Here is a 69828-nt window from a genome sequence, read left to right on the forward strand (position 1 = left end):
ACAAGGCGGGATGGCTCCATGACAGCTTTCATGCTGTTCACATCAAATACTGACCCTATCATCCAAATATCGCAGGAGAAATCAAGATTCACAACACCAGGCAAGGATTTAAAAAAAAAAAAATGTTTTAATCTTCTGGGAGCTTGCATGATTTGTAGCCAGGAGTGGCAGTCTGCTTCTAGGTTCGGTATGTTATGTATTCAGAGATGTTCTTCTGCATACCTTGGTTTTAACAAGTGGTTATTTAAGTTACCATTGCCTTCTTATCAGCAGCTCAAAGAGTGGCTGTTTTTCCTCAGCCAGGCATTTTCTCACACAGAACCAATGCGTATTTCCTCTTTCCCCAGAGATGGCTGTGTGGGACAATCCCAGTAGATGAACAGTTTATGAAATCCTGAGACCAGCCAGTCTGGCACCAACAACCACACCACAATCAAAATCTGTTAAACTGCCTTTCCTGACCATGCCCACCATGTGGTTGGCTGATTAGATATTTGCGTTAGTGAGTGAGTATATATTTTATTCATGTATGTATTATCTTGTGTTTTTCTTTCCTGCAAGCATCCTCTAAAATGCAAGCAACCTCTAAAATGCTACCTTGAGTTAGCAACGGTGCAGTACCTCTCTCCCTCCATTAGATGTCGCCACAGTTTTGGACAAACTGCTCTATTTTCCCTTCTTCGGTGTTTGTTGTTCTCAAACACGGAACTTTCATAACAGTACATCTACTGCAAGCTGTGGACTGAGAAGTTAGGGAATGAGCTCAAGTGGTTATTTCTTATAAAAAAAAAAAGTTACCTCCAGCTTCAACATGGTTAATCTGGGGCTCACCAAAGTGGACGACGCGTTGGTGGCGAAACATCCGGTGGGTTTTTTGTTTGTTTTTATGCGTTTTTATTACCTGTGCACTCTGGAGGACACTGTCCCTCTGCACACTTGGAATAAACCAACAGCTGCTCACATTGACACCTTTTCCATAGATAAAACAGAAATGTGTAAAAAGCTCAGGTGAGAGCTGTTTTTATTTGTTGTCTCTCAGGGTTTGGAGAGCTACGCCGCCTGTCAGTCTCATGCTTTCATGAAGGGGTCTGGGACCTTTGTGCTGGGTAATACTTTTTTTTATTTATTTATTAAAAGTCACACACTTAAAATAAGAAATATTTCAGTCCATGTTACAATCTTTGACTTTCTCCTATTTGTACATTCTTAATGCTTTCATGCTTTCATCCAAATTCTTGTTGGCTGTGTTACTCTAACTTTGACCCAGTCAGTGCTGCTGTTTTTATGTGTAATTCTGAACCTCAGTTGTTATCATTTTTTTCTGCATTGTGTTGAGATTTTTAATGAAAATCGAGACAACACCCCCCCCCCAAACAAACAAAAAACACTTGTTAATATATAATAATTTTGTTGTTATTAAATTTTTTTGCAATACAGTCTTTTTTTTAACCCAAAAGAACAATCTATGATTTTCATAGAAAATTTACTCTGCACTAGTTTTCCAAATCTACCAAATTTTGTTTTTGTCAAATCAATAAATTTATAGCGTTTTAGCTCAGAAAGCCAGACTAAATAACAAAAACATTATTTTGAGTTGAGATTAAAAAGTTATGAAATTTGACTGGGTTAATATGAAATGAGACACAACTGTAAAAGTAAAAGGACCTTACTGAAGTAAGGTCAACGTGAATGTAGGCAAACAATACAGATGACCGGATTTGCAGACAGACTATACCACAAGAGGGAGCTGTATTCTGTAAATGTTTGTGGTATCACCCAATACATCACACTGATCTCAGCACAGGGAGAAAATGATTGTATTATTAAAGTTAAAATAACTAGTGTTGTTATTATATCTATTTATGTTTTTGATGTTGCTCTTTAGCATCCTGGACTGTTTTTGTTTTTATGCCAGCTGTTCATAATGTAAATGTTTTTTAATGAAGAAATGATAACAGAAATGTCTTGATGCATTCTCAATCATCCGGGAAAGTAAATCAACTTTTGGAGATAACAGAAATGCACTGAAGGATACCCAAACATAGCTCTGACAATATACTCACTGATCACTTTGTAATGTACATTGATTTAACTGTTTCTTAATGCAAATATCTAATCAGCCAATCACACGGCAGCAACTCAGTACATTTAGGCATGTAGACATGGTCAGGACAACCTGCTGGAGTTCAAACTGAGCATCGGTGTGGGGAAGAAAGGTGAAGCTGCTGTTCTAGTAAAAATTTTTGTAATAACCATCTCTATGATTGATACAGGATAGTGTGAAAAAGACAAAATATCCTGTGATCAGCACTTTTCTGGGTGAAAATACCTTGTTGATGTCAGAGGTTGGAGGAGAATGGCCAGCATGCTTTGAGCTGATAGGAAGTCTAGAGTAACTCACTGCTTCAGTAACTGACCATGTCCGTTCCTCTGTGACCACAGTGTAACCATCTTCTAATGGCTGTCACAAAGGTCAGATCATCTTGAACTGGTTTCAAGAACAAGAACATCAATCCAATAGAGCACCTTTGGGATGTTGCGGAACAGGAGATTCACATCATGGATGTGCATGAGTGTGTGATCATGTTGATATGGACCAAAATCTCTGAGGAATGTTTTGAGAAACTTGTTGAAGTTGCCACAAAGAAATAAGCCATTTTTGAAGGCCTTGTACTAATAAAGTGTCCAGTGAGAGGATATATGCCTTTTTGGGAAACTAGTACACCTACCACCCTCCAAACAAAAGCTTGACTGTTTGGCATTTTCAGTTTTATTCAGAGCCCACAAGAAACATGGTGAAAGAAAGTGTGGGAATGACAGTGAATGTCCAGTCAGCTGGGAATCAAATCCAGTGCCCACTGCTGATGGCATTTACCCGTCTGTGTCCTACCCACTCAGCTGTCAGGTCATCTGTCATTTTAGGTTTAACCTAGAAATTAGTTTAATTGAAAAAAAAAACTAACAAAAAAACAACCAGCAGCAATAAGAAAATCTGCAGTTACAAGTGTAAATGTTTCTCCCTGGTTTTAGATGTGACAGTGAGTTGTGTTGTTGGTGCAGGTGTTGCAGGTTTTTTTGCTATTCAGAAGGCCCTACAGAGGAAGCTTCCTTATCCCCTTCAGTGGAACCTGCTCATTTCAATAGGTGAGGAGTAAAATATTTGGATTGCACTATTAAAAATACATAAAGAAATGTATTTAGCTCTCAAATGTAGATCTTACATCAGTGCTGCCACTGAAATGTCTGTCTCTCCCCTGTGTGCTCTCAGTGGCATCATCAGTGGGCAGTTACGCAGTGACTCGCTGGGAAACGCAGAAATGCTCAGACCTCTGGTTGCTCCTAGAAACAGGCAAAGTCCCAGACAGGTCACCACCTCCAGGTGAGCACAGTGCAGAACTGTATGAAATGTGAATTTAATGTTGTGTTAACTGTTGTCTTGGATATAAGATTGAAGAGTCAACCTATTGAGGTATATAGATTTATGATCAGAAAAGTTATCAGTGCGTATCATTTCATCACTTATAATTCACCAAATGAAGACCGTATGCTTCATCTCTACCTTTCTCTTTACTGTCTTTCAGTACCCCAACAAGAGGAACCAACAGCACCACAGAAGACAAAATATGGTGACGTGATGGAATGAAGAAGTTTCAAACAAATTTTATTATCTACAATATAAAGATTATAAATATGTAAAGAGAAAGAGCTCAGTGGTGCTCTGCATATTTTGCATGGCCCACATGATTGTGTATTATATTTATTCTGGTTGTGGAGCTCTTAAATTTCATAACAGTATCAATGTGTGGATTAAAAAAAAAAAACCCTGGGTTTTCCTGACTCAGAGGTCAGGAATTAGTTGTGGGTTTTTAGTAGGAATTAGATGTAAAGCTTGTGATCCGGTGTTGTTGTTATTAATATTTGGATGTGTTGGGTTGTCGTGCAACAGAATTAACAGTGCACTTCCAAAACCAGCTTCTACTTGTTACTGTAAAGCTAATGGTGTAGAGCTGCTTATTGGACTCTCTGGTGGGCCAAACCAGTAAATGACAAGCAAGTTACTAACCTTTTATTTAAACATATGCCTGAACTACACAGAGTAAATCATGTGGGGACAGTTCTTCCTTTTAAATCCTTGCTTTCTCAGAGTAGCAGCATATTAATCCTGACAACATTTAGCTTTCAGCCCCTGGACGTCTAATGGTTCAGGTGTGCTGTAATAGAGTCTTCAGGTTACCTTTTTTGTCTGCATTACGACAGACTGAGAAGAATTCAGTGTTTTTCCTGTGGAAGTTTTTGCTTTAACTCCATTCTGCTAATAACCTTGTAATATTTTCTTCAATAATATGTAAAAATAACAAAGTATTCTGTTTTTCGTTATTTAAACTATACGGCCACTATTTAAAATATACAGTACCAGAACCAAACATTTATTTCATACATTGCATTCATTCCACACGTCCACGCATCAGATTGAGGAAGAAAGGAGACTTAAGTGACTTTAAATGTGGTGTGGTTGTTGGTGCCAGAAGCGTCTGAGTATTTGAGAAATTGCTGGGATTTCCCCACTCAGCCATCTCTAAGGTTTACAGAGAATGGTCTGAAAATGAGAAAATGGCTTATTGATACCAGAGGTCAGGGGAAAATGACCAGACTACTTTAAGCTATTGTAGATGGGCAACAGCAGCAGAAGACTGCTGTTGGCTATTAGGCTACTTTCATGCAAAAAGAAGACTTGCATTGTCATGCCAGATGCAAAACAAAATCTAATGTAAATATGAATAGACTCGAGCTATTTATATAACAACCAACTAAATACTGCAAATCCTGCATTACTGAGACTGCATTATTTTAAGATTACAAGGATACCTCGAAACTGGGGACCATAAATATTCACAAAGATAGAATTCTATCAATATGGGATTGTTTAGTGGACGCAAACATGAGCAGTCTGACTATTCTGTTTTCTCCAGACTTATTTGCACAATAAGGCATTAGTAGTGTAAATTCTGAACCATGCAGTGCAACCCATTGAAACAATAGAGTCTTTCAAGCATACTTTTAATACCTTAAGTGAATGAAAAATCCAAAGTTCAAGCCTTCGAAATATAGAGAATTATTCTGAGAGCTGGAAACACAAACTCAGACCAGAGATGTGGAAAGCACGTTTGAGAGAGACAGCGGATATAGGAGATTCTCATAGTAAATGAAAATCTGAATAATGAACCATTTTGGCTTCGGTATAATATTCCTTTTATTTTTCCTACTGCTCAGCTTGAGTCAACCCCCACTCTTTTAATTCCTCTCGCTCTCTTCCTCCCACAATATTTCAGATTTGATTTAACACCTCCAGCATTTGAAGGTTTTGAAGTCTCTTTGTGTCTTTCCAAAAAAAAAAGAAATCATGCATCATGTACTGAATAAGCTCTCAAATCCTTTGTCACATGCACACCGATACTGCTGAAGGGGAAGACTTTGAGAATCAGAGCAAACAGGAGATAATGAGAGGAGAGAGAGTGTTACATGAGAGGACTGACTGGCCAGTGAAGCAGAGGATCAGTACATGACCACAACCCCCCCCCCCCCCCCCCCAAAAAAAAAAAAACCTTAAACAGCATTATGGACTGGCCTTTCGGGCACCCTCGGCAACAACTGGCATGATTAACAATGCCCAGTGTGTGTTGGTTCAAGTGTGTCTGTGTGTTTGGCTGGCACGTGCATGACAACATGAGAGGGAGAGATGGGGGAGAGCAGGAGTGAGCGCTCAGTTGTCTGACCCCGTGAGCGATTACACTGAGCTGTAGCTGGACAGTGCATCCGTCTCTCCTATTTCTTTCACTCTCTTTCAATGGTTACATAAAAATTGAGCCAGGGATGCAAAAAAATCCTAAAAAAGATCTTGGCCCCACAGTGGAAAAATCAAAACCTCTTTAATTATTTGGCTCTTCTCTGTGGCCTGCAGTGGTGATCAATCCACAGAAATTGATGTGTTAAGAAGAAGAACTGGTGTGTGATTGACGTGCACTGGAGGGGCAGGGGGTGGTATTGATTATGTGTCCTGACTGTGCATTTGGTACACGAGGCAAGGAAAGCGTGCAATTTAAAATCTGGCCCAACAGGAAAAATAACTGTAAAACAAGCATTAGGTGGTAATTACAACACATTCTTTAGGACACGGCATGTTTCAGTTAAATCACCGGTTCGCCCTGTGTTGATGACAATGGTAAGGAAAGTTCAAGCCTGGGCAGGTCAGAGATAAACATACATCTGTGCACACAGTTTTTCCATGTTACTCACTGCTAAAGTAGGAGGAAAAGTGTCAGAAAAGATGATGTTTCGACTCTGTGTAAACATTGAATATAAAGACTGAGTCAACTCGCTGAGAGAAAACCTTGTCATAATGCATGTTACATAATATTCAAGCTGATGTATGATGAAGGAAGTCGTAAAGATGCATAGCACACCCTGTAACCTGATTTAAAGGTCAGCCTTTAAATCAGGTTACTATCAATTCCTATTTACATACTGACAGAATCTCCCCTGTTAAAGGTGTATAACAATAATCTTTTATCTGATGAGAATGGTTCTTGTGCCATTTTAGTGTTGATGGACCTCAATCAACCATAACATTCTTTTAAAACATTTGGTGCTTGTGGTCAGTCTACAGGGTCACGTTCTACGTGGGTTTTCCTCATATTTGAAAAATATAGACCTTTTCTGTTCATGTGGGAAACCCTTATCCCCAGCTTCCGTTATCTGTGGTATCCCTCAAGGATCCGTTTTAGGTCCTCCTTTTTTCATGATATATGTTACCTCCTTGGCTTCATCTTTCAAAAACACAAAATTGACAATCACTGTTATGCAGATGACACACATTTTTATCTATCTGCCACACCTAAACAGTGACCGCTCCATTAAGAACATATTTGACTGTTTGGGTAGTTTGAAATCCTGAATGGCAAAAAAAAAAAAAAAAATCCTTCAGCTAATGAACCAAAAAACTGAAGTTTTTCTATTCAGCTTGGATTGTTTTTTATCCAGATGTGAACAAACTGTAGTGAAAAATGTTGTTTTTTTTAATGTAGATTTCCTTGACTTTTAAATTAAATCTGGAAATTTTGTTATGGGAGGCTTTTACCAAATGAGAACCATGACTAAATTAAAACCAGCTTTGACACCGAAAGATTTTGAAACAGTTATCCACACCTTTATTACCTTTTGAGTGTATTACTGGAACTCCCTGTAGGATTGCCCAATTCCACTCTCTCTCGCTCTGGTTTGCAGATAATTCAGAATATGGCTGTTTGTCAAGAACACAAAGGATCGTCTCACATAAAAAAACAAAAACATTCTGATGATCCCCAGGCCTTTTGGGAAAATATTCTGTAGACTGGAGATAAAAAAAAAAAATAATAATAATAATTTTGGAAGATTTGTGTTGCGTCACATCTGGCATAAAACTAAAACAGCATTTCATAAAACATAAAAAGAGCAATGCAGCAACATGGTGGTGGTAGTGTGATGGTCTGGGGCTGCATTGTTGCTTCAGGACCTAAACAAAGGCATATTTGATGAAAACATGAACTCTGTTCTCTACCAAACAAATTCTGAAATAGAATGACTGGTCATCACGGGACAATAATCTGAAAAGATACTAGCAAGTCCACCTCTGAATTAATAAAATAAATAAATAAAATAAAGGTTTTGTAGTGGCATAGTGAAAATTTGGACTTAAATCCAATTGACATGCTTTAGCATGACCTTAAACAGACTGGTGTGTGAACTCTACAATTCTGCAAAGAAGTATGAGCCAATTTCCTCCACAGTGACGTAGAGACATGTTTCCAGATATTGCAAATGCTTGACTGCAGTTCTTGTTGCCAAGGTCGGCACAACCATTTATTAGGTTTAGGGGACACATATCAAGACTTTTAAATCATCATTTAAAAACAGCATTTGTATTTATTCTGGCTTTGTCTAATATCAAAAATATTGAATGATTAAAACATGTTAATGTGACAAATATGCAAAACAAAAATTAAGAAACCAGGAAGAGAGCAAATACTTTTATTGCAATACTTGGCACTGCTGCCTGCAATGAATATCTAGACCATGCATGCAGGCACCAGAATGACGAGGAGATTATAACTTGAATACCTGCAACAAGCAACTTTCTACTGTCTTGTAGAATACTTGCCTTTATTTTTGCCTGCTAGACTTCTTTATGGAGCACAGAAGTATGTTTTATGCATAGTCGGTATGTGTTAGTCAGTTTAATGCAGACAAAGAGATAAATTCTAAATGACTATTATTAAATTGAGATATACGAAACATATATCAACAGCCTATTTTATTTAACTTGTAAGTTTAAAGGTATTTAATGTTAAACAAAGGGGTTCTGTATCGGATATGACGTGTGTAAGGTGAAAGTTTGCACGTCTTTTTTATTTAAAAACGCCCTGTATGTAATTATATCCAGGCTTTATGAATAACGTCTGCGCAGCTTTAGTAATAACAAAAGCACAACTCAAACTGGAGCCTACCTCAGGTCAGAGCCAATGAGCGCGGAGCTCGTGCACACCGCGGCCAATGGCTGGTCCCGGGACGCTCGCGCACAACCGTTTGAAGGGCGGTCCTGGGCAGAAAAAGGAAAGTATGGATCTCAGAGCGGCGGAGGTAGTTATTCCCGAAAAATATGCAGCGGAGGCGTTTTGGGGGATAAAAGTTAATGAACATATATGTTTTCTTGCTCAGTAAGTAAGCGGGAATTTATTTTATACTCTGTATCTTCAGCTTTGCGTTTACATGCAGTTAGGCAACCCGTGTAGTGTGTTTTTGACTGATTAGCTGGGGACTATCAATACCTTCATGGCTTTGATCGCGACTGACCAGAGCTGCAAGCTGAACGGGACTTCAGTGATTTACGGCAGAGCTGGGTCGAGGAAAGAGGTGTTTCGGGGACCCGCGGACGGCTTTAAAACTGCCAAAATGCAGCCCAAAGAAAGTGAGTATTCAACAGATGGTTTGCCCAAAGCCTTTCTGCACAGCCTGAGGACCCTCTTTGACATTTTGGATGACGGTGGTCGGGGCTACGTCCATATCTCAGAGATCGAGAGCCGCTGGCAGGGCGCAGACACTCGGGACCTGCCAGGCGGAGTGCTGGGCTGCCTCAGGAGGGTCACACCACCGCATGGCTGCCTCACTTTTGAGCGCTTTGTTGCCGGGCTCCGGTACTCCATGCTCAACCCGGAGAACAGCTCCAACTTCAAGGCCCAGGCGGCCGTGCACCCGCAGCAGGCTCCGAAGCAGCACCACAAACTCGCACCACTGTCCAAATGCAATGTCGGGACTCGGGTTGAGAACAAAGTCCGCCCGCTGGGGCCGAGTAACGTAACGAACACCCAGCAGCACCGGGCACCCCCTCAGCAGAACCGGGCCAGGCCGGAGGAAGGGTCCGGGTACCCGGCGTGTGGACCGGCGCGGTACAGCGCGGGCCTCGAGAGACCCGGGCGGAGTTTGGAACGGATTCCCGTCGCTCCAGAGGGTGGGTGTTACCGCACCGACACGAGCCATGTTACCAACCCGGCACAGCACCAGCAGAGCAGGGGCAGGTCCATTGAGTCGCTGGCACTGGAGTCTCCACAGCTCCAGAGACCAAGTAAGTGCCACCAGAAAACTGCAAGTGTGTGAGGGGGGCAGAGAGTTCATGCAGGACTCATTATGTCATCATTTATAACAGCAACTCATAACTGCTCACTGAAAACAGATCCAGATTTGCTCAGTTTATACAATATGCTGCTTTCATGTAATTATATGAAATTCCACAACCTCAGAAATTTCTAGCCAGAGCGATGAATCTTTTAAAATGTTAATAACTTACTAATAAATGCCAGACATAATTATCAAAGTCCAGTATGATGGCTTTAAATTAGTCTGACTGGCAGAGATTGATCTGAAGTCTGTAAAACAAAGACATTTCTGGCATTTCTTAACCAAAATTAACAATCATTTATTAATGTGCGCGCAGATATTTTGGGGGGTGCATTAACTAAATCGATTTTTATTGTTCCAAAACTAAAGCATCTAATCTGCAACTGAGAAGCTGCTAATTAAGAACACCAGGGCTCAGAAGTAATGACACTAAATTTCTGTGATGAGTCCTTACATTGCATGCATAACCTGAGCTGATATGTCCACTGCAGTCCTACGCTCTTCATTCCCCTATTATAATTTGACTGGGGCTACTGAACCGTGATGTCCACACAAGTGCACAATATCTTCAGAGTTTCTTGCAAGTCACTGTTTGTTATTCAGCTGGAGTTTTCCACAGGTTCAAAAAGGGAACATTGAAGAGAGTCCAGTAACAGTCTCTGGGATTTTGATAGCACATTATGGCATTATGTCATGGCTTAAACAGAGGCTCTGCTGCAGTCACGAGTGCTTAGTTGAATAATTGCCATCGTTAACCCTAAGATAGGTCAGAGATTATGTTAGAAACTGCAAAGATTTAGAGTTTCATTTGAGTCTTCAGTATTTAGCTTTCTGGTCTTACACCACTACTGTGGTGAAGTTCTTTAATATATACATGCTGTCATATATGGAACGACAGTTCTTTTTTGCCCTTTCATATAGTCACATACACTCAGCTTGAGTCTATTCGAGTTTGCATCATATCTGTACACTCAGGCCTGTGTGGAGCTACAATAAGAGTGACACTCTTACCATCTCTCTGTTGAGCCCTCAGGGCTTTAACTGCATATACCATTTGAGAACAGTGTGAATTCTGATTTTCACTCATGCTCAGATGCAAAGACTCACATACGTCTATTCTGCTTTTTGTCATTTTTGGCGCTGTGATTAAATGAAATCGAGGGAAACCATTACATTTTAAACAGCATTGTTCTTCCAGCTTTGTGACCCCACCTCTGGGATGAACTGGAATTAGGTGCTGACTACGATCCGGATTCCAAAATCAGCAAAAGTTTGCATGCTGATATAATGGCGCATTAATGGCAGAAATATTAAAGCATCAAAGCAAGAGTGTGCAGCTTATGTGTCCGCACACTTTGGGGCATAATACAGACTGACCAGCAGTGTTCATGCTGTAATCTCTCACATGCAGCCAAACCCTGTTGGATTAGTCCAGATTACAGCACACAGGCCAGGACTTTCTGAATCACGGCAGCAGTGAAATCCTCCTCAACGCCGTGAACTTCATCACATATCCCAGACACTCACTCTGTCTTTCCCTGTCTCCTGGTTTAGTGAAAGCTGTGCACTCAAATCTAAAAATCTGATGATGATAAAATACCACAGAATACCACTGAGATGTGATACATATAGATTTTGAATAGTTTGGAGATAGCGCCCACTTAACGAGAACCTGCATGTACTTCAGCTGTGACAGCATGATCTTGGAAAGAGGAAAACATTCACTTAACTCCACATTCATAGGTATAGAGGCCAGGTGTGAGAAGAGTTAAAGTAGATGTGGGCAAAAGAATAAGGATGATTTTTAATTAGATTAGACTGATACCAGCGCTGCTGTCGATTCAGTTCACAGCTTTGATTCTTTATTGATTCGCTCACTGATTCCTGATTATTATTCATGTGGAAAAAAGCAGGCCTGTGCAGATTTGGTGTCAGTGATGCAAGAGTTTCATTAACTCTCTGTCTGAATGGAGTGTAGAAACAGTATTTAAAAAAAAGGGCTTGACTGCCTCAAGTTTGACGTCACTGTTTTGCAATGTGCTACTGTTAGACAAACATTCAAGCATTGATGAAAGAATGTGATACACCTCAAGGGAAGAGATTGTGACGGATTAGACAATCTGGAACCAGTTCGCAACCTGAACCGCTTCTCTGTCCCTGCAGAGAAACCTTATTAGATCTATAGAGTAACTGGAAGCAGATCTACTCCTGCTTGGACTGCAGTATGTGAAATCAAAGTCTGTCCCTTTTTTAAGAAATAATCCTAACCCGATGTCTTCTGTCAGTCCTTCACTTGTTAAACATTAAAGTGCTGCACACTGCTGGCTTTAGAAGCGCCAACAAGGCTCAGGAAACAGCTCAGATGCTCTACATCCCTATAAGCATTCACACAAGGGACAATGACCATATGCACACTTTAAAATAAAACAGAAAATATAAATGCTGCCACATCAGTGCACATTTACAGAGTGCAGCTCCCTCCTGTGGTAAAAACTGGCAGCCCAAATACATCAGTTCAAGCATTTTCTTACTCTTTGTGAACTGTTAGAGTAACATGCATTCTCATATGCGACGTTTTTCATCTGAAAGTACTTTGGAAATCAGAGTATGACAAACAATTAAATAAATAAATAAAAAATCTTTTAAAATAACTGGAAAAAAGCAGCCAGGAGTGGCTCAAGAGGAACAGAGTGTTGGTGTGACAGAGGAGGATGCTGAGGATAGTGTGAGATGGAGGCAGATGATCCATTGTGGCGACCCTTAAAGCGAGCAGCCAAATGAAGAATAATTATAGAACAAGTATGTCATAGTGCAGCAAAGAATAGGAGTATTTTTACTTTTCTGTGCAAGATTGTCACTTTTTCAAATGTTTTTACAGTGAAGTGTGTTGTGTTTTTAATCCACTGTCATCAGGAATAACTGAGTGCACGCCAGACTGCATTGCTATGCTGAAACTGTCTGTTTCACGTTTGTCTAGGTGTTGTGAAATCAGGTTTGCCGAGATCTCAGAGTGAATCAGCTACAGGATTTACCGGCGGCTCAAGGCGACACGGGCGGAGCCGGGAAGAGCAGAGGAGGCATACCATTTCCAATGGAGTGGATTACGGAATGGTTGGTGAATGAAAAGCACACAAACACATTCGTTTCAGGTTTTTATGAAGTTACCATGCAAACGGGAATAAACAGACCAGCTGGAAAATGTTACATGTTTAAGCCTGTTTGGAAAAACAAAGATAAATTAAGCAGCCATATACACGTTGTAGTTTAGCAGGCGGCCCTTTTCACTGCTTTATTTGTGCTGGAGTTTCATAGAGAGACTGAGGCCTGTGTGGAAACTTAATGAAAAACAGACAAATATCTATTTTGACAAGTTTAGAAAACATTTCCAGAGCAGGCTCTATTCTGCTTCACCTCCTATTGGCCCACACATTCCCCTCCCATCCCTCTGCCCCCCTGCCTCCCCCTCTGACTCTGCCCCTCCCACCCTGTGGTCCAGCGCTCGCTCTCCCTCTCTCCCCCTGCCTCAACGTTTTCCACTCTTTCCAGCTCACCTCTTCTCCCTCTTCCTTTTGCGTGTTTTTGTCAGCGTCTCCGTCTCTTTCTTTTTCCCCTGGCCTCTGTGTCTGGAGAAATTTACTGACCGGCTCCCCTCCTTCTTCCTCTATCCCAGCCCCTTTCCTCCTCCTCCTCCTCCTTCCCCCACTCCCCTCTGTCCCTCCCTCCCACCCCAGGCCGGCTTGGCCCACTGCTGCCCTGATGGTAGTGAGCCGAGTCGGGCCCAGGGGCCTGGTAGAAGTAGAGGACTCGCTTGGCAGGCCTGGCCCAGCTTTAACGGCTGTGTGGGCGGCCTACACTACCGTCTTCATCCCCCTCAGCAGTAGCCTCTACAGCAGCAAGGCCCTGCACTTTTTCCTCTGGGTGAGTAGGTCGAGAGGGATGGAGAAGGAGAGGGAGAGATAGTCAAAGAGGATAGAGGCATTTAGAGGCTATCTGTGAGATGGTTTTGTAAAGAAAAGGTTACACTGTTGAAGATTTTGTATTGGTATTTAATTGTGTCAGCGTCAGTAAAGTTTTCCCAGTAGCTTTTTGATGTATGAGCTGAAATGGACAGTAGAAATTAATGATTTGTACTTATGAGGTTTTTCTTTGTGCCCAAAATTGTGTGAAAGTTACAAAGTAACAAAGATTTTTTTGGTGGTTACAGTGTCTCCATTGTGAGGATTTGATACAGTTTGAGTGTAAGTTTGACTTTTTGGGTTATGATTTGAAAAATAAAAGTCTCTAAGAAGTCTGATTAATTAAAGAAAATGTAACTAAATGATGTGAGTTAGCTGATTGACAGAGCATACCATTTTAAATCATTTCTTCACCAATGTGTGCACTTCCTGCCTTAGTTTCTTTAATATTCAGGTATATTAAACATGTCAGGAAAGGAGACTTGCCAATTAATCAAATGATCAGAATAAGTCTTCATAAATATCCTTGTTTTTATCACTTTTATCACTTTTAGCTTGAAAACACCTTGTGTTCTTTGAATCAGTTTGGTATCAAATCTGTGCTTTCGTGTGCATTTTTGACAGCACGAAAGCACAAGTCTTCCATAACCCTTTAAGCTTTTTGCTGTTCTACTTCTTCTGTGAGTATTTTCTCTTTTTTGCACCCTTTGGGAGATTTGATGCTGGTGCTTCATTCTTAACATGGACTCCCCCCTCCGACCATTTCATTATCAGAGGCCCCCTCCTCTCCTCTTCATTTGTGAACACTCTCACTTTAGTGCGAGTGAGAGTGAGTTTTGGTGAAGGATTTTAGTGTGTCGTCAGGCAGTGTTTCCTGCATGTTTACTGGTGTATGAGCGATGATCTGTGGAATGTAGGGAGCTGTGCAGGGTTGGCTGGATGGATGGAGCCATGGGTGGATAGATAGACATAGATGACACACCAGGTGGCTGAATGCCAACAGTGAGGCCTTGACTGTGGCAGCTTGCTGCATGGACAGCCTGGTCAGCACAACTCATTGCAGCCTTGCTGGGCTGCAAACACACACACACTCACACAAACATGCTTTTTCTGTCACACATCTCTTCCTCTCTGTCTCTCTTTCACAAACACTGGGGTGGCCATAGCTGAAGTGCTGTTTACCCCATTCTTAGGTTGCTGTGCGGTTGCCATAGTGCTGGGGGTGATTGCTCCTCTAAACATTGTTCATGATGGGAGAGAGTCCCACACAATTGGTGTGGCGCCATTGTCTCAGCCAGCACAAAAGAGCGTGCTGCGGATGCCCTTGTGAAAAGACTGGAGTTTGTCTACCATGCAGAGTGCTGGCAAAAAAATTAAAATAAATCAGTGATTAGATTTCATCTTGATTCGAAAGCTCTCTTAGTGATGTCACGAAACTTAAATGTTTTCATTCATTAGAGTCTCAGTGGGGAATCTATACAGAAATTAACTTCAGGTGAGTTTGTTTTAGGTTCTTAACCAACCTCTTTCTTTTCACTCTCCTACATCTGCTTTTCAATTTCAACTCACGCAGTTGAAGCAAATGAAAGAGCTGGAGCAGGAGAAGGATTCCCTGCTGGCGGGCCTGGAAGTGGTGGAGCGGGCCCGAGAATGGTACCAGGACCAAATCCACAATGTCACAGAGAGACAGCGGCACATCGGCCAAAGCTCACACTGTGCGGTCAGTTCAAACACTACTGTGAAACAGCTACAAAGTGTGATATGCATTTAAAATAAAACTTATAGACCATGTTGCATCACAAGACGGTGCTTCTGAAATATCTAGAATAAGGACTAATTGTTTAAAACATACAATTATAAATTGTTAGTCTGTGAAATGAATGAAAACACTAAGAATGAGGCTGCGACTTTGTTGTGATATTGCATTCAGTGTGAACTGGAGGTTGCACAGTTTGAGTGCGCTCCCGGCTCTTCGTTAAAATTGAAGTAGGCAACATGTTTTATTTTATTTTTTTTAAATTAACACAAGTTGCCCAACAGGGATCTACGACCGTGCACTATTTCAGGCTTTAGAAAATCTAGTTAATTATGGGCGACTTTAGGGAATCACATTTCTTAAAAGATCAGCTGAATATTATGAAGCATTAGAAAAAGTACAAAAGACTCTATTCTATCATTGTAAAGTCTTTACCTTTCAATATAAAGCACCTTAAGGCAACTGCTGTGATTTCACGATATGAATAAAAATCTGAATATAAATAATAGACATGGTGATGGAGCTGATTAAAGAGAAGACTTTCATGTCAGAAAGTTGGGTTTGAAATGTTGTATTTATTTGTTTTTTAACTGAAGGGCTATAGTAAGCTGCAGGATGATGGTGGACTCTTTATTTTCTTATTTCTGCCTACTGCAGCTTTGATATGATTTGACTTTGCTTCAAATCAGTTATTAATTAATCAACTTTGCTCACCTCGTGTCACAGAAGTATGACATTTTTTCAATCATTGATACAGACTGTATATAAAAGATGGATGTGGCTAACATCTGATCCTTTTTTGAAGTCACTTATTTAGTAGTGCATTGTTAGTCACAGAGTAAAAGAAAGTGCTTACTGAGCACATAAATCAAAGTCACTTTCACAGTGGTAGGCTGTAATGGTACTGGAGGTGGGGTGAGGGGTCATTTTAAAGTTGTTTTTTTAAATAATAATAATAACAACAACAACAATAATTTGAATAATAAAATATATAAGATTATATAAGAAATAACAATTTAAGATTTAAAAAATATATAAATACAAAGGAATTCATAATGTTAAAAATTGCAACTTAAAAAAAACTAGTAGCATAAGCTGATATATACATACAGTCAGGTCCATAAATATTGGGACATCGACACAATTCTAACATTTTTGGCTCCATACACCACCACAATGGATCCCAAATGAAACGAACAAGACGTGCTTTAACTGCAGACTGTCAGCTTTTATTTGAGGGTATTTACATCCAAATCAGGTGAACGGTGTAGGAATTACAACAGTTTGCAAATGTGCCTCCCACTTCTCAAGGGACCAAAAGTAATGGGACAATTGGCTTCTCAGCTGTTCCATGGCCAGGTGTGTGTTATTCCCTCATTACCCCAATTACAATGAACAAATAAAAGGTCCAGAGTTCATTTCAAGTGTGCTGTTTGCATTTGGAACCTGTTGCTGTCAACTGCCAGGATGCGATCCAAAGAGCTGTCACTATCAGTGAAGCAAGCCATCATTAGGCTGAAAAAAACAAAACAAACCCATCAGAGAGAGAGCAAAAACATCAGGCGTGGCCAAAACAACTGTTTGGAACATTCTCAAAAAGAAGGAACGCACCGGTGAGCTCAGCAACGCCAAAAGACCCGGAAGACCACGGAAAACAACTGTGGTGGATGACCGAAGAATCCTTTCCCTGGTGAAGAAAACACCCTTCACAACAGTTGGCCAGATCAAGAACACTCTCCAGGAGGTATGTGTATGTGTGTCAAAGTCAACAATCAAGAGGAGGCTCCACCAGTGTGAATACAGAGGGTTCACCACAAGATGTAAACCTTTGGTGAGCCCCACAAACAGGCAGGCCAGATTAGAGTTTGCCAAACAACATCTAAAAAAGCCGTCACAGTTCTGGAACAACATCCTATGGACAGACGAGACCAAGATCAACTTGTACCAGAGTGATGAGAAGAGAAGAGAAGAATATGGAGAAGGAAAGGAACTGCTCATGATCCTAAGTATACCACCTCATCAGTGAAGCATTGTGGTGGAAGTGTCATGGCGTGGGCATGTATGGCTGCCAGTGGAACTGGTTCTCTTGTATTTATTGATGATATGACTGCTGACAAAAGCAGCACGATGAATTCTGAAGTGTTTCGGGCAATATTTTCTGCTCATATTGAGACAAATGCTTCAAAACTCATTGGACGGCGCTTCACAGTGCAGATGGACAACGACCCAAAGCATACTGCAAAAGCAACCAAAGAGTTTTTGAAGGGAAAGAAGTGGACCGTTTTGCAATGGCCAAGTCAATCACCTGACCTGAATCCGATTGAGCATGTATTTCACTTGCTGAAGACAAAACTGAAGGGAAAATGTTCCAAGAACAAGCAGGAACTGAAGACGGTTGCAGTAGAGGCCTGGCAGAGCATCACCAGGGATGAAAGCCGGCGTCTGGTGATGTCTATGTGTTCCAGACTTCAGGCTGTGATTGACTGCAAAGGATTTGCAACCAAGTATTAAAAAATGAATGTTTGATTTATGGTTCTTATTCTGTCCCATTACTTTTGGTCCCTTGAGAAGTGGGAGGCACATTTGCAAACTGTTGTAATTCCTACACCGTTCACCTGATTTGGATGTAAATACCCTCAAATAAAAGCTGACAGTCTGCAGTTAAAGCATGTCTTGTTCGTTTCATTTGGAATCCATTGTGGTGGTGTATAGAGCCAAAAATGTTAGAATTGTGTCGATGTCCCAATATTTATGGACCTGACTGTATATACATTTTTCCCCCATTATGTTTTTCTTTTGAAATCCTGGGGGGGAAAAACCTTGGGATCTAAAAGTGACTTACTATTATTTTTCATTTTTCTGACCAATTTTTGATCTTAAACTTGTCTTATCTTTTGTTATTAGCTTGAAAGAAATTTAAACGGGTAAGTAAGGCTGTTGATGGAAAATCATCAGGATTAATGAATGAGAACACATAGGAAATGCTTTATTTTCCACAGAGTCACAGTTTTAAGGTTGGGTGGATTAAGCAGTGTGAAGTTTGGGAATGGCTGCTACATACAAAAAGAAGTGACCCCCTGCTGGCTATTAGAAAGAATGCAGGTTTAAGGCACGACTTCCATCTTTTATATACAACTTTCTGCTATAGCCTTTCCAGTCACTGCTTGTAAATGTGAGCGAGAAATGCAGGAAACTGATAATTTAAGGGCAGGAGAAGAGTAATTCAGTTACCTCTGACAAAATAAAAATATGTAACAAGGCTTGGTTTATGTCTCTGCAAATGTTTTTCAAGCACTTTTACCTGATTGGACACAATTTTTCACCTGAGCTTACTAATGCTTTGTCAAGTCACCATCCTAGCTTGCCATCAGATCTTTCTTTCTCTTGATGCTTGAATGTCATCCTGATCGTTTTTTCATGCTCTCTCGTTTGCAGGATTTTTTCACAGAAGCCAATCAGAGTCGCATGAATGCTCTCATTCCCAAATTACAAGAAGCCAACCGCTGCCTTAATGAGCTTATTTCCTGCACGGGAATGGTGAGTTTATCTTTTGTTTTTCTTTGTTTTAGGATTTAAGCAGAGTCAGGCATTGCTAATGATTTGGGATTTATTTGTGTAATCTAATTACAACCCCTAAATTTGGATTTCAACTTTTCTCGACCTTTTCAAAATGTCCAATAGCCAGAACATGCTTAGCATGCCAAGCCCCTGAGGAACTCTTTATGTGGGGTTTCAATATTGTCTTTCTCTGTTGTCTGTAGATTAAGTGCCATGTCAGCCTGTGTAAATTGTGTAATGTTGTAATGTATGTGTTTGTAATAAGCCAACCACAACCCTACGGGGCCTGAATATTTGCTACTCTAATGAAAGAATTGGGGTTAAGAATCAGCATTTTTTAGAATAAAATCCCCGAGAGTCACAAAACCTGAGAAACAGTATGCTTATAATCATTTAGCTGTAATAAAGGACGTGGGTCTCGGCATTATCAGAGTTTTATTAAATGACATGAAATGAAAGAAATTAAATAAATAAGTGGAATGTATTTAAAACCTAATTTTGTCCTACTCAGAGTATCTCTTTTCTTTTTGTTACCTGGAAATGTTGAATGCAGTAAATATTTCTCAAAATAATAATAAATAGCCTGAAGCAGGCAAAGCAGTTGAAGGGAAGCCAGGTTAATGTTCAACATGTTAATTTTGTTACTCTGTGACACACTGTGGCAGAGCTGAAGTGTAACAGGTTCCTGTTCGTTTCTTAGCAGCCATTTCCTTCCAGCGGCGCTCAGACAGCAGCTCTCTCAGCTAACGCCCAGCCTCCTGCTCCAGCTCCTCCACAAGCCATCCAGAGACTGAAGGACCAGAACCGCCTCCTCACGCAGGTTTTATATATTTAATGTGTCACCAATAACCAACCAAACATACTGTTTGTTTGTTTTTTTTAAGCCTGCTCACTTATTTTCTCTTCTACCTTTTCTTTAAGGAGGTGACGGAGAAAAGCGAGCGGATCACCCAGCTGGAGCAGGAGAAGTCGGCTTTGATAAAGCAGCTTTTTGAGGCCCGAGCCCGCAGTGCACAAGACACAAGCACCTTGGATTCCACCTTTATCTGAAAAAAAAAGAAAAAAAAAGAAACTCCACCCAACACCAAACGTCAGCTAGGAGACATCACGATGATGTCATATCAGCACGCCGGTAATCTGAAACTGGCTCCTGTTTACCCAGCTGCCCGTTCGGGACAGTGATGCACCTTTAGCCATAAATGCGAGCACTCCAACCCAAATCAAACCACACACTGCTGCTAGATGCGAGCACTCCTGATCCTAACCTTGATCCTGTCTAAATCCGTTTTCTTTTTTTTCTTTTTTTACTTCTCGTTGTACGAGTACTGCAGTAACACTCCTGTTAGGGTTAGAAAAAAAAGAAGACTAGAACTTGAGGCTCATGGTCCCATCACTCCATTTCTTGCAGGATTAGAGGATCTCCACTGCACAACAATCAAATAACGAGAGCGTTTACATTCACCGGGAGTCCACCATCGCTCCTTAAGTAGCGGTTTGAGAAGCTATTGGACAGTGGAAGTGGCGGGGAGGAGACATTTCTCTTGGAATAAAACGCCATACTCTTAAAAAAGGAAAACAAATCATTAGCTGGATACACTTGCTGTGACCTAAATACATTTTTTTTAAGTTTGGTACTTTTATTTCAATCTGTATAAGAGACACTGTGTCCCCGACTTTCAGTATTTCTCCCCTTTGATGTAAATGAATCCTCAATAGCACGTTTCCCTGGTTTCACAGTGTTTGATTTCAAACGCTGACAGAGATGAATTACTGAAAGAGCGGTTTGTATTTCATAGTAGCGTGTTAAATGTTTCTCAATTTTTGAATGTTATTATCTTTTTTTAAAGACTGGAGAAAAAAAATATGGAAGGATAGCCTACTATCCAATGAGATGCAGAGGCAGAGGTGGATTAGGGAAATTTGGAAGTTTGCATGTGGAAGAAAGCTGCGGAGCATGAACGTAGTAGATGGTGAATGTTTCGGAAAAGCTGCTGCCAGAAAAAAAACCCAGTAATACAGATAAACAAAGTAAGCACTGATCACTCCGATACAATGGAGTGTTCTGTTGGGAAATATTATTCCCTAGAATTTGCGCTGATGTTACTTTGACTTATAACATTTGCCTAAACACTGCTGATGGTCAAACTGATAGCAGCAGCCTGCCACTCTGCAAACGCCGCTGAAGATGCTCAAGGAGCATGGCAGACATCTGGCTTCCAGCCTTGCTGATGCAGGACAAGCTTGATCCACAGAGGCCCAAACGATCTGGTGCCAGACACCACAGGACACCCCTGGAGGACCTGCCTCGATGACCTAAGGGATCAGATTTTAGGATTTAGAAGCCAGGTGGGGGAACTATACTAAATCACTCTATTCTCTGAAGAGATTTCACTTTGAATCTTAGAGATTAAAACGCTAGCACAGATGTGAAAACCCTGTTTTGTCCTTGTACGTTTCCCCTTTTACCAGCAGTCTGCAAGTTTACAGGAGTACTGTTTAGTTTGTGGGTGGAAATAGAAATAATTAAACACATTATGGTTTAATAGCAACTGTATGGTACTGCTGGGATGTCTGCGTATAACACAGTTTCTGTGCCGTGTGGGTATCCAGCCCCAACTTGTTTGATTGTATGTTTCTTGCTGCTCAAACTGCATGATGTGTGAAACTCTTTTTCCTTCTGCTTTCTATTGAGAGGACTCAGACTTCAGGTTAAATGTCAGAAATAAACATGACAGCGATGACACTGGTTCTGTGGTTCTTCGAGATGCATTTTCCCACAAGCTGTGCTGACGCTAAACACTTAAATTAAAGAATAAACACAATATTATAAAAACAGCACAATATGACAGAAACAGATGATATTTGTTTGAAACTGAGCTCTTTTCATATCGATTATCTTTCAGTGTGCACAAAGCTTATTTAAAAGAAATGTGGATGCTGATGCAAAAGCAATATCATCTAGTCTCCAAATCAGAAAAGATGAGCAGCTCTGTGGTCTTGCTTCTCTTTTTCTGCTTCCATATTTTGATGCAGTTTGCTAGTCACGAACTGCAATTGCAGTTTACACGACAAAGCAGTTAAATATCTTTATAAAAGAAAAACTCAAGTAGAACTGATATTCAAGGATAATCTGGCCCGTTTAGCTCTGCTGTGAATTCTGGTCATAATTCCAGGAGATTTCCCTTGTTGGCTGTTAGCGATGATTACCTGATGTAATTAATGCAACACATTTGCACTTCTCCCACAGATGGCAACAACTCACTGCCTTTATGCATGTAGACACGATCCAGACGACCTGCTGAAGTTTAAACTGAACTTCAGAATAGGGAAGAAAGAGGATTTAAGTGACTTTAAATGGGGTGTGGGGGTTTTTAGAGCCAAACAGGCTGACCTACTGGGATTTTCCCAAACAACCATGCCTAAGGTCTTTTAGAGGATGGTCTGCAAAAAAGAAACTATTAAGTGAGCAGCAGTTCTCAGGGAGAAAATGTCTTGTTAGAAATCAGGAAAATAGACTGCTGCAAGCCGACAGGAAGGCTCAAATAACAGCTAATTACAACCAAGTATGCAAAAGACCACAACAAGTTGAACATTAACTACAGCATGAGAAGATCACACTGTGCACCACTCTCATCAGTTAAGAAAGCTACAATTCACATGGACTAACCCAAATTGGACAGTCAAAGTCAGGGAAAATCGTTGCCTGGTCTGAAGAATCTTGATTTCTGGTGTGTATTTGGATGGTAGGGTCAGAATTTGTTGCACAGTACATGAATATTTAGGTTGGTGGTGCTGTAATGGTGTGGCAGATATTTTCTGGGCGCACTTTGGACCCCTTGGGACCAACTGAGCATCATTTAAAGGAACCTAATCCAAGGGAGGAACCATTGTTGTGTCTACACATAACTTTGGTACTAGCAGCCTGTTGCAAAAATGCATGATTTATTTCCATGTCTTTAGTTCAATCTGCAAAAAATGCCAAAGATAGCACAGTTTGACAGGCATAAAACAGTATTTGTGCACCAACAAGCTGATTCCCAAAGAGCTATTAACTGAAAACTTGGCATATCTCAGTGTGGTGTGCAGTCTGTCCTTAAAAGATTTCTGGAAGATGGACAAGTGGAGGACAAAAAAGAACCACGAGGAATAAAATGAATCCTATCTAGAGAAAATGTACAGTATCTAAAGTTCATATCCTTAATAAATAAGACAAAGACCTGACACAGGACTGAGAGATACATCTAGACCAGGGGTGCCCAATCCCAGTTCTCGAGAGCTACTGTCCTGGAGCTTTTAGATGCAGCCCTACTCCAACACAGCTGAATCAAATGGTTTGATTGCCTCTTCAGCATGCCATCAAGTTTGGCAAATGCCTGATAACAAGCCATTCATTTGATTCAGGTGTGTCGGAACAAGGATCCATCTAAAAGCTGCAGGACGGTAGCTCTCGAGGACTGGGATTGGGCACCCCTGATCTAGACCTTCAGTGGATCCATCTACTGTTCACTGAAAGCACTTCAGAAATAGCTTCAGTGGAAAGGTGGCTGTCAAGAAGCCATTCTTACGAAAGGCAAATGAGGAGAAACGCCTGAGGTATGCCAAATATCACAAAAACTGGACTGAAAACCAGTGACAACAGGTGGAGGCTCTGCCTCTGGCTTCATTTTAGTTAGAGGTGTTGGAGATCTTGTGAAAATCTACAGAATTATGAACACAGAAAAGTGCCGTCAAATTCCGATCCACTGTGCAATACCATTTGGAAAACGTTTTATTGGCAATAGCTTCATTTTTTAGCACGACAATGATCCCAAACACATAGCAAATGCAGTACAAACATACCTGGATAGAAAAACAGTGAAGCATTCATGGATTGGCCTCCCCAGAGCCCAGACCTCATCATTATTGAAGCAGTGTGGGATCATGTGGACAGAGAACAGAACAAAAGGCATCCAACATCCAAAGAAGAGCTTTGAAGAAGCCTGGAAAACTATTCCAGAAAACTATTTAAAGAAAGTACAGGAAAGCTGCCTAAGAGAGTTCAGGCTGTGTTAAAGAATGAATGTGATCCTTCTAACAAGTTTTTCCCAATTCACACTATTTTCTCCTAGAAAAAATTGTAAATAAAATACTTTATAAAGACGCTGCACTGTCATGGACTGCGAAACCTTGGCGGTCCAAACAATGCAACTCAGTGTGACGTCTAATGTCAAACTGCTCGCAGCCAGATGGTCATACGATGCAACAGATGTGGAAAATCACGCTGTTCCTGGGCAGGTCTGTGTGCGCACAAGGAGGCTCGCCAAGTCTAAATTATACTCGAGTCACCGTCGACACCGACAACTGACACCGATGACGGATATCAGTGTGATCGTTATCTGCACAGGAACAGCATAGATATAAAGGATTATGCTCTACAATATGACCAAGGTAAGAGTCTTTGAACTCGATGAAAAATACTAATATTCATTTAAAAGTTATGTAAAGCCACAAAAAGTGTCTGGATTCAGAAAACAGCTGACATGTTGCTGTCATTGCCATCTGCCTTTGTTCTTTCTGATGATAGAGTATCAGAGCAAACCTGTGGAAATCTTCCATCTTTCATGAGGGAGAAACACCTGTATACCTGACAACAACACACACGCACACACAAACTCAAAGGTAAACAAACCTCAGCAGGCACCTTGTAAAGCTGTTCAAACAACCCAAACCACTGAAACGCTATAAAAGAGCAGGACGCCATGAAGGGACTGACAGAATGATTTACAGGCATTTACATGTTCAGAGACTGTAAACTTCACAACGGTCTTTTAATTAATTGTGATTAGTTGTGAAAAGGTCAAAGGTCACCTGAGAGGTAATTCTGTAATCCTCCACATCAAAGGTCTCCATAGATCCTCAAAGCATTCATGGTGTAACTGTGAATCATGATGTGAGGTGACGTGCAGTATTTCAGTAGGAATAAGGACGCGTCCCCCGTTTGGCGTGCTTGATAACCCACCCGGCAGACATCACACCGTGAAACCTGACAGTCTCATGTAACCTGTTACACATGTTACACCAATCAGAAGTGATTTTTCTGGACTGTTGCATCAGTTGTTTACTGCCGATTTTCCGTCAGGCACCATTAGTTTGTTGCATCATTGCCAATCGCTGTGAATGGATGACGACTTGCCGCAACATCTGCTCCTCCCTTAATCTTTGTTTTAACCTGTTTTTTTTTTTTTCCTTTAGCTGTTTATTTCAAACCACTTCAACTACCTTTCACCCATTCGAGAAATTACTTGCGTTAGTTTTGTCAGTGTTAATTTTAAAGGTGGTGCACGCGGGCCAAAAAAGACATCGTGGCATCCAGAGGGAGATCCTCAGCCTCCACGCCCTCATCTCCACGCTGTGATTGGATGATCCCCGAAGTGTTGGCTCATGTTCCTTCATATGTTTCTTAATCATTTTGAGGCAGGGGCTCTCAAACTGGAAAAGATGTAAACAGGAGACACATGAATGATTCGTGGAGATTTTGGGCACCAGCCGCTTCAGGAAGACATCCCATTAATCAGGTGAGCACCTGGTAACTCCTGATCGCTAGATTACAGTAGAAACAGTTTTGCTTAAGTGTCTGCATCCTGTGTTAGCTGATAAGTCTTGGTGGCCGTGTTTTCTTCATTGGCTTGTTCTGCATGAAATGGAGCTCTGTTCTGCTCTGGTTGCACATTTACATGCCACAAATAGAAATGGTGTGGTGCATGGAAACATGCACAAACCCACACAAACAATTCCAGCAGCTGTTTATTGAACGTTCGATAATATTATACACAGTCACGTCAAAGCTCTGTGGGGGGGTGTAAAAACTTTGTATATGAGGTTGCGAGGCTATTGAGGGTGTCATACTTGAACAGTTTAAGGCAAAAGAGGCTGAGAGGTAAGACGATTTCTGTTCATATCAATATGAATAAAGGGTGAGAGGTGTATCATTACTGGATTTATCAGCTGTAACTCATTCTGTTTATGATCTTTCTAACATTAGCCAGCTGTTATTAGTAAAAAAAATAAAATAATAAGACTTCAGTTTTACTTGCAGCATCAGGATGTTCACTTGGGTATTGAAGAGTTTTTTTTAACCCTGTTTAAAAAAAGGTAAAAAAAAAAAAGTGTGAAGTCTGGATTCAACCAGTTATTCTTCATGTGTTCATTTATCTCTGGCTCAAGTGTCAAAAATACAAAAATAGATGCTGTGCTGCTGTAAATGCAAACGCATATATTGTGACAGTATAACTCCCAATATAGCAACAAAATTAGCCACACATAACTTAAGCTTAAAGAGACACAGTAAAGTGAAATGTTAAAGCAGCAGTAGGATAGCAACAGCTCTATGTCAACTCGTCTCTACCAACCATCACCCTGAAACACTTTAATACTGTGTTACTGCTTGACTCTTGATTCTAACGGGCCTTGCCGGCCTCTTATCTTACAGATCTTTGCACATCTTCTCAATACTTCCCTTTCTGAACTAGTTGAGAGGTCATGGAGGTTTTCTACGTCAATTCGTCTCTGCTCTTCATCTCTCACAGACCGCTCAACTCCACTGCGGTTGAGAAGACAGTGTACGAGTCCTGCAGAAACATGCCTGCCGTACTTATCTGGTATCTGAGCCTGCAGTTCACTAACATGTTCCTAGGCATCCCAGCCAACGTCACGGTGCTGTGGCTCATCCACAAGAACAAACGCGACTCTTCCACCTCTGACATCTTCATCCTTCATCTGGCAGTTCTGGACGTCCTCTTCTGTCTCATCCCTCCCCTGGAGCTCGTAAACCTCGTCTTCCTCACCACGACCACCAGCACCTGGTACGTCCTGCGCTTCTTCTACGGCATGAAAGACTCCTCGCCCTTCTTCCTCTCCTGCATCTGCCTGGACCGCTACATGGCCGTGGTCCACCCCATCATCTTCACTAAGCTCAAAGACCGTCTGCACAGGGCAGTCCTGGCCATTGTGGTCTGGCTGATCATTCTGGCCTATGCGGCTGCCAAATGCGCAGGAAACATCGTTAACTTCGATAAGGTCTTCACGGTGATGATCCTCGGAGCGTTCGCCTTCATGGTGTACTGCAACGTAGCGATCCTCTGGGTGCTGAGGCAGTCGCGGCCTGGCGGAGATGCCATGCATCCCGTCAAGAAGAAAGCCTTCAAGATGGTCCTCATTATCCTGGCTATCATAGTGTTCAACTACTTTCCACCTGTCGCACTCTTCCCCTTCAAAGAGTACTTTTCCCCCGATGTGTTTCGCTGCTATATTCACTACATCGCCTTCGGCTTGATGGACTTCAGCAGCACCATTCAGCCTGTGCTGTATCTGTCCAAGGAGGGGCTGCCATGGAGCATCACCTGCAGCCAGAGGAGCAACACTTAAATCCAGCGGGGCTACATGTATGTTGGATGTATTCGAACAAATGTACTGCTCCTGCTTGATTGCATGTTGAAAATGATGATTAATGAAACATTTACCAATGAGGTAAAAAGATCTAAGCGCCCTACAAGACCCCAGAATTTTGAAGTTCTTGGTTTAATTAACAAGAAAGGTCAGACCTACAGATAGCTCTGAAATAATACATCTTTAAGGGCTGTGGGAAGTTGTAAAAATCATTGTTATTTTACTAGATATCATAGGATAATTAATAAAGGAATGAGTATCTTAGAGGTTAGTTAGTGACACCCTCAAACAGCAGTTACAGTGGGTGCTGTCAGTAGGTGTGCTGTGACACTTTATGTGATTTCACTCTGCCACTGTTACATTTTCTTTAATTCAATTTTTTTTTTAAAAAAACCATGCACACCTATTGCTTTATATATCTGATTAAATAAACATGCATGCCCTTTTCGTCCTCGCGTGTAGCCATGCCCTCAGTTTGAGTCGCAAACTACAAGGAATCTAATCCACATGAGCGCAGACAACAGAGACTAATTGCATTTAAGGCAACGAGAAACACCAGCGATAAAATTTCATGTTTGGAAATCAGGCAAAAAACAATCGTGGACAGATATGAGTACACGTTGGTGAGATGAAGTCGCCGCTTCCTTTTGGCAATATTTTACATATTCAAACCTCAGATACCTGCAGTCTGACCGCGATGGGGCAGCAGGTCATAAATCCCTTTCATAAAGATGATAAATTTTCACATGCAGAGTCCCTGAAATTCACAGTGCCATGATCTTCCCTTTAAATTCACACAAATACTTGATACTTGTAGCAGCAGTGGAACATTTGATGGCTGAAAGGACTTGAACCTAGAAGACAGGGAATGTGTAACCATTTTGCACAGAAGCTATTATCTAATTATTCAAGGCTCCTTATTTTATGATTTTTAAATAAACTTTTTTTTTTTTAATTACCAGTAAAATCTACACTCAGTAACTCTTAAGCGGGGTTTTTTTTCTAAATGTATTAAAATCCAAAAATGAAGCTCCAATTTTCTCACATTCGTTTCGTAGAAATCACTCTAGCTGCGCTTACAGCCCAGTCTTCATGTTTCTGGAAGCATTGCACACCTGGATTCTAGCTCTAGCACTGTTACATACCTATCAATGCACGAGACACTTCAGTGACAGTAAAAGCAGTTCACCTTACCACAATCTGAATACCACACTGTGGTGTTTTTTATTTTCATCGTGCACTGAATGTGTTTGAATGTTTCTGTGTTTTGTGCTTTTTTTTAACCGTATAAAAGCTCAATAAAACATGAAAATCTGTTTTCGTTAATGCATCTCTTTAATTTAGACACAGATCACACAAACAGGCTTTAAGTAGCACAAAGGCGGACACATCTGCTCATATAAACTGATATACAACAAGCAGGTCCCACAACAATCATGAAGATGGGCTTTTACCCAGCTGTATGTAACTGTTAGCAAGCCTAAGCTAATCCTCTAAGATCAGCATGACTTACTAAACAGTTACAATATTGATAGAAACATTTTTTTGTGACGTTATTACACAGATACATTCCTCTCAGGTCAAAGGATCATGTGCTAACTCTATAGTTAAAGCTATATACAGCACTAAATTAATCAAATTTGACCACGCTGTTCATTATTAAGTGAATACGCCTGTGAGTGACATAATTATAGTGTTATTCTGGTGCTGCCCCCCTGCGGGCAAATCATGTTAAATTAAAAATTTTAGACAGAGCCACTGTTGAATTTAATCTCGTAGCAACGACTTAGTGTCTTAAACAAAGTCAATAATTTGTCTTTCAAAGTAAAGGTACATTAAAAAAACCAGTGTGTTATGACAGACAGGGCTACAAAGGAAACAGATTTTCTTCCATTTACAATAGATTAATACAGCACAGACTGGACAACAGTGTATTGCACTGTCACACACACACACACACACACACACACACACACACACACACACACACACACACACACACACACACGTCTGGTTTGCTATCCTCGTGGGGACATCCCATTGACATAATGCTTTCCCTAGCCCCTTACCCTAACCCTAACCATTAAAAATGAATGCCTAACCCTAACCCTTACCCTAAACCTAACCATAACCTAATTGTAACCCTGACAGTAAAACCGCATTTTGAGTGTGAAAATTGCTTTCAACCCTGAGGGGACCTGGATTTTGGTCCCCACGGTGCAGAAAGTCCCCACCAGGATAGTAAAAGTCAGATTTTGGTCCCCACCAGGATAGTAAAAGTCAGATTTTGGTCCCCACCAGGATAGTACGAACCCCCACACACACACACACACACACACACACACACACACACACACACACACACACACACACACACACACAACATCAGGATCAGTAGTTGCACAAATTAATGTTAACTTCAGTTCCACTTACAGGCTTTTTGGAGCTTTTAACCACAGCTCACAGTACTAGCTGTACTCTGAAGAAACCTTCAGAGTTTGTTGTTTTCATGCCAGAATTAAGTGACAGATTTTTTTCTGCAGATGAGGCTTTAGAGGTTCATACAATGAAGCAGGATTTGGGCTTATCAAGGTAACTTCAGGATTAACCCTGTGTTTCAGCATTAACGGGGTTCATGCTGAAACACGTGGTTAATGGGGGTATATCACTACGGTAACTCCAGGAGAAAAAATCTTTCAGATCAAACTCCACTGACCAATCAGCTCTCTGGAAAACAGGATCAACAATCCTGGAAGATCCCTCAGTGCTCAGTGCAACAACACTAAGAATGTTTGTAGTTTTTAAAGAGCATCTAAAATCTTTATATTTATGTGACAAGCGCCAGTAAGAAATGCTATAAGATTATTATATGCACATTTTTTCCTTTATTACAACAATATTATGACAATGTAAAAATATTATTGTTTTATAAGCATTCATATATGATCAACATATATGAATGCTGTGTTCAAATCTGCAGGCCGGCTAGTTTGGTTTTTATTTTCTATTACATTTTAAGTTTTTTAATTATGATAAGCCAAGTGATGGACTCGTGACTAGCGCCCTTGCAACCCTGAACTCGATTTTGTTTTTTAAATAGATGGAGAATTTTTGAGACACTAGCAGTACAGCATTTACATTAGGAGTTTGTGCTTAGTGGTTCTAGACGACTTTGGCACCTGTAGTCCCAACTGGCTCTGTTGCTTATGTAAATGGAAGTTTTTTTTTCTGCTTTCTGATCAAGTTAGAAATCTGCCACTTACTCAGCCTCCTGTCTCACATCCTTTCACTGGAATTCCCCCTAAGCTGAGATATAAAAGGTGACAGCTCATGCACCTCATTTACATGTAGTACAGTCAAACTCCGTCTGCAGAAGTAGGCAGCTAGATGTGCTTAAAAAACCCTAAAAAAGCTTGTAAGTGTACCATTATCGCATTGACTACAGTCACATACAGTACTCATTGTCAGTTTTTAAATGACTCACCTCCTACAGTTTTAATTTCTAAGAGTGTCTGAAAGCGTCTCTGAGGCTGCGGGTCGGTCCAAGTTCCTTTCAGCCCCACACGTGCCTCCTTCACTCTGAGCCTCCTGCTCTTTTGTTACGTGCATCTTCAGGTGCTTCTTCAGGGAGGACTGGTCAGTGTAGGTCTTCCCGCACTGACTGCAGAGGAAGACCTTCTCCTTGGTGTGGACCAGCTCGTGTCTCTTCAGGTGACCGGACCTGCTAAAGCTCTTGCTACAGTATGAGCAGCTGTACTCCTTCTCGCCCGTGTGAGTCCTCTGGTGCAATTTAAGGCTGCTGGCCACTGTAAACTTCTTGCCGCACTCGTTGCAGCTGTACGGTCTTTCCCCCGTGTGCATCCGCATGTGGATGGTGAGGTGGCCCGCCTGGCTGAAGGTCTTCTTGCACAGCTCACAGCTGTACGGCCTCTCTCCAGTGTGGATCCTGTAATGTGTTTTCAGGTCACCCAGGCCGTTGAACCTCTTACCACACTGGGCGCAGCAATACGGCTTCTCACCGGTGTGGATCCGCTCATGGATGCGCAGGTTTCCCGCGTTGCTGAATGTTTTGCCACACTCCTGGCAGCCGTATGGCCTCTCCCCGGTGTGGGTCCGCAGGTGAACTTTCAGCTGGTTGTGCTCGTTGAAGCGCTTCCCGCAGTGCGAGCAACAATATGGCTTCTCTCCGGTGTGGATGCGTTTGTGTATCCGGAGCTGGCTGGGGTGAGCGTAGGTTTTACTGCACAGATTGCAGCTGTAGGGTCTTTCTCCCGTGTGAGTGCGCTTGTGGGCTTTGAGGAGGTCGGCCCGGCTGAAGCATTTTCCACAGTAGCTGCAGCTGTGAGCCTTCTCGCCGCTGTGGGTCTTGATGTGGATGTTGAGCGAGGTCGCTCGACTAAACGTTTTGGGACAGGTGGGACAACGCAAAAAGTTGTCACAAACTTCTAAAAACTCCTCTACAGGAACAGCAGGTAAATCGTCTCCTTTGGGGGTCACTGCTTCTGGCTCAGACACATGCCTCCGCCCCGCCGCTGAATCCCCCTCTGCTTCTGGGTAATTTTTTGACTCATACCTCAGTTCACGCTGGTGGAAACTGTCCCCGTTCTGCTCCTCTTCCTCTGTCTTTATGAACTGACCATCCTGCATGTATTGATCTGAAACAATGGTGACTTTAACATCGCCCTCATCACCACCGTACTCATGCCTGGGCCCCGGGGATGGCTGCTGATGTGCGTATTCATCACGACTGTCACACCTGACCTCTGTGCTCTCATTTTTTATTGGCTTCATTGTCAAATTCAGAAGTGCTGACGCCTGAGAGAGATCAATAGCCTGGCTTTCATCCAAATCTGACTTTATGGATATCCCAGTTTCCATACCTGTTGAGTTCACGCACAGATGCTGTACTGTGTGGTTAGTCTGCAGAAAAAGGGTTGAAGGTGGCAACCCCCCCCTCATATTTTCTTTGCTCTTCCTCTTGATGCTCTTCTTGTCACTGCTACATATGGACACCTTGAACATACCATTGGGATGACTCCCCCATTCTGCAGCTGAAAAGGTTTCAGTGGCCTCTTCTTCATGTAGATCTGTGAATTCCAAGCAAAATAATGAGCAAAGCAGCAGCTTTTAACACAGCTAAATGTATGAATAGTATACATTAGTAAGTAGAATTGACCTAACCCCACTGACTGCATGTCTCTGGACTGTGGGAGAACATCAAACTGCACACTGAAAAGCCCCGGCCAGATGGTCGATTTGAACCCAGGACCTTGCTGTGAGGCAACAGTACTTTCTTGCTATGTTTGCACATGTTTCAATAAATCCCTGCATCTACTTTCCATTTTTTCTGGCAAAAAATATAAATAAATGATAGGTGGCTCAAGACGTTTCCATTGTACTGTATTTTTTGCTGGTTCTATACTAATTAGCATCCATACTATACACAGTATTACTACTATATATTACACTAGACAGGGAGTTTCCATAACTGTCCTTTACAGCGTTGGCTATAAATGCATTGTGTCGTGAATTTGCGGATCAAAAATCTATTTTATGCACAAATATATAAATCCAACTGCTTAAAATATTGTTTGTTTGTTTAATTTTATAATTCTGGTCATTTTATTTGGGGGAAGGCCTAAACCTCTTAGCACAAAATCTGCTTTTTACCTCATAAACATTTTGGCACTGGAACTAATTGCTGTGTTCTTTACTGATAAATAATTGGACAGTTTTGCCAATTATTCAGTCATTTTTTGGCAACAAACAGTTGAAATAAGTTAAGTTTAATAATCATAATTGATAGAGGATTCAGTTTTCTTCTCATATTTCATTTTCTTCTTCCGGCTGCTCCCTGTAGGTGTCACCACAGTTGAACATCTGCTTCCTCTCTGTCCCTAGCATTCTCCTCTGTCACACCAACCCTCTGCCATGTCTTCCTTCACTACATCTATGATTCTCCTCTGTGGTCTTCCTCTTTTCCTCCTGCCTGGTAGCCCCAGCTCTTCATCATCCTTTGTCCAGTATATCCACTATCCCTCATCAAACTATCTCAACCTCACTTGTCTAACTTTGTCTCCAAACTAAACCTGAGCTTCCAGTCAAAGAAGTAAAGTAATCAGCTGAAGTTGCAGCTGTAAGACATGCACAGCTCCATTACTTGCATGTGAATGTTCATGGGTATAGTGTCACGTGGTTCCCTTGTACATAAGTCTATCTGATGATGGTCCAGGGCATGCTTTAACTAACATGTCATGAGCGACAGCAGGTCACCATACCTCCAGGTGCAGACTCTGTGCTCGTCTGTGCAAAAAGCAGCCGCTTCAGGCCCTCGTTTTCAGACTCGATCCTTTGTATTGTGCCCTGGTACTCGGACAGTGTCCGGTCGACTGAGTCCAGGATGTCGCTCACCGTGGCTTTAAAAATCTCATTCAGTGAAGACTCTAGGAACGTTTTCAGATCCCCGGTCTTGGCCATTGTAGCCTGAGCGGACACAGCTGCACACACTTCACCAGATGTGTGTTTGCGCAAGGCTGAAAGTCTCTGGGTAAAAGTGGGTGTGTGCGACCCTGCTGCCGTGTGCGGAACAAACAAAGCAGAGACGGCGAGGAGAGGACGATTCTGCTTGTACGACGGCTCCCAGGTTTGTAGCGCCCCTGCTGGTTAGGAGGGCAATTAACTGTTTGTGTTTGTACAATGTTTCTTTAACAGCAACAAACATACCTGTAGGAGCAGTAATAATCCGCATTACCCCAGCGGCAAGGATGTTCACCTAAAATGTTAGGTAATACTAATATTTTGATACCAAAGGCCATCCTGATGCTAATAATGCTAATAAATTTCTAGAGTATAGGTAACAAAGCAGTTCCTGGGGATTCATATTTATATGTTAAATATATAAACCAACTTAACGGTATAAAAACTGTAACAGGGAATAAAAACTTAGTGAAACATCAGTTATTCGTTAGCAAACTCTTGCTATGAGTTACTGCAGTTAACGTGTTAGCTAACTGCTAACAGAGTGCTAATGCTAATAATATTAATGACATTTAGAGACATTTAGAGATAAAAATTGACATGTTAATATGGCTATCACCGGACATTTTTATGTATATATTTGTAGGACTTTCAATGAAATTCTTCATCTTTACGTTGCAAATTAAATTTAATGAAACTACCATAGATAGTTGCTCACCTCACATTATTTTCGTATGTATACAGGAAACAGACAAACTTAAAGAAACATTTAATTTTATGAGCATTTTTCATGACTGACATGGGCAATTTTCACAAATGTAACACATACGTCAAAGTGCAGGCCTGTGCAGTCACAGACAGCTCCTACAAGGTACTGCAGCAAGGTGGCAATAATAACAATTAGATAGTATAGCTAAACATTTACACTTTTCATTCATAAACACAGAATTTGTATACACCCAAATACAGGCTATCCTCTTGCTTGGTACTTGGGCTGGCTTCTATGAAAGAGCTGAGTAGACAGCTGCTAAAGGAAACATTACATTTGCAAGTCAGTATCCAGCCAACCTTCCAGGAAAACAGTAACAGTGAAGTGTAGCTCTACTGAACAAGAAACATTATAGACATAGAAAACCAATAAATGCAATTTAAGTATAATAAAAGTGCTAAAAGGTCGTAAAACAGACAAAGTTGAATGATTTCTCTATTGATACCTTGAAAAGGTCTATAGCTAGGTTACATTGACATTACATTGACTATTGTTGCTCTATGTTTATAATAGATACTTGTGCTAGTTTTAGTTGAACAGGTGTATGATTGTATATGGTGCTATCATTTGTAGGCCATTAACTCTAGAAATTATGCAGAAACAACACCTGTCTCAACGGTTATTCTCGTTTTGTCACATAGGCAGTTTTTTGCTGGTTTTACAACTAGTGAGATACGGAGAGGCCAATTTACGTGGTTCCTCACCCAATAAAGTTTTTTTGTTTTTTTAAAGATATTTCTTTGTATTTTACACCAGTGAAATAATAGGCATACGCACAACTCTCTGAGTGATTTGACACTAAATATAGGATGAATTAATTTGAGAGAGTGGAATGCCTTTAAGTAAGTCTTAAAAAATGTCTTGTATGTGTCAAACAGGCTTTTCTGCTCACAGTTGGCACCAGCAGAAAGAGTAACTGCTAATGAGTCGGGATACCTTCTGGTTTTTCCACATCGTTTCTAGTGGCATCTGAAAGAATGAAGTCGGGCCACTCCCCTCACCTCACTGGTGTCTCTGTGGCTGTGTGTGTATGTGTGTGTGTTTGCATGCATGCCTTTAGGCCAGTGGGGCGGGGGCCAGGCCTCTCAGGTGTCCTTTTAGTTCCTGAGTCATCTGCCAATCACAACGAACCTTTCCTTCCTCCTTGTTGCTGCCATTCAGCAGATCTTTTCCTCCTTTCCCTCCTTTTACTTGCTGTTCAGGGCGAAAAAAAACGACGCAGGGAGACGTAACCACGAGTTTGATCTAGTCAATATGGACAGGAAGCATGAGGAAGAAGGTAAGGGATGATGGTCCAGACTTGGACTTGTAACCTACACTTAAAGGCTGCCAGGTGGATATGAGACTTGTTTGCTATACACAGCTCTGAGGCTTACTTGCAGGCTTCTCTGTGTCTGCGTGTTGAGTGGCTGTTTCTGTGAGTGCACAGCAATATAAAGCTGGTATAACACAGTGGTTTGCCTTTCTCTCCACAGGACTTAAGAACTCACAAGCTGGCTGATCATATGATGTCGCTTTAAAGAGCCCAGAGGGGGTAAGTCACGCTTCACATTTGAAAATATTCCTCCTATAATGAGATTGGTTTTACTTTTATTTCTCTGAATAGTAGTATTATTATTAAGCCATTTCAAAACTTTTACTTCATTCAACGTGCCTGTGTTCCCTTTTTTCCCTCTAGTATCTTTTTTTCCGTTACCATTTATACTTCTCCTTTAATTTGTGTTAACCATCCCCCTAGCATGTAATTTTGGTGAGTATATTCCCATGCAATCTAAGCAACTTCTCGTGACCATACTCAGCTTAGTCAGAATATGTCTAAATGTTTTGGCTGAAGTCACCAAGTTTTATTCTTGTTCTCTCTTTTATTGTGTCTGAGGAATGTTTCCGCAAAGCTTCACAGCCATCTGGCTTTCACTGGTAAAGTTTTTATCATCAACAATGCTACCGCATATAATCTGGTGCAAAACTGTTGCTGTATGAAACAAAAGTCTATCAAGGAGAGATTGAAATCAGGACAGCGCCATCGATGTTCAATGTGTGAGGGCTGCGCGTTACTTTTTAATTTTTATACCGTGCATTTTTATTACCGTCTGGAGAAATTTAAAGAAAAAGAAAAGCAACAATTTAAGCATTTTGTTTTCAAACACAATGTGACTCATTTAGAGTTTTCTCTCTTTGTTGCCTCCCATAATGTAGCGCTTGCTGCACGCTGACAGGAACTGAGAAGTGAGCACCCACACAGGAAATGTGGTCAATGTCTATCCCGGATGTTGGTTATCTGACGTGAATAAAATAATGAAGATAGACAGAAACTTTTCAATAAAAAGACATCTTCCAGAGAGAGAGTGGCATACATGAAGGTGATATTAAAGTAGTTGAATAATACTGATTATTATTTCCTCCCAAAGTGCAAAGGCAGGTGGTATTTTGGCCTCTGTGTTGACAGGAGAGACACCCATGACACTCTTTTGTTTGTGTCGATAACAAGCATTGTAATTAAAGCAGAGACCCGGCTTTATCCACAAGCCAGGTTCGCAGTGCGATGTGGCGATAAAACGATAAACGCAGAATGCAGACAGTTAAACTGCTCACCAGAAGCAACCCCTCAGCCCCTCCCTAGGCCTCGATTCTCTATCCTCACCATGTACACCTCTGACTTGCTTGGCTGATTTTCTGTGGTCAGGAAGTACAAGCGTGCTTCTGTGACATTTTGCTTAAAGCCTGTTGCACTGCATAACTGCAAACACACGCCAAGAGTTTGAGATCCTTGCCAAATGAACATGATGGGATAAAAATAAAATTACAGACAAAACTGGATTATGTTGCCATACAAGTGGTGAGTGCAGTTTAACTATAATGATAATCTGTATTTGAATGGCGGCAGTTTCTTTACAACTAAATATAGCAGAGTTTTATGAATGGCTTTTTTGTCTGTCAGCTAATCATCCCCCTTCCCGGGGGTGTTTCTCCATTTTCTTTTTAATGCGAGATTCAAAGAGCTTTAAAACGTGGTAGTAGTTTGATCTTTTGTATTTTTTTCCTTTTTTTAAATTGTTACAGATCTGTGAAAGGCAGCACCCGGAAGGGGGCTCACCTTAAAAAGTTCCTGTCTGTCATTAGGCCAACGAGGACATTTTGTAGCCATACATCTGCAGATTTTACACCTCTCACCACAACCCACAAATACACTGATAACTACTGAGAGGCGCTTATGGAGGAGGACAGCTTCTGCACCTCTCAGACAGTTGCTACAGATTCAGTGCTTCAGCAAGAATCAAGTAACAGTATAGATCATCAGTCCATCAATGGGGAAGAGGAGGCAGCAGCATTGTCGGATCAGGCCAATCTCAGCCCTAAGGAGGGCTGTGATGCCTCTGAGGAGGTGGAACAGTGGGGCCAAATGATATGGCCAGTGTGTCATGTCAACTGTACCAGCCCCCCACTTTCCTTTGCTACAGTTCAATGGGACATGCCCGATCCCGCTGCAGAGCAGCCTCTGCTCATGACTGACAGCAGCTCAGCCAATGAGCTGGACTTTGAGGATGTCAGCGCTGTGACGAATGAAGGCAGCACTTCCCCATCACTTCACGAGTCTCAAGAGGATGTCAGCGCTGAGCTTTTCAAAGCGGAGAGCAGGGAGGAAGAAGTTGGCCTCGATCCACAGCCTCTGAATTCAGAACCTGAGTGGACAGGAAGTGACACTGAGGTAAGTTTTTTTTATTTATTTATTATTTTAATAAATAAAGATAGATAGATATAAAGAAGGTGTGTGTGAGTTTGTTTAGGATTTTCTTTTTCCTGAGTGAATGTTGACACGTTTACCTACAGTTTCCTGTATCGTTAACCCTTTCTTTATTGAGCATAACTCAGCATCTCTGGGTTGCTGGGGCAGGTTGAGCAGAGTTAGGTGGATCAGGGTGGATGTAATGTTAGTCAGATGAGCCTCAGGATGTATCTTCCTGCTCGCAAACCCACGGGCAATCACAAGTTTTTCTCTCACAACTAATGTTCAGTGGCTCGTCTTGCAATTTTCAGCCATGTGATGCTGCAGATGTGCAAGAGCTGGAGACACGGTGGAAAGAAGACGAGCTGGTAGAGAGTAATAACGGTATGTATCACTCAGAGTTGTTGTTAAACATTCATGGCCTTGATGGCTTGCCTTTCAGTAATATTTTCTATAAGTTAACTGCATGCAGTTGTATTCACATGCTTCTAGTCCCATTGAGATCAGAATCGGAAGAAGAGGAGGGTCACTCAGTGACATCACATCCCGCTGAAACTGAGGAACTAATCGATACTGCTCTGGGAACTGGAAGCTCGGATGAATATGTGGACAGCTTTGTAGATTTAAAGCTAGAAGAGGAACAGAAAGACTCCTGTGTTCTGCTGACTGGGCAGGAGGAGTCAGGAGAGTCGGAGGAAAAGCGAACTTCAGCAAATGGTGACAAAACCGAGGAAGAGAACGAGCAGCAGGGCGAGGTAGAAGAAGGGCAGAGTGAGGCAAACGCATCCTGCAGTGAAGAAAGTGTCATTTGTCTGATGAATGTGTGAGTATCATGAGCTTGAAAAAGAGGAACAGGAAACATGTGCTAACATTAAACCCACTGAGTGAAAAGTGTGAATAAATCATCTGTAAAACGCTGTTGATATTCTATACCGTCGCTTGATTCTGAAACCAAAAAGAACTCGGTATGTTTAACACCGAATGCATGACAGAACATCGTTTAATCATTTCTGACACCAAGTCAGCAATGATTTTTCAAAAAAAGCTTTCTGGGTGAGGTCGACTTGTTACAGTAACTAAATAAAACCAAGAAAAATCTTTAAGTCTACAAGATTGAAAACTTGACATTGTTCACAACATGTCAGTAAATTTAAAGGAGATTTGGTCAGCATTTAATGTAGGGAATGAAAAATATGTTTGCAGGATGTCAGCTCAAATATAATTATCACATTATTTTTCTTAACAAGAGTGTGATTGGGTATTAGGTCCATACTGAAAAAACCAGAGACTTAATTTTGCCACAACATCTTGAAAGTACTAGTAAATGTTGTCTCGTCTCCCGAGAGGAGGATGTTTTCATACCCATACAAAAATTTCTGCTTTCTGGCCAAAGTATTAAATTCTTACTGACCTTTTGATAGTCAATTCTGCGTTTTTTTAAATTCAGGTAACAAAATCTGCCACAATCATACCCTCAGCTACTCCTGTCTTCCTCAAAGGGGGTCGACAAAGAAGGATCCACGCTAGCTTTTGACCCCATGAGGCTGGGTTTGGGTCTCCTCCCAGTCCCAGTTCTACATTGCTCACTCAGAAAATTTAAGTTATTCTGACTGCTGTCCATTCACAAGAAACAATTTCTCCTAATTTGACCATGTAGTCTAAACTGTATGCAGATTTTCTAAGGAAATGAGTTTGCGTAATTTTTTAAAGAAATGTTAATTTAGATATTATGATGAGGGAGTTGCATAGCAACATAACAGCTCCTATGCAACATAACGATTGCTGTGCAACTGAGTGTGGTGTGGAGGCGATATATTTTGATATATTTCCTGGTAATTTCTAATAATAGCTCAATACTGCTTTTAATAATAAATGCCACCACTGTTGAATTTTAGGTGACGAATATTAGAATAGTAGGTAGTTAAACTGTAAAAATAGAACAATGATAGCACTGACGCCTATCAAATAGGGCTATCACAACTCCAAAAGACCCGAAGATTGTGGTTGGTATGTAATGGTATGTCTTTAACGCCTATGTGCTGTTAGGTAAATATATTTCTTTGACCGAAGACCTCCTACTCCTCATCCGGGTTTTTGTGATATAACATTTAATGGTTACTAATACACAGTTTCTCAGCTGCATTTTGATGTTTCTATGTTGCATTTAAATTATTTTGTCATCTAACACCAAACAAGTTGCGAGCATGATCGCTAAGAGCAGCTTTATTTAAAGTAGTGGTGTTGAGAGAAGCCACACAGAGAAACAAGTCAGTAAATATCATGCAGAAGAGGTTGACTGACATCTCTGGCCCTTGCTAACTGTGTATCCTTCCATTGTGTCATGCAAGTTTTTTTTTTACTGTATAGTATTTTTTGCAATAACTCCACTGCATATTTCTTGCACACTTTTTAGGGAGGTACATCCAGAGCCCCTTCCAACTGATGACACTGGAGTGTCGACAGAGGCAGATAAGCTAGTGGATCTGCCACCCCCAGAGCTTTTGGAGGAAAGCCTGCAGTTCAGTGCTGAAGAGGACCAAGCGATACTGAACCAGTTACATGAAGATCTCACCAGTCGGACAGAAATGTGTGAAGATGTCGAACAGAACGTGGAGCCTGAACAGCCAGAAGCTGTGGACAACGACGAGGGAGCAGCGTTACAGGTTTTAGAAAATGCAGAGAGGATAGAAAACAAACAAGAGGTGGTTGAAAAACTGGAGGATTTAAATTGTTTAGAGCAACAAGACTGTGTTCAAACAGCTTTGCAGGACACAGACGCTTCACTGCAGCTTGAGGTGCAGGACAGAGAGCCTGAGCAGCTCGAGGTGACTGAAAACCCAGAGCAGATACCAGTAGAGGGGTCACATGAAACCGAGGAAGACGCTGACCACTTAGAACCACCCCAGCATCTGGAAGAGTCACCAGAGATGGAACTGACAGACCAGGTAATCCAACCTGAAGATGCAGAGCAGCCAGAGGAGTCTCCTCAGTTGGAGCAGGCTGTTTGTGTTGAAGCTGAAGACCCTGAAAAGGCAGGGCAGCAAGAAGAGACAGCGCCTTCAGAAGACGATAAGGAACCAGTAAATACAACCGAAACTCAGGAGGAGTTAAATCAGGAGGAAGAACAGGGTGAGACTTCAGATCTAACAGAAGATGTTAGGGGGACTGAGGATGGAGATTTAGAAACAGTAGTGGCAAACGGAAAGCAGCCCACGCCCCTGGAGACAGCGGTGCCTCTTATGAATGGAGGCGAGGTGGACAGAGAGAAGGCCCGCATCCTCGCTGAAAAGCTGTTCAAGCTGGACGAGATTCAACGTGGAGATGTGGTGAAGCACTTAGACAAAGAGTAAGCGTATATATTTTAATAGATTTGAATCATTTTAGTGTTCTTTTGGTGGTGGCTCCACAGAAGAGCTCCAAGATCCATATGTTTGCAAATGTGTGCTCAAACACAACAGATTATATCTATGTTGAATTTTATTTTTGTGACACATTTACAGTTTCCAACTTGTGAAACGCTTTAAATTAACCATAACCAGGTTACTCAAATGCATGTTCAAATACTAAAGAAATCCAGAAGTGGAGACTTCGACAAATCTTCACACCTTTTTAAATGCAAAAGCATCCATTATTATTATGATTATATTATAATTTAAGCGTGCATACGTGTAGTAAATATCTCATAATTTTAATCTACTTTGAGTCCTATCTGTTTTTGTGCCGAATACTTTTAAAAATGTAAAAGAAAATTCTGAATTTTGGACCAAGTTCTAGGACATATGTTTGTGTCTATGCTAGCTGCCACCTGTCACCACTGCCAGGTGACAGAAGTAGGCTATGATGCACATATTACATGTTTTTTTTTAAGTCAGCATATGGGTTTCACATTTTTTCAGATTGATATATAAATGAAAAAAAAAATGTAAAAAAATGTTACTAATCATCTAGTTTTCTGCCAAAGGCGGTGGGCCACTGCTATATATTGTATATTTTAAATTATTTAATTTATGATCTTAAATCATCATAATTTGCCCAAAAGAAACAACTTTGCGTTGTTTCGAAGGTGCTGATTTACTCTCAGCACCTTACGGTTAGGTGCTGAGAGCAGGCAGGAGCAGCCAGGGATCGAACACCAACCTTCTGAGTAGTAGATGACCTCCTCTACCTCCTCAGTTGCAGCCACCCCAAACATATGAAACCTTAAGACCTAAAAGGCCCGCCTGAATTAAAACTCACTCTGCCCTCAAATTGAAAAAGTTCTGTATTTCCACCTGTTGAGACCTTTAAATAACAGCCTCATAACATTGAGTCACTGAAGCTGTTGCGGAGTGGGGTTGGGTAAGGGGGTTTGGGCGTGTTAATGCTTTGCCGTTGTATTGAAGAAGTCAGTATTTTTTCGTAACACCACATCCTTCCCCATGAAATAAAATTACAGATGAATGTGGCAGATAAATAAAGCGGTGACAGTGCTGACGTAGTTTATTTTTTCTTCTTCTCTCTTTTATTTATTCATCAATTGTTTTTATTTAGTAACGACTTCAGCCGCGCTGTCGGAGAGGAATACCTGAAATTCTTTGACTTCACCGGCCAAACTCTGGATCACTCCCTGAGGTAATAAAGCAAATAGAAGCTTGGATCGCCTCCACCGACATCTTCTTTTAAAATGGAGAGGTTCAGAGAGCGTCTCCTAGTCATTTTCTTTCTTTCTTAGGTCTTTTCTCAAAGTGGTGGTGCTGATAGGAGAGACGCAGGAGAGAGAGCGCGTGCTGCAGCATTTCTCTTGCCGCTTCCATCAGTGCAACCCTGATTCCTTTTCCTCCTCAGGTGAGCCTGTTGTGTCGTGCTGCGAGATACAGAGATAAGAACTTACATTTAACAGATTCTTGTGTCAACATCACTTTTCTTTTTTTTAATGTCCTCAGGGGCTGTGTTGGCTCTGACATGTGCCCTGATGCTTCTCAACACTGACTTGCATGGACAGGTAGCAGACATTTGTGGCATTTAGAGCAATCATTGTAAACTTTGTGCTGTAATCAAACATGTGTTGTGTGTGTGTGTGTGTGTGTGTGTGTGTGTGTGTGTGTGTGTGTGTGTGTGTGTGTGTGTGTGTGTGTGTGTTGACAGCATGTAGGAAAATCCATGTCGTCTTCTAAGTTTGTGTCAAACCTGGATGGAATGAATGATGGAGCGAACTTCAACAAGGATCTCTTGAAAGTAATACTTTCCTAGATTTTCAGTTTTTCCTTTGGAGAGCTCCTTGAGAAAAGTTCAGTCCTGATTGATGAAGCTTTTTCTCTCTTTGCAGAGTCTTTACAACTCCATAAAGAACGAGCCGCTGGAATGGGCTGTGTAAGTAAAGCGGTTGTGCGTTAGTCGTCCTCGATTTTAATGCGTGATCTCACTCGCACATTCTTCCATTTTATGTCAAAGTGATGAGGATGAGCTGAAGAAAGTGGTGAATGAAGATCCGGGCGACAATCCACGGCTGCGTTCAAAGGTTAACCCCTTCCTGGACGTTCCTCATGACAAAAAGGCTGCCGTCGTCAAAAACGGGTTTCTCCAGAGAAAGCTACACGCTGACATCGATGGCAAACGCAGTGAGTGCAACACAGATACACATCTGAGATTCATGCTGCAGCATTAGATACACCATCTACACGTTACAGCTATGAAGCTGCTCATGCCACGAAGCTCCCAGTGCACTGTTTCTGTGCACCAGAGGGGGTTTGGAGCTCTGCAGTTATTATGTCAACAGAGCGTTGCTGACTTTTGCTCACAAAGCGCCTCAGCACAATGTGACTTCACGTGGTCTTCCACTTTGTGGCTAAGTTGCTGTGATGCCTAAATGCTTCCACTTTGCAATAATTCCACTTCCACAGCTAGTCATGAAATATCTGTGAGGAAGGGACTTCCTAACAAAGTATTTCTTCCTCAGGATGTTTTCCATGTTTTAGAACACAGAGATTTCCCAGTTTTTTGATAAATAAGGTATGTTTTATCCCATCTGGTCTGAAACTGTGAAACTGAAAAGACTAAATCTGCTCTGGAAACCAACTAAATCTTAAATTAATTTGAAGATAAACTAAAAACAATCCCTAAACTTTACTCTTTACTTGCCTCAAACATATAACGCTCTTAAAAAAATGGAAATAAATGTATAAATGTGCGCATGAGTACAGTTATTTTGAATTATCAAGAATATTTTGTAAACGTTTGATGTTTTATCGTTCCAGTCTGTTCCCCAAAGTTACTGCTTAACCTCTTAAGCCCCAACGCCCCCTGATACGGGGGCAAAAGGCAGGAGATCAGGTAGGCTTGGGGCTTAAGAGGTTAACCTCGTGAGGCAGAACTCTTACCTGTAACACCTCAAACTGAGAATGAAGCAGATGGTACAGTGGTGTAACGAGATTTTACAGTCACTGGCCACTTTATTAAGTACACAGGTTCAACTGCTCGGTAACACAAAGATCTAACCATCCAGTCGCATAGCAAAAACTCATGTGAATAAGATCACACAATGAAGTTCAAAACAAACATTAGAATGAAATGAGATGAGGTTGGTTGTTCGTGACAGACGGGATCATCTCATATTTCAGAAACTGCTGACCTTCTGGGATTTTCTCCACACAACCACCTCTAGGGTTTACAGTAAATGGGCTGAAAAAGTTGATGCCAGAGGTCAGATGTATTGATGCAAAGCGTAATCTCTGAGGAATGTTTCCAGCAAATTGTTGAATCTGTGCCATGAAGACTTAAAGCACGTCTGAAAGCAAAAGCAAAGTGAAACTAATAAAGTTCCCACGAGGGTTTGTTTAACTAAACTGTGATTTAGTGATTCAGTCAGATATTGTTTTGAACGCTTAGCTGTAAAAGGCTAAGCGTTCAAAACAACGCTTAGCCTTCCCTGCCGGGCGGTCGGCACGGACACCTGAGTTTATAAATGCAAGAAGTTGAGAATGAGGCGATGTAGGATTTTGAAATTGACACCATAGGTGCATCTACTAAAAATCTCGAAAAACAGGTTTGAATCTCAGTGACCTTGAACAAGATTTTCAGAACTTAATGTTCTGAAAATCTTGTGAATGCGATAATTCGAGAAGGAAATCAGCTATGATTTTGAGATTTATACCATATGTGCATCTGAAGGCTGAGGGCTAACGCTGGAAGCCGCCAGTATTTTTTTGCAGGAGGAGGTTTGGCGACTTTTAAAGAAGTTAACGTCTCCTTTGCATGAGTTTTGTTACTAACTGCTGGATGTTTCTGTGTGGTAGCACCATGGGGAAAGAGAAGCTGGAAGACTTTTGATGGAGTGCTTAAAGGAATGGTCCTTTACTTACAGAAGGTCAGTAACTCCATTCCTGCTTTGTTAATAGTGTAACAGAGTCTATTGTACAGAATATAGCATCATTTCCTGTGTTTTGTGATTGTGCGTTTCTTTATGTTCCTTCTTATGTGTTAGAATGATTATCGAAGGGATCAGCACATTATAGAGGAGGTGGTGAGCGTGCATCACTCTCTGGCTGAACCAGCAGCCAATTACACCAAGAAGCCACACGTCTTCCGTTTGCAGACGGCCGACTGGAGGGTTTTTCTCTTTCAGGCCTCGTAAGTCGCAGCACGTCCAAGCCGAGCATACATATGTGGGTTTGTGCCAAAGAGTCCAACGGCCGGTGTCAGAACAGTCATTTGTTTTTCTTCTCAGGTCCAAAGTGGAGATGAATTCGTGGATCAGCCGCATCAACTTAGTCTCGGCTCTTCACTCGTCGCCTCCGTTCCCCGCTGCCGTTGGCTCCCAGAGGAAGTTCCGCAGACCGATCCTCCCCGCGTCACAGTCGGCTGAGACTCTGGTACACACACACCGAGCTGTCCACTCAGACAAACCACCACTTTGTTTTTGTGTTTTGCTGTGGACATGCTTCATTAACCTTCACGTGACTGAACTTTTTGCTCACTAGAAGTGACAGAGTAGGCCTGTTATATTTTAATTTGTTTTTAATGGCTCTATTTGTGCTTCCTTTAGTCTAGAATAATGTTCTAATGTATTTACTTACGGTTTTCAATCATCTTGAGACAAAAAGGAGTTAAAAATACCAAATTAGGTTTATTTAGATAACCCTTGTCTTTTACTTCTCATAAAACAAGTGTTCCTTCATTTGATAATATTAGAAAAATGTACATTTTAATGTATTTTGGTGTCTCTCACAGCCAGCATAAACATAAATGCTACAGTGATATCATTTCTTTGTTTCTTAAGTCCTGTTTTGAAGATTAGCCTTTTCTGCAATCTTGGTTTCAAAAAAACGGATAACATGAGGAGGAGCTGGTTAGACTGGGAAACCACTGACTCAGTTGTCAGCAAATAAACATATCACAGATAATCCTCCATTTTGAAATATAGTATGACAAAGACTTACAAAATAAACCTCATTTTTTAAGTCATTATGAGCTTAAATTAGTTTGCGAGCCCACAAACTCATCAGGAAAGAGTTTGGCAACCACAGCTAATGACCTCCAGATAGAATGCAGGTTTTTAGGCCAGTCCACATGGGCTTTATTTTTTCCAACCTGGGAGCTACGTCCATGTTTTACACCAGCGATGTGTAACTCGTTTTACATCGCCCACTTTGACCTTAAGCGGGGCAGACCAGTGAAAATCCCCTTTTCAGTGTAAAGAAGTTTAACTACACATTGAATCCCTCAGATATCGTCATAAAAAAGAAGTGCAGTTACAAAAGTATGTCTCTGCATGATAAGAAAAATGCTGCTGTAGTAAATGGAGGAAAGCTGTCAGCATGACTCTTTGGGCTTAAATTGTAAGAAATAGATGTGTAAAATTACAGAAAAAGGTTCTAGCGAATATGTCTCGATGCATGCTCAATCATCCGGGTAAGGAAATCCGTTCTAGGAACTAATTCATTCGTGACTTCACTAAATGTTTGTTTTGTTTGACATTTTATCAACAGGACAAGTTGTAAAATCTATGAAAATACAGTACAGTACAGAAGTCTATGCCCTCCTTATAATTTTCCACTGGGCCAGGTTGGCCCCCCAGCCCTATGTTTGACACCCCTACTGTCTGTGGTGGCTGTAAATATTGAAACCATTAGAGGCATTTTATACATTTTGTATTTCAGTAGACGCATAGTGTGTCCAGCTACAGGTGATTCCCCGATAGTGCTTCCCTGCTGTTGTTTCTGTTGGTTCCTCACCTGTGTTTGCGTCACATATATTTGCATGAAGCCTCTCATGTGTTCCCTGTGCAGGAGCATCAGCTTCAGTCTCATGCAAAAATGCTGGAGTCCTTCAAGGTGGACCTCAAAAACCAGCAGCAAAGCACGCTGGACGGCAAAAAGGCCAAAGCTCGGGATATGGAGGAGCACCTGCAGTACCTGCAGCATGAGGTGAGATGGACCCAGGATTTTATATCCATATATGATTATCAATCGAGCCACTCATCAGCCTGTGTCCCACAGATATGTCGCTATGAGACCTACATTCAGGTGCTGGAGGGGTGGAAGAGCGTGAAAAAGACAGGCGACGGCGAGTTAAATGCACCAGACCTGAACTCGTTTGATAAAGCTGTATGCGCTGACTCTCTGGGAGAGGAAGATGATGAGGAGGGCATGCTTAAAAAGTCCCACTCAAGCCCTTCTCTGGAATTGGAGGTGGCGCCTGCAACGGTGGTCAAAGTCAGACGAAACATCTCTGAGAGACGGACGTATCGCAAGCCCATCATTCCTCGATGGAACAAAGAGGTCTGAAAGCTGCTTCGCTCACAGATCACACGACCAGTTTATATCCTTTGAAAGTTTAGATTCATGCACGCCGGAGGTGCGCTGACGTTACTCTTTTTTTAGTTTGTGGAAGCACCGAGCAGAGAACAAAGAAACACCCAAGTCTCATCTAAAAGCTGCCTTAGCAACTTATTGATCTTGTGCACTTTTTAATAAAGATAAACCTCAGGTAATCCAGAACCTTCAAACTCCCTCAGGACCGAGGGGAGACCCTGACCTAATTTTTTGAGTGACTTAAATTCCTGGACCTAATTTATTTAGTATTGTTTTAATTTTTGAATTTGAATTTTTGTTTTTCGGTACTCAGAATGGCACAGATGTTTTTCACCGTGCTTTGCACCACAAGAGGGTACTGTAGCACAGGATATTGCTCTGTGATATCGCCCTGCCGTCCTGTCTGTTGTGAAGTGGTTTTTCTAAAGAATCCTCATTGCACTTTTGTTTTTCTATATCATATGTATGAAATGTTTATTTTCTCTCTCTGTTACATGTTTTGTTCAAATGAAAGGTTCCTTTTCCACAATAAAATATAACTTACATTTATTATTCAGTATTCTGGAGACACTTTTGGTTTCAGCTCCTGTTATTTATCATCATTTTTTAGCACGTTTTCAAAACAACCTTGTTTTTATAGACACAAATGCCGTCACTGATATTAGAATATCTGCCATAAAAGCTCACAGATACTTGTGTGGCACTTGTTTTCACAACAAAATGAATCTGAATCGATTTTTGGACTGTAATTTATTTGTTTTGTGCCATCTTATATATCTTATAATTGTATTTTTGGTCCATTAAAGACTAAAAGTTTAATTGATTTTATTAGTAACCCCTAATACGGTTAAACGTGGTCATTCCTAGACACCTGGTGTGTGTTTGTTGGTTGGATTTCTGGCCAGTGTACTCTGTTAGTTTGACGACAAAATGTGCTTTCTTGTAAGTAAGCTGTTAGCACACTGCATCTTAGCTCCTCTATTTTTGTTTTTAACTACAAAACTCGGTCATAATGGACTCATCAGCCATTTTATTGGGCAACACATTGTCAGTACCTCGTTGGATCCAGATTCCTCAGAGATTTTGGGCTATAGTAACATGAAAGCGTCACACAGGTGCTGCAGATTTGTCACCACATTCTAAAGGTGCTTTTATGAACTGAGACCTGATGACTGTGGAGGCCATTTGAGTACAGTGAGCTCCTTGTCATGTTCCTGAAACCAGTTTGAGATTATTTGAGTTTGAACTGGGATCAGCATAGCAACAGCAATAATCAGGTAGGCTGTGGTGTTTAAACAATGCTCAGCTGGTACTAAGTGGTCCAAAGTATGCCTAGAAATTATCCCCCCTCCCCATTATGCCACCAGTGCTTTCAAGTTGTGTACTCCAACCTGTGTCCCTACCATCCAGATATAGCAGCAGAAATATAGACTCATCAGACCAGGAATTGTTTTTCCAATAGCCTCAGTTTCCTGTTCTTAGCTGACAGGAGCGGAATCCGGTATGCAGCTGAAGCCCATCTGCTTCAAGGTTTGGTGTGTTGTGTGTTCAGGTATGCTCTTCTGCATTTTTTCAGTTACTTTTACCTTCATCTCAGCTCGAACAGTGTGGCCATTCTACTCAGACATCTGGATCTGGATATTTTCTCTTTTTTGGACCAGAGCAACTACGCCACATCCAGAGTCTCCTGTTTGAACTTCAGCGTGTTGTCTTGATCACATCTACCCACATAAATTTGTTTCTTGTAAACTTGTTTGGCTGAAGTGCATATATCACGTTTTTAAACTATAAACCGTGAACAGTAATTTATACTGGTCATTTACCTGATCATACCTTCTTCAGACTTTTGGACTCCCTGAAACTGAGGCAAAGAGTTTTCAACTATTGATCAGAGGATGATTAAACCAATAAAATTATTCAAGGTCTGGAAAAAACAACCTGATACCCGAAGAACAAAAAACCCTCAAAAAGTGAAAAATATAAAGTCTGTCTGTGATGCCATGGTTACCATTAACCCATCTGTGCCAGGAGTGTTAGAAAGCAGAGCTCAAGGTGTGTACACGTCGGTTCTTGTCTGTGTGTCTGTGCATGTGTGTGTGTGTTCCTGTCTAGCTATCTTTGTGAGGACTGAAAATCTGCATTCTACTATATTTGTGAGAACCAACAGTCACCTGTGAGGACACACTCACCGGTCCTCACAAGTTTGAATGCCTTTTTGAGGCTCAAAATGTGGTTTTAGTGTCAGGGTTACAATTAGGTTACGGTTAGGTTTAGGGTAAGGGTCAGGGTTAGGCATTCATTTTTAATAGTTAGGGTTAGGGTAAGGGACTAGGGAAACCATTATATCAATGAAGGTCCTCACTAAGATAGCTGAACGGGCTTGTGTGTGTGTGTGTGTGTGTGTGTGTGAGATCACTGCTCTCAGTGGCACGGGTCCTATTTTGTGATCTCTCAGGCTGACATGTCGAGCAGCGGCCGACCTGGGGTGACCAACAAAAGGGCAGGATGTCTAGAACCACCACCACCCCCACCTCTAAACACACACAAATTCCCCACACAGGAATGTGATGCGACAATAAGGAAACACAATGAAGAGCACAGACAATACAGACAAGCACACACCGTCCCGTCTGCGGGTCAGAATCGGATGAACGCACTGAACAAATGGACGTTTCATTGCACCTGAAGCTGTTTTTGTATATTTAGATCTTTTCCCCTCCTGGACGGACAGACATGAGAGAAACCTCCATCAGGCGATGAAGCCCAGCTTGTCCTGTGAATGGAAACTGTCTCCATTCATTCACGGGAATAACAACAGCTCATTAAGATAAAGTCAGATTGTGCAGATGAGGGTGACTGATTGGCCACATGAGTGACGGGGGCCCGGGGCCGTCACAGCACCTCCAGAGGGGCGGGGAGGGGCCGACGCCATCTCGGCTAACCTACATGCTCTCGGGCCTGTGACGAAATGTTACAGTGAGAGGCAGCCATTAGCGTCTCCTGCTTTTCCAGCTCAGACAGAAACGCTTTAATAATGGTTTACATTCCAGGGTCGCAATCTGTGCTGAAGGTGCCCGTTTGGCGCTGGCGTCGCAGACGATCTCTGGAGCGGGAGCTCTTCTCACATGGCCTGTGGACCATGACTTCAGCCGGTGATGGTGGTGGGCCTGTTTTGGAGTGACCCTCGCTCTCCTCCTCCTCTCCAAGAACAATAATGAGCAGGCTGGAGCAGCAGGGGCTGCATTAGCTGCTGGGTTCAGAGGGCATCCTTTCCAAGGAAGTGGCCTGTTTTTTTTGTCCAATCTGCGCCACTCCATTCTCGAGCTTGATGCGTCTCAGTCAGGCCTGGATGGGTAATTAAAAAGGCAAGACCTCAAGTTGTGATCATTAGGGGCCAATCCAGAATAGACCCCCCTTTCCGCTATGACTCGTAAGGCTTCCTCATTTCATTGTGCTGTTCTCCTCCCCTTGTGTGTACACGAGGTGGCTTAAACATTGCTCAACCTCCACCCTGGGCCACACATAAGCCGCAAAACACCTGAAAACACCGCCAGCAAACATAAACTTCACCACAATCAATCCCGTGCCCCTTTTTTTCTGCCCTCAATGCTCCTGCTGATGCACATTCTCCATCTGCCGCTGACGCCTTGCACGCTCTACTTGTTACTTTTTATCTGCACTAACACTTCATTTCTCCCACTCTAGCTATTGAAACGTTTCTTTGTCTCCCCTCCACCCACACACCGCCTCCACTGCCTCTGTCTTCACCCTCCACTCTTGACTGCTGCTGTTGTGCTGTGTGGCTTTCACCGTCCAGGGCCCTTGAAGTCTCTTTGCGGTCCTCTCATGAGTTTCGTCTCCCCACTCAGACCCCACTTGCCTCTTTCACCGAGACATTAACTCCACTCTTATCCTCTCACGCTCTTATCCAGCGTCCCACGCTCGATATATTTTTTTGAGGCAAATTTATCTTTTTGCATCGTTTTGGGAAAAGTCTTTTATCGCTGTAATCTGTTTTACAAGAAACAGGAGGTACTGTAGAAAGACATCTGCCTTTTTTACCCCCGTTTTTTTTCCCTTTTAACTGCACTCATTAGTGTGGCTTCTCTAGCGGCCAGACATTCTCATTTTATTTGCCAATCAGACCCAGTCCAAAGAAGTAGAGCTCCTTTTCCTTTTAGCAGCAAAGGAGCCTCTCTTGTTGAAAAGAGTTAAGCCAAGTGCCTTGCTTGAGGGCATTTTAATGCATGACCTCTTTTTACCCTTCATCGTCCACCCTCACACACACACACACACCCACACACACACACTCAAGAGTCTGACAGTACTCCTTGGGCGCAGACTGTGGTTTTTTTAGATGCAGGACAAACAGAGGGTCAATGCGGCACACGGAGCGGATCGGGAATGTTTAACTTCTTTATCTCGTTTCATCTTTTAGCCCGTACAAGAATAAGTTTTCAAAGCAGTTCTAGGAATATTTGCAATGTGTTCTTCCTTTGCTTGGTAATCTTTGATCTTCTGTGTGCGGTTGGAGGATAAATCAGCACAATCAGCATGTCTGTGTGACGTTGAATGAGGTGTTTGTCGGCCGGGTGTTTGACTGCACTGGCCTCTGCAGGTCAGTCCTCTCCCTCGGGGCAGGACCTGATACCTGGAAGATTTTATCCACCTTCGTCGTGTGTGTATAGTGCTGCATGTGTGTGTGTGTGTGTGTGTGTGTGCTTTGAAAGGTGCGTTTTTCTTGATGTCTCCTGGTCAATAGTAGCTTCCTGCCTTCGGGGTCTGAGTGTTGTTTAATAGGCCGGTATGACACAGGGCACCTGTGTTTCCTCCCTCTACCTGCTCCGACACAGAAACAGCCTCTGTTTGGCCACTTTGCTCTGTTTGACTGGCACATTTGTTCCAGCTGCATTAGGGTTAAAGATGGAGGAGATTAGATAACTTCTTGAAATTTGAGAGAGGTGATATCATTTAAAGTCTGCTCAGGTGTTCTGAGGCCTCTTTTCGGGCCTATGAGAGCAAATTGACTTACAGTGAAATTTAGATGATGATTGTGGTAGATGGTTTGGTCCTCCACCTTGAACTAGACCAAGGTCATAATCACAATATACAGTCCTGTGCAAAAAATTTTTAGCCACTCCTTGTTTCTTTCTTCTTCTTCTTTTTTTTTTTTTTTGAGGAACATGGGAAATGCGTGCAGCAAGTTATTGAAACACATGCAATGGATGCTGGCAGCCTTTTGATCTCTTCTCAGTCAAATTGATCCCACACTGCTTCAATAATGTTGAGGTCTGGGCTTTGGGGAGGCCAATCTATGGCTGACAGTGTTCCAGGTATGCTTTCATCATTATCAGGCTGAACAACAAAGCTGTTGCCAATCAGAGCCTTTCCAAATGGTATTGCATAGCAGATCAAAATCTGATGGTTTTATCACTCCATCAGACCTGTTGCCACTGATTTTCAGTCCAGTTTTTGTCTAATATGGCATACCTCAGCCTGCTTCTTAAGGAGATCATTTTTAGATACTTATAATACTGCTGTGGATAGTTTTTCAGAACAGCTACTTCTTCTTTTGTCCTTCACTTGTCCAATTCCCTCAAATTCTTAAGAACACGCTGCACACTATACATAGATATACCAAGTTTTCAGCTAATAGCTCTTTGCGAATCACCTTGTTGATGCAAAAACCAATTAAATGGGAACAAATGATGTGTTTGTGCAACAGGCAGATACAATTTAAAATGGGTTACTTGCCTGTCTGTTGCTCTGTTATGTGTACACACTGCACAGGTTCATCCCTTAAGTTAAAAACGTTATACTTGGATGAGAGTTAAGTGGTTTAACAAAACAATGATGATATTAATAAAAACATTCCTCTGAAAATGGTCAGGTACAAGGATTGGACTGAAAAGAAAATCACAACATCATGAACATGAAATTAGTTTTACTATTGAAACTACGATACACGCCATGATATTGATCCTCAAAGTTGGCCGTAGAAAAAAAAACCCTCTCCCTCCCCACAAATGAAACCAAGCTGCTGTCTACAAAATGTACACTTAGAAGATCTGTTACCTTCTTTGTCCTGTCATTGTTATTGCTGGTATTGGGGTTTTGAATAGCGAGGGCTCAGAAATGCTGGATAATAATAATTAGTTTATCAGTAGTAGTGGAAATAACAACAAGAAGGCACAAGTATAGCATCCACGTGATACTGGGTTTTTTTCAATGCAACGTCAGTGGAGAGCCTTTACCACACCCGTGGTATCAGTCAGTCATTGCAGTGCAGCAGCAGACTGGTTGGACATTTTCTGATCAACTTCACCGGTGATTATATAGAAAACAGGAAAATGAAAGGTGAGTTTAACAACCTCAGTTCATTCATTCAGAGACACACAGTGACGACTGCAGGAAGCTTCTGATATGGCGTGTGACGTTTCCCTGCTTCTGCATGGGTAACAGTTAGAGAGTCAGCCTGTGAAATCTATGGAAATGTATGAACTGAGGCAGATCATACATTTCATACAACACAGCTAAATGTTCAATAAGTCCTCCCAAACCACCGCTGTGGTTCCTGTTATATTGGCACATAAGATTGCTGGATAGTGGTCTGGACTGAGTGAACAGGCTTGGGATGAAGTCAAAGCCTAAATACCTGTATGATGAATGTCACTTCCATTAGCCTTTACGCTACCCTACTGTGGGAAGTAGTTGCTATATCACAGAGCTGCACAGAGCCAACACTACAGCTGCCAACGTCATCACACTCATACTCATCATATTCTCGTCACATGTTCTTCTCTTAAATGCATCCATGGGGTTGCACATTTCCCTGTAACACACTTTTGCCCCTTTAACTCTGTTAAAGAAGGAGAAGTTCAGAATAATCATTCAGAATAATTAGTGATAAGGTAATGGGTTCACTTACACAATCTGGGTCTAATCGAGGGTCACAAAGAGGCTGACCCGGGCGGGGCCCGCCTGGCAGCGCTGCCATTCACAGTTAAAAACAACGGCGTGTCCTGCAGCTCATTTGGGTGGACAAACTCTGTCAGCCTACATTATACGTATTCGCCAGGCTGAATTGGTGGGCCAGTATCTCAGGCCCAGAGATAAGTGGAGAACTTTCCAGATGACTGGAGCAGGACAACCCCAGCCCGTCATCCCACTGATTGCCACACACTCCTCTGTTGCCTTTTTGGCAGCAATTTCTGCTGGGCCCCCCTTCATTCTGCCTTTCACTTTGTCCCAGTAATGATAATGGGACACATGCCTTCGCCGCCACACATAATGTTATATCACACAAGCACACACTCTCACTCTGTCTGTCCGTCTCTCGCACACACACACTTACGGGCACAGTGTTAGTACGGTTTCTCTGTTAAATGTAGTAAGTCCCTGTCGCCCCATCCTGCCAGCTTTGTCTGCCCTCAGCTGTTCCGGCCCGGTGCCCGTATTGTGCTGCCGGGCTCATTACCAGAAGCACTGTGGCCCGAAACCTCCTCACTAATAGGCCCGGGGAGAGACAGAGAGGAGTTATTTCTGTTGTGTCGTCTGTGGAGCAGTTGTAATGTGTGGGGTTTTTTGGCAGCAGGACTGTTAATGTTTAACGCTCGCTGCTGTTATTTCTCTGGCTGGTCCTCAGATGGCTGGAGAAGCTGAAAAAAAGTGTTTCACTTAAAAGATTTTCCTCATTCCAGCGAGGCACATGAACGCGAACGAGCGTATATGGATGTGTATCATGTCTCTGAATGCTTGCAACCAATGAGCGTCTGGGTGGTTGATGGGCTGTCTGGGGTGGACCAGGCCACTTGGACAACAATGGGATGAAATTCTGGTGTTGTTTAAAGTTTACAGAGCAGTGTGTGTGTGTGTGTGTACAGTGGTTTGGCTGGAGGAGAGAGAGGAAGCAGGGGGTGTAAAGGAGTGAGTCGGGAAATGGTGAAATGTGAGGAGATGGAAGACTTGAGGGGGGACAGAAAAAGAAAGAGGAGCGCATACTGTAAACAGAAACGTGTCAGGGCTGATCTTCATCAGCAGATCCCACTCTGATTGAGGACTTCAGGTGACTGTCTCAGAGAAAACCCTTCATGCAGTCTGATTGAGGAGTTACATAATTAGACTTGAGGGTTTCTTTAAAGATGAATTAGTCCATGAACTGTGCAGAAGTTCGTGAACTAAAAAACGACTGCAGCGATCGCGGTGGTCTAATGAGAGTAAAGAGCAGCTCAGAAGATCCAACACAGGGGTTCAATCAGGTTCAAGTGCAGGTTTCAAATAAATACTCTGATATTAAGTTACAAATAAAACAACAACAAAAAAAGCTAGATTAAAAAAACCCCATTATTATCGCATTTATTTTCATAATAATAATAATAATAATAATAATAATAATAATAATAAAATGAAAATGTATTTATTTTATCGGTCTTATTATTTTTAATATTATGTTTTTTTTTTGTTTTTTCTAAATAATCAAAAAATTTAAAAAGAAATGTATTTTTTAAAAAAAGGAAAAAATCGTCCCGACCTCTCTCCATTAATCTCGCGGTATCCCGCGTGGAGGTGGAGGTGGTGGTGGCACCAGGTGGGCCGCGGCACCGCCGAACCGTGGCCTCGTTACGGCGGCTCTATAATGAGGCCGCAAAGAGGAATGAAATAATTGCAAATAAAAGTACATGATGCAGAAAATAAAAAAAGAAATTAGACAGATGCGCGTGTTTTTCGGGATCATTGATCGTGTCCTTTAAAAAATGCTGAGTAGAAAAAAAAGCATTTCAGGTTTTTTTTTTCTGTTGTTGTGGTGGGGGGGGGGGGGGGGGGGGGGGGGGGGGCAGCTCACCGACAACGATAACGTCACCAATAATAACAATAATAATAATAACGTATCAAAATTTCCCTGATATATTGAGCTCTGGAGAATTGAGAAAGCAAAAAGGGAAAAAGCACATAAATTTGTCATGCTTTAATTAAAATAATTCTTTAGAAATTCATTATGTACATCTGCAATAATATTAATAACAGTATAAGAAAAAATAGTCACAGTTTTTACCAAACATCAGAACATCAGCATGACAACAAACTCAATTTAACTAAAGCAAAAACAAACGTATTTCAAGCCTTGTTGGTTTTTAGTGGCCAAATCATCATCACCCCCACCCCCTCCCCTCTTAGTGAAACTGCATCACTTCCCCCATAAAGTAATTCTTCATTTACATTATGTACATATTGCTGGACAGATATGTAATTGTCTTTGAGGGGCGTATGGAGGCTTTTCTTCTGTAACTGTGATTTTTTTCCCCCAACAGAAAAATCAGAATTTACAGTAACAAAAAATAAAATAATAATAATCACAAACTGAATTTGCAGGCAAGCATACAAGTAGATCGAGAATAGAAATTGATTTGTGGTGATAGGATAGGATTCAGTTTTTTTTCCCTCTTCTTAAAAACAAAGAAAAAAATAAAGGTTGTAAACAAAGCAGGCATAGTTCAGTACAAAGAAGTTGCATATCCCTTATTCACTGGATCAGTGGAGTCAAGTTGCAGATGTGCCAGGAAAAGAAAAGAAGAAGAAAGAAAACAGTCTTTGGCCGAAACAGCGCTGAATAGATTCATACTGAAAATATGCTCCTGTGGAGTCTGTGGAAACAAGCCCTGGAGGAGGTCGTGGTTAGCAGTGTGTAAACGTGCATGAGTCACAGCTACCCTGGGAAACGGTGTCTGTGGCTGCAAATAAATACAGGAGCAGGCTTAGGATGACCGTGAGAGGACGAGAAGGAGAGAAAAAATGTGTTGCTGGGTCATCAGTAGAAGTCTCGAGTTCATATCCAGTTTAGAGCTGCGTGTCTCGGTCCACATCAGATCAGCTGATGGTAAGGTCTCCAGTCTTTACCGTGGCGTGGAGGCCCATCAGGACTGAGGCGAGCAGCGAGGACTAGAGGTGGTCGTAGGCGGCTGCAGATGGTGGGCCCGTGCGGGAGGCCGAGCTGTAGTAATAGGGCGAGCCTGTGGGGGGAGACACAGATGGAGCTGGATGATGCTGGTGGTCACAGCTTTGGCTCTGAGTGCTTTGAGGCTGAAGGCCCATCGCAATCTGCACTTAATGAGGGACCCGAAAACCCTAAAAGCATGAGTGATGCTGGGGTATGTTTCAAACAAGGTGCAGTGCAGAAAATCAGCCATCAAACCTCCACCTCTGTGTCAATTAATAAAATTTGGTGATGAGATGAGAATGCAAAGCGAGTTTCTCCAGCAATTAGACTACAAGATGCCTGCCTGCACTCCACAAAACTGCAGTAACAATACAACAATACAAATTCAGCTAAATACTGCATACACTGCTGTCTTTGAGGTAAAAATGAATGAATTCCAAGCTACTGTACATTTCTACACTACATTTCAGTGTCGAGAAATGGAAATGTTAAAGGTTTAGATGATTTTTTGCTCTTTAGTTAATGAAAAGTGCTTTTTTTCAAATATCTTTTTCTTTAGCATTGTTTTACCAGTTGTCTGATGGTATATTGTTTTGTCTGCAGCCCAGATGTGGCTTTTAATACAGCAAAATCTTTTACCAAGATAAATGAATATGTTAAAGAAAGGTAGGGGGGTCAAAAAGTGCATTAGGTGTCACGCGCGCGCCACTTCCTGGTAGGCCGTCTATTAAATTCTAGTCAGAGTGAAATGTTTCTGAATCATAAGGTCAGAGAGAAATTTCTCGTGAACCGTTTGTGAATTCTGGAGAAGCTCCGCAGGGGACACGTTTGCCGCCTTAGTAACAAATATTCACGGGGTTAGGCTTACGTGTGCTCGGTTACTCACCCAGTAAGCTGGAGTTGGTGAACCTCCAGGCTTCGCTGTACGAGGTGTAGGGCGAGTGGCTGTAGGACTGACCCGAGTAGTCTGCACCTGCTGCAGAGAAGGAAAAGAACATTTTAAAAATAAAGTTGAGCAAACAATCCAAACGCTCTGAGCTGAAACACGTGAGGAGACGTTTTTTATTAAAATGCAAAGCTGGAGCATTGCAAGGAGCTCGGCAGGTTGTTTGTCTGAGTGCCAGCATCTGTTCAGCCTTAGCTCATAATTCACCGACAGTTAGTGCGGCCTGTAAACCATTAATCTGTGGTCCAGGTGGATGGCTGAGGGTAAAATCCCTCGGCCCAGTGGTGCGTGCACACAGCTAGCCTTTACGCCCTCTTTCTCCAGCGCTTAGGCCCCTTCCATCGTTCAGTCTCTGCCCTCTGAAATGCCCTCCTCCTCTCTCCATCCTGCACTTCCTGTCTGGCAACTCCTCTTTCTTTCATTTTTCTTTTCTTCTTCTTCTTCTTTTTTTTTAAACATTCCAATATCTAATTGGTAATTATGTTGGCTGGAATGAATCCCTGAGCTCCCCACCTCCTCCTCCTTTTCTACCCCCCCCCTTACTCGGTAATTGTGTATCAACGCTTCCTCACAGCGAGCCCACCAGAAAAAATAATAAATCAGACCCTCTCATTTCGCGCTTCGGAGGGCAGACTTCAAATAAAAAAAAAAAAGGCAGATCGCACACATACATGCACATACACACACACACTCTCTCTCTCTATGCTCACATGCAGGCATCTTGACACACACACACACACACACACACACACACACACACACACACACACACACACACACACACACACACACACACACCCTGTAAAAAAAAAAAACAACAAAAAAACCTTCTACTCTTCCCAGCTTTACGCCCCATCCGCCCACAACCATTGCATCTCCCTCCTGGGCCCCCTGGTTCCCATGGCGATGTGTGGTCAGAGGTGTCTGGGTGAGGGGGTGTGGGCAGCAGGGTGGAACCCCAGCCAGTTCCCTGTACCCCTCCCCATCGGGCTCACGTGCACCCCTGCGCTCGTTCACCCTGGCAAGACTACTCATTAACTCAGCCCGTCTCCTGGTTAATCTACAAGCCGCCATCCTGCCCTGCTCCTTCTTTCTGTTTCCTTTCCTTCCTCCTCTTTCTCTCTCTTTCTTTCTACTTGTCTTTCCATTTTTCCATTTTTAAAACAAAAACGTATTCCTTCAGGTCAGCTCCTTACCTGCTACCATTCCCGTGATTGCCGAGGAAGAGTATCCCGTCTGAGCAGGGGAGGGGATGTGAGGTGGGTAGCCAGGGAGGGTGGAGCTCACCATGTCGCGCCCTGAAAGCACACAAAAAAGCCGCACATCTTTAACACCGAGGTGGATGTTCAGATTGGTGTTTTGTGCTGGACGAACGTGTAAGATGCAAAGACTGAATTGAAGCTGAAACGATAAGATCAGTTTATCATTTAACCTTCTGCAGCATTCAAACGCCGAAAAATAAACGAATGAGCAAAAAGTAAACAGATGAGATGGATGGCTGCGTTACCTGAGATGACAGACTGACTGCTGAACTGCCCGTACACTGGTGCATGATGGGAGAATGAGTTGAAGGCGTTGGGGAAATGGTTGGAACTGCTGCTGCTGCCGCTGCAGCTGCTGCTGCTGACAGAAATGGGTTTCTGCAGCGCCTGCAGCTCCACAAAAGCCAGGTTACAGGCTGCCATGTTTGGGGAGGGGGTTGTGCTGGTCACTTCTGGGGACATTTCCTGTTTTAGACAAAGTGGCAGGGTCTGTACGGGCTCTGAGGTGGCGAGAGCCAGTGTGCAGCGCGTGGGTAAGGAAATAAAAAAACAAAACAAAGCAAAAACAATTGGTGAACATGGGTGGAAGTGAAAAAAGAAAAAACACGCAGGACTAAAAGAACTGTGTGAAATGCCAAAACTGAACAAAGAGTGAGCGGCAGCATGTGGAGGGTTCTGGGCCCTGTGGTTAATGGAGGTCAAAGAGCATAATCCAGCACTAAGAGTCTCACCAGTCACCATGGTGTAGCTCTGGTGTGCCGACAGATTTCGTCCAATGGCAGAGCTCGAAGATGAGAGGCTGGTCTTGGCTTCGTCTAGGCTACCATTGATGAGGGACAGCGGGTATAGAGTCTGAGGATGATAAAGGCTGCTGTTACAAGTGCACACGTAAAAAAATGAAAGGAGGATTTTCAGTCCAAACAGTCGGTACCTGCTCGGTTTTGCTGTTTGCTGCTGATCCGAATGAATCCGGAGGATAGTGATGACGATCGAAGCCGCAGTCCAGATGTTGCGAGGCTGTGGGGAAGTGATCCACTCTCATCTGTTTCCTCGGGATGCCTCCGCTGCCCTGAGAGTCCACGCTGTGCCGACAGCTCTCCTGATCACCTGTGAGAGGCACCGAGGAGGATAGAGGAGGAGGAAAGCTTCATGTTAAACTGGCAAACAGTAATTTTATCTTGAAGGTCTTTAAATGTCCTCTGAGAAGATTTTGGCCCCTTCAATTATTTGAAAACTAAAGAGCTAAAGAGCTTGTCTCTTTGGCACAGTTCCTAAGTGGCTCTAATCTTAATTAACTGGTTTGTAGTTCTTTGTGGCCATCTGCGTCCCTCAGAGCTCCATCCCAAGTCTGCGCTCTCTTACTACTTCTTTGAATTTATTAGAAATCACAACATTAAAGAAACTAAAGCAGGCCATAAATCACCGCTAACAAATGATTACACTGATATCAACGACTTGATTGCCTGCGTCCCTGAAAGACGTCAGCTTTTTAGTTATTGGAGGAAAAATGGAAATCTGTCAGTCTAAATGCTGAAGAACAGGACAGAAGCTGCTGTGTCACAGTGTTTGGTGTTAAGCGTGCCCTGTCGTGCACAGGACCTTGCAAACTTTAATAAAGTAAAGCTGAATTTCCCTTTGAGGGACAACTTTTGGCCTGTTTTACCCTTGCAACAGGAAAAAAGTGTTCTTACAGGAAACAAGGTCAGATTAATGATTAAATAAAGCAGCTGGGAGAGCCATACTTGTTTTCATCTTTAAAAGTTTTAGAGTGCATGCCTGCAGAAGGCCTAGAAACAAGTTTTTCCAGCCATATTTGCCTTTGTTTTCTCAGTATTGGTAAGGATAGTGGGCAGTAACCCAGTCTTTCTTATGAATCAGCTTCAGATTGTGGTGTTTTGTTTGCTAGATTGATTTCTTACTGTCATCGTGGCTCCTTTTGCCTTCGCCGTTGGGTTGAGGAATACCCAGCAAGCCACTGATGGAGTAAGTTGAACCCAGAGAGTCCGACTGCGGGGATTCTGGAGGGGTGACCGCAGAACTGGGAACTGAGAGCGAGAGAAAGAGAGAACAACAAAGACAGATCTGAGACAACAATACTGCGCAGCTCTTTGCTGCTGATGTGACGAGAGCAATGTATTTAATCCTAATCCTTTCCAGCATCCCTTGTTGTCGTGCATGTGTTCATAAATGGTGCAGACTTACTCAAAGTTTGCCCTGGACTCAGGCCTTTTCCATCCAGAGGAAGGTTAAACGGCTGCTGGACCTTCGTTCGGATTATTCTGGAACAAAAACAACAATTTTTAATGGATTAAAGCATTCCCACTAATTATACCACACACACAAAAAAAGGCAAAACAAAGGCAGCACACTCAGTCTCAGCCATTCAGCTCAGCCAGTCACAGCTAAATGCTGCTTAACCACCTGAACCCTGGCTTACACGATTTCATTCATAATTCAGTTTGTCACCTGTTAATGGAGCTCACGCTGGGCACTGTGTCACTGTCACACACTCCCTCCGCCAGCAGCCGGTCTCTGATTTCCCAGGCGAACATGGTGGGATTCTGCCTCTTGTACTCAGCGATCTTCTCCACAACCTTAGGAGTGGCCACTTTGGGCTTGGAGCCGCCAATCACACCGGGCTTGATGCTGCCTGTCTCATAGTAGCTGGAAGGGAAAGATGATTTTGTAAGTGGAAAGTTTAGGCAGGACATAAAAGTGCTCCTGATGATTAAGCAACCTCTCAGCTCTCGAGACTCTCATTAACAGGAACAATTAACAGGAAGTTGAGGACTCACCGTCCCAGGATCTTGCTGACGCAGCCGTGGCTGACTCTAAGCTGCCGGGAGATGTCACAAGGCCGAACCCCCTGATGGGCCATGTCCACAATGCGTTGCCGGATCACCTCCGGAAGCGGGCGTCCATTAACAAACATTCCACCTAGTTGGTTAAGACCCCCATGACCTGGGGGAGGAGGGGGGATGAACACTTATAAATGTCATGGAACTCACGTGCACCTGTCTGCACACACACACACATGCATGTTGATTCAATCACACCTGCTGATTCACACATCATTTATCCAGGTTAACTCCATAAAAGCTGTTTGCATGGAAATAAATGGTCTAAAAGTTCACACACACAGATTTTACAGATTTATACCAGAACTTTACTCAGTGTTTTAATCTATTTATATTTTATTTAAAATATAACATAAAAATAATTAAAAGAAATAAAAAAAATACTAATTATTAAATGTAGTTAGACTGAACAGGCTGATCAGAAGGGCCAGCTCTGTTCTAGGATGCCCTCTGGACCCAGTGGAGGTGGTGAGTGACAGGAGAATGGTGGCTAAGCTTTCATCCCTGTTGGACAACATCTCCCACCCCATGCAGGAGACTCTGACAGCACTGAGCAGCTCCTTCAGTGGCAGGCTGCGGCACCCACGGTGTGGGACGGAGAGATTTCGCAGGTCTTTCCTCCCCACTGCTGTCAGACTCCACAACAAAGACTTCAACTGATCAAACACACACATCCACACATGTGCAATAAGACTAAGTGCAATACTCTTTTCTGACAAAGTTGTATTTTTACTCAGTTGTATAAAGCATCTGTATTCTATTTTTATCCTATTGTATATTTTATTCTATTTATTCTACTGTATATAGTATTTTATTTTATTCTATTCTGTACAGTTGTGTACAGTATTTTATTCTTGTTGTATTCTAATTTTTGCTATATAACTTTTGCACTGTCCACTTCCTGCTGTGACAAAACAAATTTCCCACGTGTGGGACTAATAAAGGTTATCTTATCTTATCTTATCTTATCTTATCTTATCTTAGTGCTATATTTTGCAGAATAGGGCATATTTAATTTATCTAAAGTAAACAGAATTTATCCCTAAAGCAAGACTGATATTTTAGATTTCTATAATAAACAAGATGGCAGTGAGTCGTGGAGGTTAGTGAGACCTTTTGATACTTGGATGTGGTTAGCGTCCGTCTTTTCTGGAATCTTTTTGTGTGTTTAAAAGTTTTATAAATAGGAAAAAAGATGATATTGATCAAAACTTCAGTTATTTTGGGTGTGAAATTACTCTGAAGCTTTTGTGTTTAACACTGGCAACAAACAGAAATGCGCATTCTGGAAAAACTAATGGTTCTTTGATGATCCCACTGTCTAATCGCCTCCTTATAAATAACACCTTCAGGCTTTTCTCCTCACAGTTCCCATTTATAGGCCGCTAATTTGAGGCTCAGTTGGCTTCAGTGACAGTGACTAATGTTATTTTACATTTCAGGAGAACATGTCACTCAGTGAAGGGGTGAGGTGGGGGGGCGGGGGGGGGGGGGGGGGGTAACATTTTAAACTGTCAAGTTCAAGTAAAAAAAAAAAAATCGGATTGTCTATACTTAGTTTTTATTATTTTTATGCGTTTCCAGCCTGTTTTTGAGAAGCATTTGTTCACATGGATTATTAAAATTTAATATCTGTTCTCTGGCACATATAAAAAATATGTATATGTATTGCTTTTTACACTACAGAAATGTGACTGGTGTTCTACAATAACGTGATTTTTTTTCTCATTTTTAAAGCACATGAAGCTGATTTTCTGCGCGCATTTACTACAAATTACGCACAAAGTGCTCCCCTGCTTCGCCCCGGCATATCCTCCATGTCTTCTCTAAAGGCTTGCACGGTGGTGACTCTGCAAGAACACCATTGCTTTTAATTTAACCCCATTGAGTCGCTCGTTTCTCTCAGCCTTTTCTCTTTTTTCCCCTCAGCTTTCATTTCCACATCAAACAGCGGCCGGACGAGGCCGAGGCATGGAGGGAGGGCAGCCTCTATTAACGCTGCCAGCCGAGTGTGGAAAAAAATCTCCCTGCCAAGCTTCATCAACCTGCAGGATATTAAAGCGGAGCGGCCCCGAGGCGGACAGGGGGGTAGTGCGTGAACGCGCACGGCGCACTGACACCGCGCACACACAGAAAAACAAAGCATGGGTTAATAGATAGATAGATAGATAGATAGATAGATAGATAGATAGATAGATAGATAGATAGATAGATAGATAGATAGATAGATAGATAATAATCCACGGTCTTCATAGAAGAACACATCTCAGTATTTACCTCTCCCGGTGTTACTGGACATATCCCTGAGTTTGTGCTCGTTGCTCCACCAGCTGAACGTGACGCTCTCCTCCTCCACGCCGACCCGGTTAAAGTGTGTTTATACTCCTTCTACCCCTGCCTGGTCTGGCATGAGTGTTCTCCCGCCGACTTCGAGCTGCAGGACATCAAGGTGTTTGTGAAACTGGCTGCTGGTCATATCTGTGAGGCCTCTGAACTCCTACTAAACAAACGTTTCCTCTCTGCGCGTTCATCTCACACCGTTAGGTCTACCTGTGGCCCACCTGCCTGTGCTGGTGGGCTACGGTGTGATGATTGAACAGTCTGCAGGAGATTTAGGCCATATTCTTTATGGCATTATAAAGACTGCATTTGATTTGTCTTATTATAGCGATACATTTATGTATATGCAGTCAATACCGAATGAAAGCCGAGTTAAATATCATGGCAGCAGTCTCTACGAGACATGGAGCTGAAATGACAGGACTTCATGTTGCATGTGTTAAAGTGAGAGGCCAGCTAGAGAGATGAAAAATAATAATGTGATATAATTTCTCGGTTTAAGGACACGCAGGTCTGTATAATGATTAGCTCTTAGATCCATTGTAGACGCGGTGGCTGGCAGTTGTTTTTGGCTGTGTGTGTGTGTGTGTCTTGTCTACAGGCTTCATCTGTTCAGCTGCTGTACACTGAAGGACTTTTCATCTCCGTGAAATTCTCACGAAAACGAGCAAAAACATCAAGTGGTAATTTATGAGTAACGAGGGAAGAAAAAAAAAGAAACGATATGACGCCCGTCCTTAAAAAGCAGGTAAGCAGAAGTGGATCAAAAGTCAATAAAGCCGCTGCTGGTTTCTCTAAATGTTCAAAATGTTGTCATGACCTGCTGGGAGGCAGTTTTAAATGACAGACAGGACACCTGGACAGCCTGATTCAGTTCAGTTTACCTGCAATAACTTTAACATCCCAGGTACTAATAATCCAACCTACAGCGCATGCCCAGGTCTAATTTACCTGATACTAATTCATTTATTATTAACTGAAACACACTCTTTTAATGTCGCTGAACAAACCAGTGACAATTATCTACTTTTTTCCTCTTTTTTGGTAAATACTTACTTTATTTTACTTTATTTGACTTATTTTTGTTAGCAATTAGAAACATGTAATATTTTAAAACCTGAAAAATGTGTGATAGTCTTAAAAAATAACCGAACTGCTAGATGATTATTAATAATGGAAATTGGAGGTAGCTGGTGAAGAAAACTTTTAAAGTATTTAAACTAATATGACATGACTCTAATGTAAAATTAAATCAAGTGTGTTTTATTTAATTTACTTCGAGCAGGCCAATAAAGAGCCGGTACACAGAGATGATCCACAGCGGGCTAACTTTTACGTTTGGACGTGAATGTTTCATGACTAAAACTGTGTAATTATTAATTTAATAAGCTGCCCGCTGTTATCGATCGCTTGTATTAACGACGGTTATAAATGTTCAGTGGAAAACGTGATTTCCAGCAGAAATTGAAGGCCTCGCTGTTTTGCGCACAATTCCAAATTTAGCATAAAAACAAGACAGTTTGCGTTAATTAATGTGTCATTGACTGTGATGGGGGTGCCTTTTATTTTAGGAGTAACAATTTATTTATTTATTTTAAGAAATCAATGCACTTTGGAAAATTAATAAGAATTATTCATCTGTTTTTGCGCGAGGACCCGTGCCTATAAGGTCACTCGAATTATGTCACTTAAAGACACAAAACAGACACACTCTTTGTTTTTTTCTGCGCACATTTTTCAACTTTAATTAAAGTCTTTAGATAACGCCTTGTTTTTCTCTCCCGCTTTCACGGGAACAGCGTTAAACCCTGAGCTCTGTCTCGCAGCATTTTGCGGGGTGATTTCTCTCCGTGTTGTCAGGGTTGTCTAACGTTCTCATTCAGACATGACAGATCACACAGAAAGCATGTTCACTTTAGAAGAGGGCTTACCTTTCCACGCAGGAGCTCGAAATAACAGCAATAATCATAAAAAATGTTCCACAGCAAATATTCTGATATTATCCAAACGATCTCTGGTGGTGTGCGTCCGAGCCGCGTTGGAGGAGGATGGACCGCTGTTGTGCTGTGTTGTGTTGCGTCGTGTGTGCGCAGTCGGCACTGACTCAGGTTTTATCCAGCAGGGCTGCGCAGAGGATGGAGCACTGCAGCCATTGGACGAGGAGGATGGAGGAGGTGTGTTTTGGGTTGGTTTTTGATTTTTTTGAGGAGGAGAGGGGAAAAAAGTGGGACAGGATGACTGACCGCGGGCTCTGATGGCATCACACCCCCCGAGTGACTGTACGGAAACACTTGTCAGGAGGCGGCTTGTTTCTATTCACCTCCAGAGACAGCCCCGCTTTGATTAGACGGTGAACCGGCGTGTGACACCGGGCCCGACTTCCACACGCAATTTAGAGCTTGATATGCTGCGATGCCTCCCTGACAGGCGACTCTGGAGGATCCCACTGAGTCCCACTGAAAAATGCTTTGCAAAACTTTTTTTTTTTTTTTTTAACTGAACAAAGAGAAGAAAATGAAAGGTGGAAAATACTCTCAGGTCAGCAGGAGAGACTCTTATGTCCAAATTAAATTGGGGGAAAAAAATTCATCTTCGCAAACAATGAGGAATCACGTTATTTATATAAATATAGTTTAACCAAAAAAAAGCGTAATAAAAATAATAACAATTCAAATAATTAATCTTTACCAAAATAAAATACTCCGCGAATAATAAATAAATAGATAATAAATAAAAACACGAAAATTAAATAAACCTCTGGTCCTATAATCTTTTTGTTTTACTTCCTCTATATTTTATTTTTAAATGTTGCTCTCTTCCTTCATATTTAACAACAAATATTAGCCTGCATGTCTTTAAAAAACGATACAAGGTAAACCTTTTACTGGTTGCATACAGCATTAGAATAAAAACAAAAAAACAACTAAATATGATGAGAAAAAATAAAAAGTTTTTGGCTCACACAGGCGACAGAGAGGCTTCTGAAGTAAGCTGCAAGACACTAAAGGTTTTTTTTTTTGCATTTGAGCTTTTTCCAGCTTTTATGAAAAGAACGCATCCGTGCGTCAGTGTGTCCACGTAGTGGTTTTGTGTAGTTGAAAAAAAAAAGTAGCTCTTGGTTTGACTTTCTGCACCGTGCCTGCAGCAGGCCCCTGCGTGTGCGTGATGTGACAGCAGGGTGTCAGGATCCCGGTGAGTTTAAGACGCTGTTAAACGTTGTTCTCATGAGCCTGTAAAACAAACACAACACCTCTAATAACATACACCAATGGCACCGTGTCGTCTGTCTCATATTCAAGTGGCTTTACTCGGCCATATGGACTTTAAAGAATACGATCTGGGAAATAAAGAAAGAAAGAATCAACTTTGCGCTCTGGAAATCGTTCATTCGTCGTCTTTGAAAAGCTCTGCCACTGCACATGGTCAGGTCAGAGCCGTTGCTGGACAAAGGGTCGAGTGTTTTAAAATAAACACAAACGCCAGCACATTAAAGGAATCGTAGTATTAGCTGGAAGCAGAAACAGTCCTCTGTAAAGTGATCGGAGCGCAGAGAAAATGACAAGTGCCTGAAGGGAGAGGTGGCAGAGAAGAGAGGGACAGAGAGGTTACCGAGAGTTTAACAAGGGATTAAAACTCAACGATTGGTATCTATCGCGATCATACTTTGAATTAAAATAGCCTTTAATTATACGACTCCATTTGCCAAGGGGCGAAATTCATACACGCCCCAAAATCCACCGGCCTCTCCGAACGCAGGAAGACCGACATGAAGAAGTTACTGTTAAATATGTAAAAAGTTTCTTAACCTTAATTTTTCCCCAGCTGGAGAATGTCAAAGTTGAGGCTGTAAGATATCATTCAAAAGCATAAAAACACAAAAAGCTTTGCGTTTTATTTGAAAACATAAATTACTGAAAAACATAAATTACTGAAAAACATAAATTCGCATGGAAGATGTAAGAGGAGAGAAATGAATGCCATGATCCAAGATTTACAATCCAAATGTTTTCTCTTAAACTATAAATTCAGTTTGAATTATTGCGCATTTAGGTGTAAAAATATTATAGAAAAAATATAATATACTTTATTGTACAAGAAGAAGATTTGGCTTTACTTTATAAACAACTCATCAAAAGGTTGTATTTGTGTAATTAACGTACTAAATCCAGTCTGTTTACAAGATAAAACAAGATCACTGCTAAAACTCTATTTACACGCAGACTGGCGCATTAGGCTGGATTTACTGTGTTCATTTTGAATAAGTGTTATAACTGCAAGGCTATCCAAATGCAATCCTCGCCAGACAAGATGTGCACTTGTATGAATTT

At 41.9% G+C, this 69828-nt stretch overlaps 6 protein-coding genes across 9 annotated transcripts; 4 read left to right on the forward strand and 2 right to left on the reverse strand.

Annotated features, from left to right (window-relative positions):
* Positions 1-714: 714 nt before the first annotated feature.
* tmem141 (transmembrane protein 141) lies at positions 715-5569 on the forward strand. Its single transcript, XM_063480639.1, has 5 exons — positions 715-865; positions 1040-1106; positions 3061-3144; positions 3269-3379; positions 3582-5569. The coding sequence occupies exons 1-5, from the start codon at positions 812-814 to the stop codon at positions 3641-3643; spliced, it is 378 nt and encodes a 125-aa protein (XP_063336709.1). The 5' UTR covers positions 715-811; the 3' UTR covers positions 3644-5569.
* Positions 5570-8524: 2955 nt separating this feature from the next.
* Positions 8525-21733, forward strand: sapcd2 (suppressor APC domain containing 2). Of its 2 annotated transcripts, none has more exons than XM_063478490.1 (6): positions 8525-9655; positions 12686-12819; positions 15238-15384; positions 18856-18957; positions 19682-19798; positions 19900-21733. In XM_063478490.1, exons 1-6 carry the CDS (start codon positions 8866-8868, stop codon positions 20026-20028), a joined length of 1419 nt encoding a protein of 472 aa, XP_063334560.1. In that variant the 5' UTR covers positions 8525-8865; the 3' UTR covers positions 20029-21733. The 2 variants fall into 2 exon arrangements, with proteins under 2 accessions (XP_063334560.1, XP_063334559.1); XM_063478489.1 differs by having other exon boundaries at positions 8531-9655; positions 19679-19798; positions 19900-21732.
* A 4763-nt stretch (positions 21734-26496) lies between these two features.
* On the forward strand, positions 26497-27381 carry hcar2 (hydroxycarboxylic acid receptor 2-). Its single transcript, XM_063480261.1, has one exon. It carries the CDS (start codon positions 26497-26499, stop codon positions 27379-27381), a length of 885 nt encoding a protein of 294 aa, XP_063336331.1.
* Positions 27382-28736: 1355 nt separating this feature from the next.
* LOC134632056 (zinc finger protein ZFP2) lies at positions 28737-33972 on the reverse strand. Its single transcript, XM_063480641.1, has 2 exons — positions 33681-33972; positions 28737-32489 (listed from the first exon to the last, which is right to left on the reverse strand). The coding sequence occupies exons 1-2, from the start codon at positions 33877-33879 to the stop codon at positions 30898-30900; spliced, it is 1791 nt and encodes a 596-aa protein (XP_063336711.1). The 5' UTR covers positions 33880-33972; the 3' UTR covers positions 28737-30897.
* Positions 33973-36137: 2165 nt separating this feature from the next.
* On the forward strand, positions 36138-48687 carry LOC134632057 (PH and SEC7 domain-containing protein 4). Of its 2 annotated transcripts, none has more exons than XM_063480642.1 (16): positions 36138-36182; positions 37709-38354; positions 38684-38756; positions 38865-39195; positions 40786-41718; positions 42903-42983; positions 43084-43196; positions 43295-43353; positions 43497-43586; positions 43678-43721; positions 43803-43969; positions 45644-45714; positions 45832-45977; positions 46075-46219; positions 47636-47773; positions 47846-48687. In XM_063480642.1, exons 2-16 carry the CDS (start codon positions 37860-37862, stop codon positions 48131-48133), a joined length of 3174 nt encoding a protein of 1057 aa, XP_063336712.1. In that variant the 5' UTR covers positions 36138-36182; positions 37709-37859; the 3' UTR covers positions 48134-48687. The 2 variants fall into 2 exon arrangements, with proteins under 2 accessions (XP_063336712.1, XP_063336713.1); XM_063480643.1 differs by lacking the exon at positions 36138-36182 and adding an exon at positions 37445-37484.
* An 8517-nt stretch (positions 48688-57204) lies between these two features.
* Positions 57205-67535, reverse strand: pax8 (paired box 8). Of its 2 annotated transcripts, none has more exons than XM_063480645.1 (12): positions 67432-67535; positions 65438-65594; positions 63098-63239; positions 62769-62966; positions 62505-62581; positions 62222-62347; positions 61234-61409; positions 61034-61154; positions 60548-60802; positions 60237-60338; positions 58981-59070; positions 57205-58167 (listed from the first exon to the last, which is right to left on the reverse strand). In XM_063480645.1, the coding sequence occupies exons 2-12, from the start codon at positions 65457-65459 to the stop codon at positions 58097-58099; spliced, it is 1380 nt and encodes a 459-aa protein (XP_063336715.1). In that variant the 5' UTR covers positions 65460-65594; positions 67432-67535; the 3' UTR covers positions 57205-58096. The 2 variants fall into 2 exon arrangements, with proteins under 2 accessions (XP_063336715.1, XP_063336714.1); XM_063480644.1 differs by having other exon boundaries at positions 63098-63263.
* Between the last annotated feature and the right edge of the window lie 2293 nt (positions 67536-69828).

The sequence above is a fragment of the Pelmatolapia mariae genome, linkage group LG7, assembly GCF_036321145.2.
Source record: "Pelmatolapia mariae isolate MD_Pm_ZW linkage group LG7, Pm_UMD_F_2, whole genome shotgun sequence".
NCBI classification, from domain to species: Eukaryota; Metazoa; Chordata; class Actinopteri; order Cichliformes; family Cichlidae; genus Pelmatolapia; species Pelmatolapia mariae.

Coding starts and splice junctions, on each gene's coding strand:
- tmem141 (XM_063480639.1), top strand. CDS start 812: ATGGTTAATCTGGGGCTCACCAAAGTGGACGACGCGTTGGTGGCGAAA. Junction 1,107..3,060: donor GTCTGGGACCTTTGTGCTGG/GTAATACTTTTT, acceptor TTGTTGGTGCAG/GTGTTGCAGGTTTTTTTGCT. Junction 3,145..3,268: donor GAACCTGCTCATTTCAATAG/GTGAGGAGTAAA, acceptor GTGTGCTCTCAG/TGGCATCATCAGTGGGCAGT.
- hcar2 (XM_063480261.1), top strand. CDS start 26,497: ATGGAGGTTTTCTACGTCAATTCGTCTCTGCTCTTCATCTCTCACAGA.
- pax8 (XM_063480644.1), bottom strand. CDS start 65,459: ATGTCCAGTAACACCGGGAGAG. Junction 62,967..63,097: donor GTCAGCAAGATCCTGGGACG/GTGAGTCCTCAA, acceptor TTTCCCTTCCAG/CTACTATGAGACAGGCAGCA. Junction 60,339..60,547: donor CAGTCAGTCTGTCATCTCAG/GTAACGCAGCCA, acceptor GTGTGCTTTCAG/GGCGCGACATGGTGAGCTCC.
- LOC134632057 (XM_063480642.1), top strand. CDS start 37,860: ATGGAGGAGGACAGCTTCTGCACCTCTCAGACAGTTGCTACAGATTCA. Junction 39,196..40,785: donor GTCATTTGTCTGATGAATGT/GTGAGTATCATG, acceptor CACACTTTTTAG/GGAGGTACATCCAGAGCCCC. Junction 47,774..47,845: donor TGCAGTACCTGCAGCATGAG/GTGAGATGGACC, acceptor TGTGTCCCACAG/ATATGTCGCTATGAGACCTA.
- LOC134632056 (XM_063480641.1), bottom strand. CDS start 33,879: ATGGCCAAGACCGGGGATCTGAAAACGTTCCTAGAGTCTTCACTGAAT. Junction 32,490..33,680: donor CACAGAGTCTGCACCTGGAG/GTATGGTGACCT, acceptor TGGAATTCACAG/ATCTACATGAAGAAGAGGCC.
- sapcd2 (XM_063478489.1), top strand. CDS start 8,866: ATGGCTTTGATCGCGACTGACCAGAGCTGCAAGCTGAACGGGACTTCA. Junction 12,820..15,237: donor ATGGAGTGGATTACGGAATG/GTTGGTGAATGA, acceptor CAACTCACGCAG/TTGAAGCAAATGAAAGAGCT. Junction 19,799..19,899: donor AGAACCGCCTCCTCACGCAG/GTTTTATATATT, acceptor CTTTTCTTTAAG/GAGGTGACGGAGAAAAGCGA.